General features: G+C 39.2%; 1 pseudogene; it reads left to right on the top strand.

The window, feature by feature from the left end:
• The first annotated feature begins 42,574 nt into the window (after positions 1-42,574).
• LOC114029805 lies at positions 42,575-43,520 on the top strand (annotated as a pseudogene).
• The last annotated feature ends 28,569 nt before the right edge of the window (positions 43,521-72,089 follow it).

Genomic DNA, 72,089 nt, shown 5'->3' with positions numbered 1-72,089 from the left:
CAATCCTCTCTTCTCCAGCAGATCTCCATCTTCACCCCTGTCTCCCCTGCCTGAGTCTTCAGTCTCTTCTGCCCCAGTGGTTCCTTTGATAAAGTTTATAAACACACTCTGGTCTACCTCATCCTTAAGAAAAAAAAAAAAAAAAAACATGTCCTCATGAGATCCTACCATCCTACCAAGTCTTCCTGACTCCCAGGCCACCTTTTTATCCATTACATCGTGCTGCCAGTCAGGACAGGTACATAAAAACACCTGAATTAGACAGAAATTATATATAAACTCAAGAATTAAAGTTCTATCTCCTCTCGGAGCTCTGATTATTAAAGCTCCTCAGATATAATACTGTCTCTTTTTGAGATAATAACAATAGAAGCAGCTAGCCAGCACAGAGGAGCCTGGAGACAGGAAGGCCTGAGTTCAAACCTTGCCTCAGGCACTTACTCGTTCAGTTGTTTCAGTCATATCTGATGCTTCATGATCCCATTTGGAGTTTCCTTGGCAAAGATCCTGGAGTGGTTTGCCATTTTCTTTTCCGCTCATTTTACATATGAGGAAATTGAGGCAAACAGGGTTAAATGACTTGCTCAGGGTCACACTGCTAGTAAGTGTCTGAGGCCAGATTTGAACTCAGGAAGATAACCTTCCTCACTCCAGGCCTGGTACTCTATCCATCCAGCTGCTCCTTACTGAGATACTGTGTTACCCCGGGCAAGTCACTTTACCTCTGTGTAGTTTCCTCAACTGTAAAATGAGGATAATAATAGCATCTACCTTTCAGGATTGTTGTGAAGATCAAATAAGATGATATTAGTAAAACACTTAGCATAGTGCCTGACACATAGCACACACTTAATAAATGCTTATTTTCTGCCTTCCAATATTCACTACACTTATAAATGATTTCTTTCCTATCCATTCTCATAGTACTTTGCATTCCTTTTACATATTTATCAATTTCCCAGTAATAGGACCACTACCTACCAGGCCTCCTCATTCCTCCCACAGATTAAACTAGCTTTTCCCTGAAAGGCGACAAAACTGTACCTAGAACTTAATTGGCCCAGAGGCCAAGGTTCAAGCAGCTTCCTGGTAGCTTCTGGCAGCAATGATTGAAGCATCCTAATCACTGAAGGGCATAAAAAGCTCTTCAGACTCAGGGGATATTCCAAAATCTTGTGAGTCACTCTGCCTACAATTCCATATGGAAATGAAGAAGAAAGTCTACTTCTAAACAAGTTAAATGTTGGAATATTCTTATTAAATATCCTTTCTTTGTCATGGTGAAATGAACTTCCTCTTCTTAACTGCTGAATAACCTATGAGTGTTATTTTTTCCTAATATTGAACCTGAAGTAACTGTACCACCCTAAGTAAAGCCCACCTCTAATAAGCTCCCCACCCTACTTCTCCAACTTGTACACACCGTCTTCTAAAGGTGTCTGCTATCTAGGATACTAGGGTACCCTGTGAATGGCTACTCCTAAAACTAAAGGTCATGAGCCCCCATCAGGGTGCCTCCCATTAGCAATCAGCCAGTAGATACAATTAAGTCTTAGCAAAGACATTTACTAAAATGGCAATTATAACAGTAGTTAAAAACCTCCCTCATAAACCTGGGTCACACTCACTTACAAAATATACATAGCATCCATAGGAAGAGTGAGCACAGAAGGCAATAGTAATGAGGTACATATGTGGGGAACATGTGGACAACACTACTCACTCCAATGGGCCTGCCAATTCTAAAAGTCTTTTTTTCTTCATGCAGTCTTCCCTGCAGCACAACTCTCAAATACAGGACTAGAGTCAGGAAGACTCCTCTTCATGAGCTCAAATCTGGCCTCAGATACTTACTAGTTTTGTGACCCTGGGCAAATCATTTAACCCTGTTTGCCTCAGTTTCCTCATCTGTAAAATGAGCTGGAGAAGGAAATAGCAAACCACTCCAATATCCCCAAATGGGGTCACAAAGGGTTGGACACAGCTGAACAACAAGAACATCTTCTGAGTTTCCAACTACAAATTCAGTGGCTCTTGAGAAGTAGATTGAATATCTGGTGAATAATCAAAGAAACATTAAGTTTCAATAAAATATAATTCCCCTCTTTCATATACCTCCCCAACTCAAACTTGCATTCATCGCTTAGGTCCTCCCTGTGGGTAGCTACTATTACCACTACAGCTGCCAAATTCCTACTGGTACAATTCTCATTAATAATTATCCAATAGATTTAATTAGTTTTAAGCAAAGACATTTACTAAGATAGCATAGTCAGAATAGTTGGTAAAATATCATCACCCCCACTCCCCAAATCTTGGATTATACTGTCCCATAAATAAACACTACGTCTATGGGAAGAGTGGGATTAAACCAAGAGTACAGGAGTAGTGAAGCATATACATCAAATACACATGTGACAATGGGTAATTCACAACTCCTAGTACTGCAAGGCCTAGAAGTCCTTTCTCTGTTGGGAGAGTACTGATGCAGCTCCTCCTCTTAGGGAAAAGGTGCTTAGTCTTTTTGTATCATGTACTTCTTTAAAAGTCTTATGAAGCCCATGTACCCTTTCTAAGAATAATGTTTTTAAATAATTAAAGGAAATTAGAAAGAACCTTAGTTAGAGGTTAGTGAAAATAAAAATGTAATTTTTTTTCTAATCCAAGTTCATGGACCACCTAAAATCTATCATGGACTAGACCCCAGATTAAGAACCTCTGTTTTAGGGGTAGCATCTCTGTTTGATAGGCCACTTAGCTGGGTTCCCAGGGCCAGCTCTTCTCTTGAGTTCATAGCTATCACTCTTCCCCATCACAAGTGATCACCCTTCTGGAAGCTGCCTCCTTTCTCCAAATAACACGGGAGGAGAGAAAGGAAGGAAGAGAAGAAGAAAGCCTCCTCCTCCATCTACCATGGGGTCTCCCCAACTTCTAAGCCACAGATGCCTCTGCTGTTCCATGGTTTTCTGTTTTTATATACAGGCCAAGAGATAGAAATGACTCTTAGCCAATCACAAGATATTTCCTGTGTGCTGGCGGCTGCCTCTGTCTAGTGGCTAAGATTCCAGAACCCTCTTGAATAAGAACCTGTTCACACGTTGTTGTGGGGTAATAGAAAAATTTCTTAACACTTTTTTTACAGTTATTCTGGGTCCTCTAAAACTAGATCAATTTAAGTGGAAAGGAATATTCCTTCCCCTACAAAATAAAAAGGAACAATGTGACAAGGCCTATGAAGGGTTGAATACTTTTTCTTTATTTGGTTCCCACCAAAAGTAGAATATTAGTTGAGAATAAAAGCAACCATGTAACAGTTGATTACAACCTGATCAAATTGAGTATTCCAATAAAAAGGAAGTGAAAAAGCCACAAAATAAGTATTATTTAAATATACTTAAATAAGTAGCAAAAGTCTAAAGAGTTAGATTTTTCTTTAATGAAATACAAGAAGCACAAGAAAAAAAATCATTACACAGAAAACACATGAGAAACACCTCTTATATTCATTCATTCCTCTTTTCTATTCCCAATGCCATCATCCTAATTCTAGTCCATGTTTTTATGAACCAATTCATACATAGATTTTTGCATCAGGCTCCTAACAAGTCTCCTTGACTCTACTTTCTTTTTACTCTGGTCCATTTTGCATATTGCTGCTATATTTTTAAATGCCTAAGTCAACATTTTGATCATGTTACTTTTCTTCTCAGAAATCTCCAATGGGAATTCAAGCCAAGACGGCTGCCTGAACAGAAATAGACTGCCTAGTTCCCACATAGCTATTCTGGCAAAAGACTGAAATTCACATCAAATCAAATAATGATCAAGAAATCTAATCAGAAACTACAGTAAATGCCTTCTACCACCCCAGATGTGCACAAAAAGTCAGTCACAAGCCCACAGGAAATAGGAAAGGGAGTCTGGCTATCTTCCCACAGGTCCCCCCACAAAGGTGATCAAAAGAACATTAATAATTGCCAACTCATATGCCTACTTTATGAGAGTGATCTACATGTGCACTGTGACTATATTCAACCAAAATATGAGAAGAAAACAAACTATGACATATGAAGATAATTCTAAATGCTAATTAAGTGGTATTGTACTATAATTACCAATAAATATAAGGAATTCAGAGAAATATGGTAAGATTTGCATGAACTCAATCTGAATGAAAAAAGAATAACCAAAAGAAAACCATACAGAATGACTACCATAAAAGAAGTGTAAACAAGGCTAAAATGCAGCAGAATTCAGATTAAAAGAAAAGCTAAATCTTTGTTCCAAGGTACAGTGGTTTGGTGGTAGACTACAGCTAAAGAATAGTGCATGTCACAAAGAAAAGCTCTGTTTGAGTAAGGGATTTCTTAGGAAGTGACCACAGTGAGAAGAACAACATGCACCAATAATTTTTCTTTTACTTTAAAGGTATGTCAGTGAAAGTGAGGGAAAAGAAGGAAAAATTATATACTGAATTCTAGGTAATTATAATGATCATAATTATGGTCATTATAATTATAATGAACAACCCTTTGACTCCAGATAAGAGAAAATGCACTTGGTTCCCTTCTTTGCAGAGGCAGGAGAAAATGGCTATATAGATATTGTCAGTCTGGATTAATACATTTGCTAGTTTTGCTAAAATGTCTTGTTTCTTTTTCTTTTTTTAATTTTTGGAATACATTTTCTTTTTTCTTTTTTGCAAGGGTTATCTTACTGGATAGATGAGGAAGGAAAGATACATACAGATACAGAGACAACATAAAAACAAAAGATATCATGAAAATGAAATTTGTAAATGAAAGAAAAACCTAGAACCATAATTTAAAAAAAAAACACAATAAAGGCAATGCAAGCTTTTACAAATAAATCTCTACAAAAGATCATATCCTTACAATCACAACATGTGGAAAATATAAGATCCTACTGTGTTCATTGTGTATTGATTACCAAAAAACTTTTGATTCAGTTGAGCAAAAGTCAGTTTTAAAGGTTCTCCTCCATCAAGCAGTACCTCATGCACAGTTAAGACAATAAATACAAGTCTCCTAGACAAGCTCAATGAGAAAGAACTTTGTTCAATGGACCTGATTATTCATGTCAAGTGAAACAGATAATAGGGGTCATCAGAAGTATCCACCACTGTCACAGAATGTCTTACACAGGAGTCTAAATGGAAGGATTGCCTACAGATGGTAAGGTGCTCTACACTCTTCTGGCTCCATATGATATTGTACCAACAACTTTAAGGCTAGGTTCCTTACAGAATCTCCTCATTGAGGTCCATGATCATCCTTTTTACTTGAGTTCCAGTGTTTGTTGCCTTTTAGTCCTACACAAACCACTTACCCTCACTACTCTGAATATACCACATTCTACATCCATACGCCTTCACTTTTCTACTAAGAGAAAGAAAGTGAATTTCCATATCTGCTCCCTTAGGATCAAGACTGTTCTTTACAATTTAGAGTTCTACTGCCTTTGAGCATTAGGGGACAGAGACTGGATCCAAGATTTCATTGGTAGAAGGAACTCCTGGTGGAAAAAATCCCCTCTACCAAAGCATGGCCACACTTTTTCTGCAACTTAGAGAATTTAGATGCTAAGAGACTTAACCAGACAGAGGCAGAGCTTGTATCAAAGTCCTCCTAAGTTAGGGGCCAGCTCACTATCCATTACCCTATGCTGCCTCTCTAACTTTTAGTATTATAATTTATATTTTGATTCTGCTTTTTTCATTTTGCATCCTTTCATACAAGTTTCCTTGTTTCTTTAAATTCCTTCTCTTCATCATTTCTTTCAAAGCAATAATATTCCATTACATTCATGTACCACAATTTGTCCATCCATTTCCCAATCAATGGGCAACCATTTGGTTGCCAGTTTTTTGTTACCGCAGAGTGTTGCTATTAGTATTCTGTTATATATAGAAACTTCTTTCTGTCACTGACATCCTTGGCACATGGGGCCAGTGGTGGAAACTCTGAGATAAAGGCTATGAGTAGTTTGGTCACTTTCCTCACATAATTCCAAATTGTTTTTGAGAACTGTTGGACTATTTTACAATTCTACCAACACTGTAGTACAGTACCTATCTTCCCACAGCTCCTGAATGATTGACTATTTCCTTTTTATCTTCTTTGTCAAATTTGATGGATGTGATCCTGATACAGTGGAAAGAATGCTAATCTTTCCTTCTAATGTTCAGCAAGTGGTCAAGAAGGTAGATTAGTTACTCTCTGCAAATCCCTTAAATTTTTACACCTCCAAACAAAGGAAGCACGCATCAGACATAAAGTTATGTGAACTACATCCTCAAAATAAGAAGCCCCAGGAAAGGCAGTTATTTTAGGAATTAACACCAGATAATTATAATATTTCATGTTCAGTGCCTTGCCTCCAGTGAACACAAGGTCATAAGGTTGCAAGTCTATTCCCAGCCCACTGTAAAGGAGAGATACCACTACCACCACCATCATCCCACTGACCCTAATCAATTATTTTTGCCTCACTTATATCCAAGTAAAGCAAGAAGGAGCAAAACCAGGTCTCTTCCAAGACACATGAATAGATAAAGAAAAGATAAGAGATGAAGCCAGGGTTCCCTTGAATCTGAGAGAAACCACCCTGAAACCAGTATAGCATCCTAGAGGTTACAAGGCTAAGGAACTCCATATCCCCCAAGATGCAATGGCTGAAGCAGCCCAGTCCATGGTGCTTTTGTGGAACTGGTAAAGATAAAGGTTCAAAGAATGAGTAACCAAGGCTGTTCTGGTTTTACTAACCCTAACCCTAAACACTAAAGATGTCAAGAGAAAAAAACTTCAGTAAAATCCAGTTCTCAAAAAGATAAACTAATAGAGAGGATTCTAAAAAATTATAAAGAAAAATGAGCTTACTAGCTGTGTGACCCTGGGCAAGTCACTTAACACCAATTGCCTAAAAAACAAAACAAAAAGCAAACAAACAAACAAAAAACAAAAAAGAAAAATGAGCAAAATCACAATAAGAAAATGAAAAAGGATTAATAAATATTATAATATAAAGAAATGTGAACCAACAGTACATGACGAAATAAAGAATCTTGTGGCTCCTTCAGAGATCATGGAACAACAATAAACCTCAACATGACTCAAAAAGATAAATAAAACTCTTAAAAGAAAGAAATTAGCCAGTAAACTAGTATTTATCAAGCTATAGTGCCAGGGACTGTGCTAAATACTGATGATGCAAAGAAAGAAAAAAAAAAACCAGTCTGTGTTCTCAAGAAGCTCACAATCCAACAGAGGAGTCAACATGCAAACAACAATGCACAAAAAAGATATAGACAGACTAAACTGGAAATAATCAACAAATGGAAGGCACTAAGACTAAGGACTACAGAAGGGAGACTTTATAGCTGAGATATGATGAAAGCTAGGGAAGCTAGGAAATGGAGATGAGGAGGGAGAAATTTCTAGGACTTGGGGTTAGCCAGTGAAAATGCCCAGAGTAGGAAGATGGAGTCTCTGTGAAAGGAACAGTAAACAGGACAGTGTCACTGCATTTCAAGGCACATAGAAGAGATTAGGGTATAAGAAGAATGGAAAGGTAGGAAAGGGTCAGGTAATGAAGGGCTGAAAAGCCAAGGAGAAGACTTCCTATTTGGTCCTGGAGGTGATAAGGAGCTGTATTTTATTGAATGGAGAGGTTATACGGTCAGAGCTAAGCTTCAGGGAGATCAATTTGACAGCTGAGTAGAGGATGGGCTGGAATGAGGAGAAACTTGAGGCAGGGAGACCAACCAACAGGTTACTGTAATAGGACAGGAGTGAGATGATGAAGACCTATACCAGAGTGGTGGCAGTATCAGAGAAGGGGGTAGATATGAGAGATGCTACTAAGGTAAAATCAACAGAACTCTGCAACAGATTGGATATTGGGGGGACATAGGAAGAGTAACAAATTGAGGATGATACCTAGATTGTGAGCCTAGATGTCACCTAGACACCACAAGAATGACAGTACACGTGATAGTAATAGGGAAATTAGGAACAAAGGAGTGTTTAAGGGGGGAAAAAAACATGTGTTCAGTTTTGGACATGTTGATTTTAAGATGTCTGTAGAACATCCAGTTCAGATATCAGTAGGTAGCTGGAGATGGAAGATTGGAAGTTGGAAGAGACATCAGGGCTGGATAAATAGATCTTAGTGACATCTGCTTAGAAATGGCAACTAAAACTATAGAAGCTGACAAGATCATCAAGTGAAATACTACAGAGGCAGAAGAGAAGGATCAGGACAGAACCTTAGGGGAACCTCCAAGTTTCTAAGTCAAAGAAACAATATTGCAAGTAGAAAGATTTTGACAGTTGATTTAAAGGAGGAAAGAAAAGGGAGGAGAAAAGGTATATACTAGAGGAGGAAGGAGGAAAATTTTACTATTTCACATATTTGAAAGAAGAATGTAAAGCCATGAATGAAGTTATGCAGAAATGAGCATCTTATTACCTCACTCTTTTTATGAATGGGTTGAAGGATAGCTGAACACACACACACACACAAACACACACACAAACACACACACACACAGAGTTTGTTGTATACATACATTAAATCAAAATGGATACAGTAGGGACCTGGGAAAGGGGAAGAAGGGATATAAGAAGAAGAGTAGAATCAGGGAAGAAATAGTCACAAGCAAAACAGACTTCAGTTCCAAAAGGCTGATCACTGAGTGTGAGGTGTAAAAAACAGAGATGGAGGCTGAGACTTAGTAAAGAGAGGGGTAGAGGAATAAGAAAACCACTTTAATTACAGGTTACTAGTCTGTACTCCCTCCTGCTTTGTAAAGAGGGATGGGGAAAGAAAGGAGGAAAAGGTATGAGATTATGATAGAAGGAAATATATAATTAATATTTCTAACAGTGAATATGAAGATGATGAACTCACCCATAAAATAGATGAGGGAAGCAGAATGAATTTAGAAAGTAGAATCCAATAATATGTTGCTTATGAAAAGCATGAGCCAGGGGCAGAGCCAGGATGATGGAGTGAAAGCAGTGACCTGCTTGAGTTCTCCCCCAAACCCCTCCAACTACCTGTAAAAAAATGGCTCTAAACAAATTCTAAAGTAGCAGAACCCACAAAAAGACAGAGTGAAACAATTTCCAGCCCAAGACAACCTGGATGGTTGATCAGAAAGGTATATTGTGCCAGGTGGGGAGAGGAGCTCAGTGCTGCGTGGTCGTGCAGGCCGCAGCGACCCTGGAGCAGGTCTCAAAGGACTGAATTGCAGGCAGCTATGGTGGTTTCCAGGCTTCTCAACCCATGAAAGCCAAAGACAACTTAGAAGGTCAGTGAGAAAAGTCTGTGACTGCGGTGTGAGGTAGAAGCTAGGTCTCAGCCATCCCTGGGGCAGCGGCTGCCTCCTGAGCTTCCGGCCCACAGACTGAGGGGGAATTGAGTGGCTGATCAGAGGGCGACTGCAGGGATCTCTTTGCCAGTTCTGAGGCAGGAATCTCTCGCTATGCCCATGCTTGGATCTGGGTCACAATTCTGAGGGGTGGTCCTGGGGCGAGGAGAAGCGCTGGCGTGGTGGAGCTTGTTGTGGCAGTGGAGAGGAAACAACTTGCCCCTTATCATACCACCTTGGAAGAACTGAAAATTTATAGGTCCCTAGAAGTATCTCTGAAAACGGCTGTATAAACCCCTGAAGCGTGGGACAGTACATTCTCCACACTGGAAGTAGACTTTTATCTTAACAAAGAGTTTAAAACTCAAGTAATTGACCGGGATCATGAGTAAGCAGCGCAAAAAGAGTCAGACTATATTATCTTACTTTGGTGACAAAGAAGATCAAAACATATAACCAGAAGAAGACAACAAAGTCAAAGCTCCTACATACAAAGCCTCCAAGAAAAATATGAATCAGTCCCAGGCCTTGGAAGAGCTCAAAAAGGATTTTGAGAAGCAAGTAAGAGAAATAGAAAAAAAACTGAGAGTGATCTAAGAAAATCATGAAAAACAAGTCAATAGCTTGCTAAAGGAGACCCAAAAAAATACTAAAGAAAATAACACCTTAAAAAGTAGCCTAACCCAAATGGCAAAAGAGGTCCAAAAAGTCAATGAGAAGAAGAATGCCCTAAAAAGTAAAATTGGCCAAATGGAAAAGGAAGTCCAAAAGATTACTGAAGAAAATACTTCCTTAAAAATTAGAATAGAGCAATTGGATGCTAGTGACCTTATGAGAAATCAAGACACCGTAAAACAAATCCAAAAGAATGAAAAATTAGAAAACAATGTGAAATATCTCATTGGAAAAACAGCTGACCTGGAAAATCGATCCAGGAGAGAGAATTTAAAAATTATTGGAATATCTGAAAACCATCATGAAAAAAAGAGCCTAGACATCATCTTTCAAGAAATTATCAAGGAAAACTGCCCTGATATTTTAGGACCAGAGGGCAAAATAGAAATTGAAAGAATCCACTGATCTCCTCCTGAAAGAAATCCACAAAGGAAAACTAGGAAAATTGTAGCCGTACTCCAGAGTTCCCAGGTCAAGGAGAAAATATTACAAGCAGCCAGAAAGAAACAATTCAAGTATTGTGGAACACAATCAGGATAACACAAGATTTAGCAGCTTCTACATTAAGGGACCGCAGGGCATGGAATATAATATTCCAGAGGGCAAAAGAGATAGGACTACAACCAAGAATCACCTACCCAGCAAAACTGAGTATAATCCTTCAGGGGAAAAAATGGTCATTCAGTGAAATAGAGGACTTTCAAACATTCTTGTTGAAAAGACCAGAGCTCAACAGAAAATTTGACTTTCAAATACAAGACTCAAGTGGAACATGAAGAGGTAAACAGGAAAAAGAAATCATAAAAGACTTATTAAGGTTGAACTGTTTACATTCTTGCATGGAAAGATGGTATTTGTAACTCATGAGACCTTTGTCAGTATTACGGTAGTTGGAGGGAAAAAATGATATGTATGTGTATAGATAGATAGATAGATAGATCAATCGATAAATAGATAGAGGGCACAGGGTGAGTTGATCTGGAGAATAAAATTAAGGGGTGAGAGACGATTATACTAGGAGAAGGAAAAAGGGAGAGGTAGAATGGGGTAAATTATCTCACAAAAAAAAAACAGAAAAGAAAAGGCTCTTACAGTAGAGAGGAAACAGGGGAAGGTGATAGGGAATGAGTGAATCTTATTCTCATAGCATTTGACTTAAGGAGGGAATAACATACACACTCAATTGGGTATGGAAATCTGTCTTACCCTACAGGAAAATAGAGGGGGAAGGGGACAAGAGAGTAGGGGGATGATAGAGAGGAGAAAAGATTGGGAAAGGGGGTAATCAGAAACGAATACTTATGAGGAGGGACAGGGTCAAAAGAAAGAATAGAATAAAGGGGGGTGATTAAGGGAAATAGTTTTTCATAGCATGTCTACTATGGAAGTGTTTTGCATAACTGCACATGTATAAGCTATATTGAGCTGCTTGCCTTTTCAATGAAGGTGGGTGGGGAGGAAGGGAGAAAATTTGGAACCCAAAGTTTTAAAAACACATGTTTAAAAAAAAGTTTTCACATGTAGCTGGGAAATAAGAAATACAGGAAATGAGGTACTGAAATCTATCCTGCCCTACAGGAAAATAGAAGGGGAAGGGGATAAGAAAAGGGAGGGACAGATAGAAGGGAAGGCAGACTAGGGGAAGGGGTATTCAGAATGCATGCCATCTTGGGGTGGGGGGAGAGGTGAGATGGGGTAAAAATTTGGAACTCAAAATCTTGTAGAAGTAAATGTTGGAAACTAAAAAATAAATAAATTTATTAAAAAAAAAAAAAGAAAGAAAGAAAAGCATGAGCCAGGTGTAATGGCGCATGCCTTTAAACCCAGATATTGGGAAGGATAAATCTGGAGGAGCTCTTAAGCTCAAAAGTTTTGAGCTGCACTGAGCTATGCTTGACTGAGTGCATTAAGTAGAATAGTTGTGAACCACCAGGAGAGGTGGGGGGACCAGGTTATCTAAGGTGGGGTGAACCAGCGCAGTTCAGAAACTGAGTAGGTCAAAGATTCCATACTAATCAGAATGGGATTGAGCTCATGAGGACCATTGTACTTCTACCCTGGATGAGAAAGGGAGGCCCAGTCTTTAAAAAAATAATAATAATAATTTACAAAAAAGAAATATACCTGAAATAAAGATTTACAGAATTAAAAATGAGTAACTAGAGCAGAGTTTATTATGCTTAGGCAGAATAAAAATAAACAGGAGTAATAATGATATTCATACAAGGCAACAGTAAAAATGACCACAATTTTAAAAGATAAGCAGGAAAACTATAATATGCTTAAAGGCACTATGAATAATGAAATAATATCAGTATTTAATATACATGTACCTAAACATGTATATGCTTAGATAAGTATCTAAGCAATGGCATCTAAGTACTTGAAAGGAAAACTAATTACAAGAAGAAAAAGACAACAAAACAATAATAGATGGAACCTGAATGTGCTCCCTTTCAAAACTAGACAAATCTCATTTTTTCAAAATAAGATAAATTATAAAGAAATTAATGGTCTGAATAGAAGTTTTAAAAAGTTAGAAATGACAGATTTCTGTTAATTGTTAAATGGAAATAGGAAAGAATATATGTTTGTCTCAGCTGTGCATGGAATCTTTACAAAAACCTAACCTGTGCTAGGGCATAAAATTCTCAAAAACAAATATTAAACACATCCTTTAATGACCACAACAAAAGAAAAATAGTCAATAAAAAACTTGTGAAGAAAGGATTCAAAATTAAATGGAGACTAAATAACTTAATCTAAAGTACTAGCGGGCCAAACAGATGAAACATATAAAGGAACAGTAAAGAAAATAAAAGCAATGAAACAATACACCCAAACTTTTGAGACATCGCAGTCAAAGCAACCTTTAGGGGAAAATCTGTATCTTGAAACATTTTTCATCAGCAAAAGAGATAGTACAGACCAAAGAATTAAGCATGCAAATAAAAGAAGAAAAAGAAAAGCAAATTTAAAAAGCAGACTAAAAACAAAAAATAAATTCTGAAAACCAAATGAAAAACAAAATTTAAAAATAAAAAACCCATTGAATTGATAAATAAAACTAGAAGCTAGGTTTTTTTCCCCAGAAAAACTAGTAAGTTGGTAATTTTATCTTTTTTAAAGAGAGAAAAAATCAAATTTCCACTGCCAAAATTGAAATAGGAGAATTTGCAACTAATTGAGAGGAAATAAAGGAAATTATTAGAAATTCTTTTGCCCAATTATGTGCAAAAAACCTACTAACTCTAAGTGAAATGGATGAATATTTACAAACAACAACAAAAACACCCTCAGGTTAAAACACATGAACAATGAATTTAAATAATGGGGGTGGGGAATGAAAGCATCCTACCAAAATCCTTCTATGAGATAAATACAATCCCAATGCCTAAACTATGAAAAAGCTGGAGAAAAACTAGAGAAAGTAAACTATAGATCACTATTTCTAATGAATATTAATTTTTTAAAGGTTGAATAAATATTTGCAATGCCACTAAAACAACATATTAAACAGATTATATGATATAACCAGGTTAAGTACATACCAGAAATACAGGGTTGGTTCAATATTAGGAAAAATATTAACAGAATAATCCACTTATGAATAATAAAATAACAAAATCACATGAAAATATTAATAGATTAATAAAAAGATTTTAACAAAATACTCATATGTTAAAAAAAGCATTAAGAAGCGTAAGAACAAGTAGACTTCAATGTGGAAAAGAGTATCTTTGCAAAGAAGATCAGAGTAAAGCAATAATATCTGTTCTCTGTTGTTATTAGTATTTGGTGTAATTTTAGAAATGCAGTCTTTTTTTTTAAATTAAAGGACTAAAACGCACAAAGAAACAAAGTTATTTCTTTTTGAGAATAGCATGATTGCTTACTTTTAAAAAGCCCTAAAGACTCACCAAAAAATTCATGGAAACAAAATTAATAACTTCAATAAAGTAGCATAAAATAATATAAACCCCTCAAAACGCCAAACTTTGTATATATTACCAGCAAAACTCAGCAGGAAGGACAAAGAAACTCCATTCAAAATAACTAAAAAATTTATAAAATATTTGGGATTCTACCTACTGTCACACACAGGAATTATATTAATACAACTACAAAACCTTCTTTACTGAAATAAAACTAGACCTACAAAATGAAGAGATACAAATTGTTCATGGTTGGGCCTTAACAATATAATAAAAATGACAATACTACCTAAATTAATTTATTGATTCAATGCCATGCCAATCAAACTAATGATAAATTACTTTATAAAACTAGAAAAATAGTAACAAAATTCCTCTGGAAAAACAAAAGGTCAAGCCTCTCAAGCGAAATGATGAAAAAAAAGTGGGAAAAGGACCTAGCAGTACCAGATCTCAAACTTTAGTACAAAATAGTAATCATCAAAACATTCTGATACTGCTCTAAAAACATAAAAGTTGAACAGTGGAAAAGTTTAGGTACTCAAGAATCAGAAGCAATCAAATATAGTAACATAATGTTCAGTATCTGAAGGATTCCAAATATTGGGTATTCATTATTCAAGAAAAAATACTGGGAAAAAATGAAAAGAAGTTTGGCAGAAATCAGAGATTTAAGCTCCAGATGGATACAAAATCTAAATATAAAAGGTCATATCATAAACAAATTATGATTTGTACAAGAAATACCTTTCATAAATATGAATAGAAGAAGAGCTCTTTACCTAACAAGGGATGCCCAGAGTACAATTTACACAGTAATAACTATATTTTAAGAAAAGCAATTTTGAAAAAATTAGGAGCTCAGATCAATGTAATGTCCAGTCACAACTAGAGAAACTTAATAATGAAGCAAGTTACCTACCCTCTAAAAGAGATGTAATGGACTCTCAAGGCAAAGAACGAGACATTTTCGGACAAAGAAATGAGTATATTATTTTTTTTTTGCTTGACTATGATTATTTGTTAAAAGAGTTTTGTTTTTCCTTTTTTTCAACGTAGGGAGGAAATAAAGGAAAGGAAGGGTAGTGATGTCGTTTTCTCCCTTCTCCCCCCAAAAAACTGAATAAAGAAAAGGAGATCATTAAAGCATTTAAAAGAAAATACATAGATGGGAGCATAAGGAAATTCGGGGGGGGGGGGAAGCAGACAAGCAGGGCAATTTTGAAAGTAACAGATGGAATTTTAAATATTTTTCACATACTATTTTTTAAAAAAACACACCTGATATTGGTGGTTTAATGTATTCATATTTTTCAGTTATCTTTTCTGTATGAAAATGCTTTGAGTAGGGGTGGAGGGTGTTTAAGTACAAAATAAAAATTAAAAACTAGGCAAATGAAGTCAGAATTCTTCCTCATTAGAATGCAAACTCCCAGGGAGAAGACTGACTTTTCTGCATTTCTAGCATTTAACACAGTGCTTTGCACCTAATACTACTTAATAAATACTTTATTCATTTACTCAACTCAGATAAGAGCCAGTCAACTGGAAAAAAATATATAAGGAATAAATTTCTTTGATAAAAACCTAATATCCAATATAAGAAATTGATAAGAATATATAAGCACAAATTATTCCAATAGACAAAATGTCAATATACATGAATAGGCAGAGGTTTTTTTTTTCAAGTTTTATTGATACGGTTTTTTTATATTACTCTACAAACATTTACATATTACTTCCATTTCATGAAAAGGTTCTTATAACAAGGCAAAACAGTTAAGCGAAACATAATACAGTGAGTTCATCTGAAAGTTCATGCAACATTTCACATCTGTAGTCACATTCACTCTATTTAAAAAAAAAAACACCAACTATTTTCTCTCCTTCCCACACCCACTTCAGTGAACGAAAAAGGAAAACAAATTTCTTGTAACAAATATGTGTAGTCAAGCAAAATAAATTCCTTCGATGGCTGCATGCAAATAAACATATACGTCTGTGTGCACACGTATACGTACATACGTGTATGTGTGTATATGCCTCATTCTGTATTCTAAATCTGTCACGTCTCTGTAATGGACAGCATGTTCTATCATCTGTCCTCTGAATACAGGAATGATCACTGCACTAATCACAGCTCTTACAGCTTCAAAGCTGTTTTTACACTGCTCTTGTTATTGTATAAGTTGTTCTCCTGGTTCTGCTCATTTCATTCTTTATCAGTTTATGAAAGCCCTCAAAATTGTTTGTTTTTTATAATACTGATGCTATTGAATAATTATTCTTCTATTTCTGCTCACTTCACCAGGTGCAGTTTGAGTTTTTCCATGTCTTTTTGAAATCATCTATTTCCTCAGTTCTTCTGGCATCCTATTCATATACCACGACTTATTTAGCCATTCCTCAATTACTGGACATGTTCTTAGTATTTTTTTTTTTTTGCTATAACAATCAAACTAACAAAGAATTACTTTATAGAGCTAGATACCAAATTTATCAAAATTCATGAAGGGGGAGGAAAAGGCCAAGAACAGGGAGTTCTTAAAAGAAGAAAGGAAAGCTATTAACAACCACGTATTTTTTTAAAGTTCCATGTCAACAATAATAATGGGAATGCAAATTAAAATAACTGAGGTTACATTCGTACCCATTAGATTGGCAAAGATGAGAAAAAAGGAAAATGGCAACTGTTGGGACTGTGGGAGGGCAGGGACATTACTACACTGTTGTGGGAGTTGTGAAGTAATTAAACCATTTTGGAAATCAATATGGAATTAAAATTTTAGTATACCCCAAAAGTCACTAAACTTTTTACACAGTATTATCACTACTAGGCAAAATTGCCCCCCACAAAATAAAATAAAGCAAAAAAAACTAAATTGTACACATGTTTTATTGTAGCATTTTTTATTGTAACAAAGAACTAGAAACAAAGTAGGCACCGATCAACTGGAAAATGGCTAAACAAATTATAATATATGGATGCTGGGGAATATGATCGTGCCATACAAAATGATAAAAAGGATGCAAGCATTTAGACAAACCTGAAAAGATATATATGAACTGATGCAGAACAAAGTAAGCAGAACCAGGAAAATAACTGATGTAACTATAGCAATGCAAAGGAAAACAACTGTGAAAGACTTAAGAACTATGATTAACACAATACCCAATCACAGGTCTAAAAGACTAATGATGACTTGTGTTTCCTACCTCTTAGAAGAAAAGTGATGGATTAAGAATACAGAATGAAATATAGAATATTTCCAGATACAACCAATGTGTAGATTTGCTTATTTGTTACAGGGGAAGGCTTTTGAGGAGTGGAGTTTGGGAAGGGATAGTAACAGTATTATTTAAAAGAGGGAAAATAACAGCTTAATGAATCAGAAATTGAAGAAACCAAAAGAAAGTTCAGAAGAGAAATCAAACAAGCAGGGAAAAGTTGGAATTACCATGTTAAATCTGAAATACACACCCCAAAATCAAGTTATACATAATGGAGAACAGTAGTGTGGCCCTCTTTTTCTGTTCTTCTTTGTATAGAGAAATATCTGTGCATGTGATTCATCAAGCTCATAATAATAAAAGTTTAAAAAAAAAAGCAATGACCATGGTTCATAGGGGAAAACGGAGCAACGTATTTTCCTCGTCTTGGTAGAGAAGTAGGTACTACAGATGCCAAATGTTGCATGGACTGTCAGATGAGGTTCTTTGGTTACTGTGTCCTTTGGTTCTGCTTAACCATTTTTCTTCGAGACACGTAAAAAGGTGGGGAGGACAGAGGGGTGGAATAACTGGAAATGTTTGTGATATAAAAACAAAAGGCATCAATAAAATTTTTTCAATTTAAAAAATGAATTGAGAAGCTAACAGGTTTGGAAAACAAAAATGATAAAATGTAGACAAATTTAGCAGGAAAAACCAAAATGCACAAGAATTCTATAGAAGCTAAAGACAGTGACCTTGAAGACAGGATATAAGGATATAACATAAGGATCAAGGTTTCCCAAGAGAACATATGACATGTCAGAAAATCTGAATATTATAATGCAATAAATTGTCCATAATTTCTGAACACAGACAACAAAATACTGTTTGAAAGAATACATAGATTACTACCAGAAAAAAAAAAAAAAACCCAACAACCCTGTACTTCAAACTCCAAGACACCTAGTGGTTAAATTTAACAGCGTTACTGACAAATTACAAATTTTGCAAGAGGCCAGAAGAAATACCTTCAAATATCAAGGGAAATTTGAATAACACAGTATTGTAATGCAAGAAATTATGAGAAATTTGTAGAAGGGGATGGAAAAATATATTGCAAAAAGCAACAGAATTCAAACTGCAATACCAAATGACACATCTTGAGGACCTGAGTCTAATCAATCAACCAAAAGAAACAGACATGATCAACAACAAAAAGGAAGTCTTTAAGGCTTTGGCGGGGGAGGGGTTGGGTGTAAAGGGAAGATGAGAAAGTGTTAGATGTAGGCTCAGAAGATCTTGGCTGAATCTCAGTTCTGTAGGGAACTGTACCTGTGTGACCTCACCCTCTGTGGGTTTCCATTTTCTCCCTTGTAGACTGCCCAGGTGAGAACAGATTACAGGATCATAGCTAAAGAGAAGGGACTTCAGAAGCTGTCTTGTCTAGGCCCCTCAATTTACAGATGAAAGGGTCAGGGGAATCCCAGGGAGGTTGAGGGACTTGTCCACAATCACATAGGGAATGTCAGAGGTAGGATTTGAACCCAGGCCCTATGACTCCAGAGTCACTGTATCACTGTATCACATTGCTTCCCATAACCTCTAAGATGTTCTCTAAAATACTTTCTGTCTCTAAATCTTAGAATCTATGACCTCAGAAGTTTTTGGTTTTTATTTGCTATACTGGACTTAAATTCAAGCCCCTTGAGTTCCATAAGACTGTTAGGAAAAAAAAGTCATTTGCCTACAAAAATTACATGTGCCTCATCATTTTCATGTCCATTCAATACACATTTATTTATTCAATATCTATTAAGTGTGCTGGGTCTTAAAGAAGATACAAAGATAAAAGAGACAAGACCTGTTTTCAAAAAAACTGATCTAGTAAAGGAGATTAAAATATAGTAAAACAAAGAAAATATCCCTTTATATTTCTTGGTAGAGACAGCATGACAGTGGATGAAGAGTTGGTCTCAGAGCCAGAAGGCGGAAGGGGTTCAAGAACCAACTCTAATACATCCTGACTGTACGGCCAAGAAGAGTCACTGAGCCCTTCAGTGCTTTAGGCAACTCTCCGACACAACAAAGTGCAAACAAGGTGCCAGAGGAAGTGTACCGATGAAATCACAGATAGAAGCCTTATCCCTATCCTCCTACATTTGTATATGACTTTTTCCAGTTTATAAAGCACTTTCTGATACATTTTCTAATTTAATTATCATAACCGGTAGGCAAAGCAGATAATAATAATTAATAATAATAGTGATAACAGCACTTACATAGTGTTTTAAAGTTTAAAAAACACTTTACATATATTATTTCATTTGATCCTCAAAAGAACCCTCTGAAGTAGGTACAATTATTATCCACATTTTACAAATGAGGAAACTGAGGCTTAAAGAGGTCAAATGACTCACTCAGCTGTGAATGTCTGAGGTAGTACTTTAAATCTGGTCTTCCTGACCCCAGAGCCAGAACTACCAGGGTGCCTCACAGATATCATTATTAGCCATTTTATAAATGAAGAAAAATAGGATCAGAGAAGCTAAAGTCCCATAATTGATAAACAGTAGATCAAGAAGTAAACTCAGGGCATCCTAATTTCCATACTGAACTTTTAAATCTAAGCCCTGCCCCCCCAACACACGCACCAAGGGGCAGCTGGTATTGAAATGAATAAAGTGTTGGGCCTGGAGTCAGGTAAACCTGAGTTCAAATTCAGCCTCAGACACTTACTAGCTGTGTGACCCTAGGCAAGTCACTGAACCTCTGTTTGCCTCAATTTGCTCAATTGTAAAATGGGGATAAAAATAGCACCTACCTCCCACGGTTATGAGGATCAAATGAGATAATATTTGTAAAAAGTACTTAGTACAATGCCTGGCACACAGTAGGTGCTATATAAATATTTATTCCCTTCCTTTCTCCCCCCTCCCACTTAACATTTCCTTTACCATTTCACATTTCCCCTATGCTTACCTCTGCTCTCAGTTCCTTTTGTTTCCAATATACTCCAGCTAAGTCTTCTAATTTTTCCCCAGTTTAGAACAATGCCCCTCCTTACGTCAGCCAAAGTAATCCCATTTCCATCCTCCAAAATTTACCTTAATCTCATCTCCTTCAAGAATCCTTGTGGAAGATTAATCAATCAACAAGAACTTATTGAACATCCCTGCTAGACACCAGAGGTTAAAAGATAAAAACAAAACAATTGCAGCCATAGAGGAACTTACACTCTAAATCAAAGGAAGGTACTCAGTTCTTTCTTTATTATTCCCACTCGGAACTAAAAACTCAATTTTTATTTTCTTAAACAGTACATGTAAAATAAGCAGGAAAAGCCTTCCTCAAAGGAAATTTTCATTCCTCTCCTCATCACCAAAATCTCTAGACTCCAACTGAGAGTTCAGGGGTGAATGAGATCTCCAGACATTGTGTCCTTTGGGAAAGATGTATTAGTCTCACTTGCAATATGCTCTCCTTCCCTCTGAAACATAACAAGGAATCAGTTTTCATTTTAAAGGTCTGTTTTAATTTAGCTTCTTAACAAAGAGGCACTAAAGTGTTGCATTATCTTTAATTGAGGACAAATTCCTCCTGAAACAAGAAGTGAATCAGATCATACAGTTCAAAATTAAGTGCTTATTGCTTATATGGAACTCAATCATTAACGTGCTTACATCCCAGCTTTTAGTTGATACCAATGCTCTGACAGCTCAAATTGTGGGCCATCCTTTTTAACAGGAGGCATCATGGCTTAGGCCAGGGAAAGCACACTAGGCTGAGTCTGATGACCTAGATTACAACTCTGGGTCTCCTACCAGTTAACTGTGTTAACTCCTTAAATCTTTCCTAAGCTTGGTTTCCTCATCTATAAAATGGAAAAAAATAATATTTAACTGATGGAATTATTAGAGGCAGCAATGAGAATGTATATGAAGTGCTTCATAAAGTTATATAAAAATGGTATTAATCAATCAATGAGCATTTATTAAGTTCTTACTATATGCCAGGTACAGTACCAAGCACTGGGAATACAAAGAAAGGCAAAAATACTTTTGCCTTCAAGAAACTTCTATTTTAATATGAGAGACAACATTTATATAGACAGGCACAAACAAAATGTATGCATTTTGTAAAGTAAAGATAAGCAAAATTAGAAGGGAAGGTTCTAGCAGTGTCAAACACCTGAGAAGGTGGCATTTAATCTGAGTCTTAAAGGAAGCCATGGATTATAAGAGGCAAAGGTGAGCAGGCAAAGACCTGCAGACATGAGGGAAATGAGTACTGAGGCAAACAATACGAGATGAAGTATTATGTTTAAGGAACAGCAAGGAGCCCAGTATGGCAGGTTCATAGAGTTCGGGGATGGGAGCAAAGTGTAAGAACACTGGAAGGGTAGGAAGAAGACAGGTTGTGAAGAGCTTTAAATGTCAAACAGAAGACTTTATATTTAATCCTGTAGGCAAAAGAGAGGAACTGAATTATATTAATTCACCCAAATGGGGTGGGGGTGGGGAATATGGTCAGAATTATGCTGTAGGTAAATCACTTTGGCAGCTACGTGGAGAAGGGACTGGAGCGGAGAGAGACTTAAGGCAGGGAAACCAATTAAAAAGCTATCGAATAATACAGGTGAGAATTAATGAGGGCCTGAACAGGTGGGGGAATTGGAATAGCATGAGAAGAGAGAAGGAGACCTATATGGAAGATGTAAAGGTAGAAACAACAGGATTTGGCAAATGGTTGGATATGTGGGTGGACAAGAGTGAGGAGGGGAAGATGACACTGAGGTGCAAATGTAGTCGGTTAAAAATGAAACACAAATGATCAAAAATGTCATTTGAGATGATACAGTGATTAAAGCACCTCCCATAGTTAAGAAGTTCTTATAAAAACTAAAATTAACAATTTTAATTTCATTAAACTCTTCTATTTCCATTCACTTTCTGGTAAAGATGTTAATTATCTATTAATGTCTGAGAGGAATGAAAAGACAAGGTAAAAAAGCAAAAAGGATAAATCATGTTAGATAATGAATACCTGAGTACTCAATAGTCCTCTAATGCCATTTAGACATAAAAATAAAAGTAACTGGGTAAGCATGATTTTGAGTGAAATCTGTCATATAAGTATAACTGGCAAGCGATTTAGCCTCATCCATTTGTGGACTTCCTATAGCCCCAAGTCCCCAAGTGCCCAAGTGCCTTTTCCCCAACTCGTAACTCTCAATGAAACTTATACTACTCAACCTCACTGCAGTGATGACATCCTATTCACCCCAATTCAACATGTCACTATTCACTAATAGCCAATGGTACTTGATCATTCTACTCCTATCCTGCCCTGATTCCTATACTCATCCCAAAATTATTTTGGCTACATTTCACACAATCATAATAAGAACAATTCACATCTATATACCACTTAAATGCTGGTAAAACACTTTACTTGCATGATCTCATTTGATCTCCAATACTACGAGGTGGGTGCTATTATTATCCCCATTTTAAAGAATAAGAAAATAGGCTTAGAAAAATTAAGTATTGGAGCAGCTAGGTGGGGCAGTGGTTAGAGCACCGGCCCTGGAGGCAGGATGACCTGAGTTCAAATCCGGTCTCAGACACATAACATTCACTAGCTGTGTGACTTTGGGCAAGTCACTTAACCCCAATTGCCCTCACCAAAAAAAAAAGAAAAATTAAGCATATCAAAAATTTATAACTAGAGAGCACCTTAGGTCATCTAATCCTGTCCCTTCATTTTACAAATCAGGAAGCTGAGGCCCAAAAAGATTCAGAAACTCACACAAGGCCACAAAAGTAATAAGCGGTAGGGCCAAAATCTGAACTTAGGTCAGATGACTCCAAATCTTCCCATCCAAAATCAAATTCCCTCTAGGTCCTGAACCACCCATAGCTCTTCACGTGTGAAAGGGCTGTCATAAAGAAGAGCCCACTCTACTGTATTTATGGCAAGGTCACGGGTGAACACTTGGGCATACGTCATTCTCAGAGGCACAGAATTTCAAGTGGTATAGGTAGAAATCAAAATGGGAGAGGCCAGCCCTGACTAGGGGAAAGAAAACAAGTCTATTCCTTTATCACTACCTCCTTCTAACCTGTTACTACTGCTTCTCCTTTTAACTTCTTCAGCTTTAAACTCCCCCCCCTTTAAAAACACCTTCCCCTTCCTTTACCCTCCCCCATCTAATCCCATATAACTTACATGAATGCCATCTTCACATGAAGATATCTTATGACCACCTAGAATAATCATTCTGGATTAGAACAAAATTATTCACAGGGCTTTCAACACCCAGGACACTTTGCCACATGCAGCTGGTTACCTAACCACTTGTGAGGTCCACTCCAACAGTACAGTTAAAAGAATACACAAAAGGGAAACCAAGAATTATGGTGAAGCCAAGAGTAACCTGGGGTACGCACAGAGTTTTACCACAATTCAGATTCTGAACACTGACTTTTATCTCAAGTAATTATTAAGGTGAGCCTCAGCCCTTGGTCCTACTCCACAGCCTCCAGATCCTGGGCTGGAGCTAAAAACAGCCCAGTTGCCTGCCAGCTGATGAGTGCCAAAGAGTTCCTTTTCGGGTAAACAGTTCTCCTCTGATGTTGTTTGGGGATAAGAATACTGAGGAGTTACTTTGGTAATGAGATTGGCACTAAAGCTTGGCATAGATCAGTAAAATAATAATTTAATAAGACCTTCCCTTTTCGACAAGCAATATTCATGTAAGTTATCTGGACTATCAATACTACATACTATAATTGAATAGTAAGTCTAACTCTTTTTTAGACTACAAAATTTCACAAAGCATATGTGTCTGTATGTACATATATAAAAATATACTTATTCATACATGTATACATACATGCATACAAACCAAGCTAGACCAATTTTCCAACTGAACTCCTTTCTTAATTAAAATAACACATGTAAGGCAACCCCTTAGCACTCTGTTCTACCTTAAATACTGACTCTCTTCACAGTATTCCCAGGTTGTCTCTCTCTGACCTTACATAGACAATATATCTAGGGATTTTAATGTAGAAAGCAAGGAAGGGCTAAAAAGAGAAAAGGAAATAGAAATTTCAAATAACTAAGCTGCAATGGAAGAAAGTATGGGGAAAGAAAGGTGGGGAAAAACTCACAAGTCTCAGTGTTTTGACCCTAAGTGACACCATCTAATGTTATTACTAAATCAAGATTTTTTTAAGTATGTTTTTTAAAAATCATCATCTTAGTGACTCGTCGCAAGTACTTTATACTTTCTCATTCACAAACTTCCTGGTTCTACGCTTAACTTATACTCTTTATCCCAAATGAATGGGGTTATGAGGATTATATTTGTTTGTATATTTATTATTTGAAGAATATCTCTCTCCTATTGTTCCTCTGAAGGAAGAATTTCTTCCACAAGTGTGATTCTTGAAGTGGTAAGTTACTACTATAAGTATTCAAATAAAGCTTGAATTACCACCTGTTAAGGCTTTGAGTGAGACTGGACTAGAAGATCTAGGAAACTGGACATAGAATCAGCTTGGTATCCTCCAAATTAATTCTTGAATTAGAAATTTTCTAAAGTACTTACAGGGCAATACACATAATAGGTGCTCAATAAATGTTTGTTGATTAACTGATTAAGAAAAGGTTCTTTACTCCATTTGCTAAATTACTAAATTTAAAACAAGAGACTTTCCTGGTCCTAGTATTCCATCCTATAAAAAAATTTGATACTCTAAAAATTTTATCTGTAATAGTAGGCAATCCCACAAATATACACATACATATATTTATATATGTGTGTATCCTTCAAAAAGGTGGCTAAAAAAACGGTCACCATGTGACTCTTCATCCTCTCCATCTATCCTATGATGTCTTGATTTAGATAAACTCTTTACCTTTTGAACATTTTCTATAGAGTGTAGGCTTATTTCCCTTCCCAAGTATAATCCAATTCAACAAATATTATGAATTACTTATTGCTATAGAAAGTATTCACTAATTCATGCACTTGCCTTCCAGAACTTGTTACATAATATTAACACATTAAAGAGGACATTGAATGTTTTTCTTGTTCAACTGGGTATGGTTCTATTCTTGTGCTCCTCTCGGGCAGGCATTTGCTTTTTGTACAATTCCTATAGAACAAAGATTTTTCAGCCTTTTCTCAAAACACTGCCATAAGAATAATAAGGGATGGCTTGGTAACTTATGGATATTTTCATCAATATAGCTCCAACCCACATATCTTTAAATATCTTCTCATAGGTTTGCATAAGTTACAAGTTCATATTGGGATGCTATTTTAAATAGTCAAGCTATTTGGAAATGAAACGTGCTACCTTTTTAAGTAGTGTCCAGGTCTTCACCACTGGAAGTATTCAAGGAAAGATTGAATGACCATCTGTCAAGGATAATACAGAAGATACTCTTGCAGTGAGTGAGGTTGGACTAGATGATATGGGACACTGGAGAGTAAATCAGGGATGGAAAGAAAATTAGAGATCTAACCCCTTCAGTTTTACAAATGTGAAAACAGAGGCCCCAAAGTCTAAGTTTTCTCCCCAAAGTTTTCATTCTAAGATTCTAAAATAATTTTCTTGATACTTTTATTAGTGGTATTACCACTGTGACTTCTGCTCTATGAAGTACCTTCCTCGGCTCTCTATTTTAATCAGTACACTGAATCTCCTCTAGTTTAGTTCACCTTACCAACTTCATACTACCCTATACTTCTTATGGATACCAAATTTCCATGATGTTAAGAACCTCTAGCCATTTAAAATGGTAAAACATGTTGAAATTATTCAGTCAGTATAATGTCACAATATAGCTTCAACATGGCTGTGTTAATAGTTTGTAAACATTGTTCCCATGAGGGCCAACCAAAATGAAAAACAACATAGGAACAATAAGATAAGGTATTAAGGAGTCTATGATCCTTAGACATCAAAGAACAACAAAGCAGTATTCAAATATCCACAAAGAAATACCCTAATTTAAAAAAAAAAAAAAGAAAACCCCAAACCATTTTCTGCATGTGCACAATTCATTCTTTCTATGCTCCGAGGGAACTGTCCCTTTCAGCACCACAGCATTAAACCCTATCAAATCCGGAGAACAGAGGTCCCAGATTGAGTCACTGAGAGAAAGGTCTAATTAGCTGCAAGAGATATCTAAAGGTAGGGAAATGCAGATATTTAAATTAAAATAAACAGAATATGTTTCACTTTATTCTGCATTAACAAGCAGCCTCGTACCATAAAAAGAACTCTGGCTCTGGAGTTAAAAGAGTTCAAATCTTGCCTCTGACACAGAACCTGCATGACCTTGGGCAAATCACTGGACTTCCTGGACCCCAGTTACTTCAACTGTAAAATGAGGAGATTAGACTACACAGCTTCTGAGGTCCCTTCCAGCTGTAGAGCAATGATCATATGATCCTTTCTTAAGGACGTTTTGTGGCAAAGCTGATAAGGCACTACAGTTGGGAGCCTGGAAAACCAGAGTTCAAATCTTACTTCAAACATTTACTAGCTGTGTGATCCACTTAACCTTTCTGTGCCTCAGCTTCCTCATCTGTAAAATGAGAGAATTGGACCCTATGGCTTCTCAAGGTTCTTTCCAGTTCTGAATCTATGATCCTATGATCATGAAATAAAATCTCCCCAAAATTTTGTCTATAGTCAGCAAAAAACCTTGGAGATCATATGCCAGAAGCAAAAAAATCACAGACTTGTCTGTCAGGCACTACGTCTATGCACAAGAAACCCATAGGTTTGCTTCCTAATCCCCTCCACCACCCCTCTTAAGAAAGAGTTTTGTATGCACATACCCTGAATCTGAGACACAGAGGACAGGCTTCCAGCCCTCTCCAAGGATAGCCTTGATTTCTAGGACAGAAAATGCTTGCTGGACACCAAACCATCCCCCTAGCAATCAAATCCTCTTTCAGCAAGAAGTGCAGGCCTTATGGGTCATGAGTTCCCATGAAAAAAATGCTGCAGTGTTTCCAGAACCAGGTTACAGACAATGTGCTACTGTACAAAGCTCTCAGCATTCTAAGCTCCATTCCCTTGAGTCTCTGCCTTTAGGAATCCCACCAGGAAGTCAAATCAGCCACTTGCATTACACATCAAAAAAAATTTTAAAAGGGGGGGGGAGAAAGAAAGCCTCCCTCTCTCCCAATACATTAGAGGAGAGTACTTAAATACTTAAATAAACGTTGAAAAACCCACCACACCCGCAACCTACCTTGGGAAGCTCAAACACCTCTGAAGCTCCCTCTCCAGGGGACTTCGACATTGAAATTTCAGAAAACATTTATAAAAAGGACTCTCTCCTGACCCCCAGGTCCTTAATCCTACTTCCCATTTCCACCTCTGATTCTACTCTGCATGTCCACTATGGGATCAGCAGCAGCTTTCCACTTGAGGCAGAATCTGCAGCTTACTACCACCTCCCCACATCTGAATTTATCAGGTACAATTGCAAAGTTCCTCCCTTCCCCGCAAAACTGATGACACATTCTACAGGGACTGGTCCCAAGCTGTATAGCGTCCAGATGTTCAAACTGTGTGAAATGTATACCACCCCCCCATCCCCACAAAGTGCAATGTAAGGGAAGGGAAGAGAGACCACTAAATGTAGATGGCATTGGGTGGGGTAGTTGGAAAGGAACGTGATGAAAGAATTCTATTGATCAAGTTGAAAATCAATTCCCTTTTCATCTGGAAAGTCTAGGCCATTTGAAAGGGGTCTGGAAACCTTCCCTTAACCCCCAGAAAGTTCAGTGCCAGGTCTCCACTGGTGGCTGCGCTGGTGTTCAAGGGATGAGGCTGAGCTACAAGGGGAAATGCGGAGGCCTTGCAGTCCCAGGAGTGTGGGGGGGGGGGGGAAGGAAGGAGGAGAAGAGAAGCCCCCGATGACTGACAAACAGCCCCTTAATGCCAACTGCAAACATGAAACCCAGATTGCTGGTGCTGCAGCGACTGGGAAGGGGCTGGGAGAGCTGGAAAAGAGGAGAGAGACAGGCGCTGCATCGGGTGGTGTGGGGGTGGGGGTGGGGGAAGGGGATATTCTGAAAGTGATGTACTCCCTAATGCAGGATCCTGAGCCCTGCTGGGAGTGGGAAAGGTGGCTTCCAAAGGCAAGTCCTCGACTCCCCGAGCCTTAAAAGACCCACAGCACCCATATTCGGGGGGGTAGGAATACCATCGGGGGTGCAGGAAAGGCAAAGTTGGGGGGACAGAGACCTTGGCTTCCCCCACCAGCCCAAGAGTCCCGTCTCTGCAGCCGAGAGCATTCCGGGGACAGGAGACGGGAGGGATGCAGCAAAGGATGGGAAGGGGGGCAGGGACGAGGGGCGGCGGTAAACAGCCCCGGACAGCTCCGTCCTGCCCACTGCAGCCCGGTAAGAGGCCTCGGACCCAGCCCGCAGGGTCTGTTCCGGGGGGGGGGGAAGGAACGCTGCACCCCGGAAGGGACCCGAGCCAGGCCATTAGCCCCCCCAAGGCTCCAAAGGATGGAGAGCGGGCGAGGCGTGGGGGAGGGAAGGGGACAGGGTGGTCCGGGAGCCCCGGCAGGGCTCAGAGACCCCCAGGGGCCCCGACGGGGCGTGCGGCCCGGAGCCCGGGCGCCCGGGCACCCCTCGGGGGGCGGGCGGGCGGCGGCGGCGGCCCCGGCCCCGGCCGCCTCTCCGCACGCTCTGCGGCAAAGCCCCTGACGGGGTGGCCGGGGACGGGGCGGCCGGGGCCGGGGCTGGGGGCTCCCGGGGGGGGCGCCGAGGGCCCTCAGCGGCAGGCGAGGGGGCACTTACGGCAAAGGCTGCGAGGGAGGCGGCGGCGGCCCTAGCGCGGAGCCCGGGAGGCGCGGCCGGACTGCAGAGGAGCCGAGGCTGCGGCGGGCGGGACTGCGGTGGGCGCCATCTTGGAGCGCTCCGCGCGCCCGCCCCCCGCGCCGCTCCCCGCGCCGCCGCCCGAGTCCTTGCATAATTGATGACTCGGGCCCGCCGCGCGCGCGCCGCCGCGCCCGCTCCCCTGCCCCAACCCGCCCCGCCGCGGGAGCGAGCGCGAGCGCGAGCTAGACAGAGACTGGGAGAGACAGAGACAGGAAGGGACAATGAGAGAGACAGCGAGAGAGAGAGAGACAGAGACAGGGAGAGACAGAGACAGAGGAGACAGAGACAGGAGACAGAGACAGACAGGAGAGACAGAGACAATGAGAGAGACACAGACGGAGAGATAGAGACAGAGGAGTCAGGGAGAAACAGAGACTGGGAGAGACAGGGAGAGACAGAGACAGAGGACACAGAGACAGAAGGGACAGAGACAGGGAGAGACTTCGAGAGGCAGAGATAGTGAGAGAGAGTCAAAGACAGAAGAGACAGAGACAGGAAGGGACAATGAGAGACAGGGAGAGACAGCGAGAGAGACAGAGACGGAGAGATACAGAGGAGACATAGGGAGAGACAGAGGAGACAGAGACAGACAGGAGAGACAGAGACAATGAGAGAGACAGAGAGAGGACACAGAGAAACAGAGACAGAAGAAACAAGGAGAGACTGAGAGAGACAGAGGACACAGAGATAGTGAGAGAGAATCAAAGACAGAAGAGATAGAGAGAGACAGAGGAGACGACACAGAGAGACAATGAGAGAGACAGAAACAGAGGACACAGAGACAGACAGGGAGAGACAATGACAGAGACAGGGAGAGAACATGAGAGAGAAAGAGCCAGGGGAGACAGAGAAAGAGAAGACAGAGACACAGAGAAATGATGAGAGAGACAGAGACAGGGAGAGACTAAGAGAGACAGAGACAGGGAGAGAGGTACATAAAGAGACAGGGAAAGACGGAGACAAACAGAAACAGACGGAAAAACAGGCACAGAGACGGAGATAAAGACAGAGACAGAAAGAGAGCGAAAGAGAAAGACGCCTGGTCTCTCTCCCCCTCCCCTTCCCTCCCAGTCCCTAGGCCCACCCCGCCGGGCCCCTCCAGACAAAGTAGCTCTCGGTTGTCAGGGCAGGAAACCCTACAAAATCCACAAACTTTCCTTTTCACCCCCACTCCCACACACACACGCACGATCGCTCTCAGTTATCCGGGCACGAACCCCACATGATCCAAAAAATTTTCCTTCTCCACCCCCACCCGCAACATACATACTCGATCTTGGCTATCCAGGCTAGGCAACCTCAAAAAATCCAAAAAGTTTCCTTCCTCACTGCCCCCGCCCACACTCGCACTCAGTTATCCAGGCTAGGAAACCCACAGGATTCAAAAAACTTTCCTTTCCTCCCTTCCCTTCACTACGCTACCCACCCCACCCATATCCACACACTAGCTCGCAGTTATCTGGGCTAGCAAACCCCACCTAATGCAAAAAACGGTTCTTCCCCATTGCCCGGACCCCACCCAACACACACACACACACACACACACACACACACACACACACATATCAACGAAATCCATGCGTTTGAGAGTGTGCTGTTGTTTCATTTGGTTTTGGTTTTTTTTCAGGGCAAGGCCTGGATAATTTAAAGTTGAATAATGAGATGGTGCTCTCTTCTTCCTCTTCCTCCCAGGGAAATGTATTCAGATTTATCTCCCTGATTTAGGTGGGGAAGGAGTGAAGGAGCGTTTTTTTTTTCTTTAAATTATTCATTCATTCAACAAGCATATATTGGGCCCCGACTAAGGAAATCATACAGAGTCAAATCAATACTTCCATTGCCTGGCAGAAGGGCTGGTCCAAGGAAAACCCTTACTGTTTCCCTCCTTATTCCTAAGGCTCTGTATAACCTCTAAGCTACCTAGGAAGTTTAATCTGTCTAATTAGAATATAAACTTCTTGAGGGCTGGGATTGTCCTACCTTTGTACTTGTATCCCCAAGGGATTGTTAGCACAGTGCTGGACAAGCAGTAAGTCAAAAATAAATATTTTCGTTAATTCATTTCATTTTTACCCAGTGCCTGGCACCTTACTAGAAGCCGAATGTATAGAAACATGAACAAAACAGTCCCTCGTATCATCAAGAAATTAACACTCTATTGGTCTATTTATTCTATTAGTTTTATTCAATAGTTATGTTATTCGTCCTTCGCTTTCAGAGGGGATCCTTCTCCCAAAGAGGTCAAACCACAGACCAAAATATTCCATAATGCCATTGCAGTGCTACACAATGCCAAGTTCCCCTGTGGTCATCAACTTTTGGAAAGCCAAGGAAGAGAAATCCAGATTAAAGAGAAGATAAATTTTTGACAAGTAGACAAAAGGCTATAGTATACAAGACAGTTTTCCTATCTTCTTAGAGCAGTATGTTTCAGTGGTCTCCGAAATGGGGGGCCAAAGCACGACCTCGAGGAAGCATGCTTTCAGCCAATAGGAGTGTGAGGAGATAGGTTGCATCCCACCCACCTCCAAACAGTTAGTCTAGGAGCTAGTCTCCAGCCCAATCACTCCTGCGCCAAGATCTCACCTAACCCCTCCCACCGCTGTGCAAAGTTTGACCTAGGTTTGGCCCTTCAGGGTACTTATAGCCTAGTACACTACTGCCTGCAGTGGCAGCTGCTGTGCAGATGCCAGTGGGAAAATCCCACCCTGCCCCCCTGCCCCCCAGCATGCTCAATCTTTGCCCTTTCCCCTTTCCCCTTCATCTTGCGGCAAGCTTTGGCAACTGTGGCAAGATATGGCGACTATAGCAAGTGCTATTCTCTGGGTGACTAGTAAAAAGCTCTCCCCATCTTCGTTTTGGAAGCTGCAGAGTGAGCCTCTAAGATAAGCTTCTACGGATGGGTTGCAATCTGCAGCGCTGATCTCATTACACTATCACTACAAACCCACCCAACTTTGAACTTCCTTATGTCTGTGCAGTTCATCACCAACCCTTTAGTCACCCAGGTTCACAACCTAGGTGTCATGCTGGACTCTTCCCTCTCCCTCTCATATTGTGTGTGTGTGTGTATGGCAATTGGGGTTAAGCGACTTGCCCAAAGTCACACAGCTAGTGAGTGTTATGTGTTAGAGGCCGGGATTTGAACTCAGGTCCTCCTAACTCCAGGGCCAGTGCCCTATCCATTGTGCCACCTAGCTGCCCTGAACCTTTTTTTTTTGGTAATTACCTCTCCTTCATCTCATATGAGAGCAGTTTCCCATCATTATGCCTTTCCCGGTCACTGTTCCTATTTCCACACCAAGTCTTTTGTTTTTCTATTCATATGGTCACTGCCCTAATTCAGGACCTCTCACCTGTACTGCTGCTATCACCTCCCAATTGGTCTTCCTGCCGCAAGTCTCACCACTCCAATCCATTATTTATTCAGCTACCAAGTGATTTTCCTTAAAAGGAGGTCTAACCATGGCACCTCCCCCATTTCCCCCACTCACATTCCAGAGGCTCCCTAATCTAGGATCAAATATCAAGATCTTTGATATTTAAATCCCTTTCAAAACCTGGTCCCAACCTACTTTTTCATCCTTACTGTAGTCTGCTCTCCCGTGCTTTACAGACCAGCCAAGCTGGATTTCTTGGGTTCACACTCATACAAAAACACAATGAAAATGGCTAAACATGAATAGGAAATTAAGATGTGATACCATCCTTTAAGCAGAACCATGGGGGGTGGGGAGAGAAATGTATTTATATGAAAACTTTCTGCTGAGGTGAGATAGAAGACTTGTTTGGTGCTTTTGCATTGCATATGGTGAAAAGAAAGATAATTCCTTCTGAATAGCTCTTGTATTCACTATTGGGACCTATTATTTATAGGATTGTGTATATTGCAATAAAATGAATCTAAAAATTAATTCATCTACTTGACTAGCTGCACTAATATAATTAACTAAATAATTAATTACTACAAACATTATTTACAAATCCACCCTATCTCCCAGACCATACACAGATTTTTTTGGAAAATAATGAAGACTATTGAACCACATTGCTTTCACTAAAAAGATTGTTACTAATAATAATTTATAGTAAAAGCAAAAATAATCTTCTACTATTAATAAATAAAACTTTGGTACATGATGTAGACAATTATAATTTGACCAAAGAGACACATGTTATCATCCATATTATTATTAGAGAATCATAGACTATCAGAGCTGAAAGGGACCTTAAAAGTCATTTCATCCAACCCCTACTGAACAAAGGCCCCTACAACTTACCTAATAAGTGATTATTCAATCTCTACTTTAACTTCCTGAGACTACCTATTCTACTTTCCAAAACTCTAATTGTAGAAAATTCTTACTTAACAAGTCTACCTCCCTGAAATTTTCATCCTTTGCCCCTAGCTCTACCATCTTCAACCAAACATATCAAATCTAATCCTTTGTCCATAGGAAAGTTCCTCAAATATTCAAAGATAGCTATCATGTGGCCCTGTCTTCTCTTCTCCAGGCTACACACCCCAGTTCCTTCAACTAATCTTTATTATGGTATGGCATGGGATGGGATGGGATAGGATGGGATAGTTAGCCTCTTTTGGATATTATCCATATTATCAATGTCCTTCCTAAAATGTCAGCTTTTTTATTGACAACCCTCTTATTTAAAATATTTACCCTTCTCCAACTCTGAGGCACCTCTCTTTTTTCTTCATGATCTTACAAAAATTATGGACAATGACTCAAGAACCACATCTGCCATAAAACTGGTCTCAATAGTAATGTATCATTATGTATCAGAGATGTGATATGCTTTAATGGAAAAAAGACTAACCTTGGAGTCAGAAGATCTGCATCTTAATCCCAATTTCAATAGCATGTGGCTGCACGCAAGTTATTTAACTAACCTCTCTGTAAAATAAGCATAGTGTCTCTTCTGAGCTTACTCTCCCAATTCCCACTTTCAGTGCCACCCCAAAAGGTATCTAACCACTTTTCCCCTGAGTGCTCTAAAGATATTTCTGAGGGATTTGGGTTTCTGGTATTGTTGTTTACGAGCCCACATCTAGTATGCTCAATAATGTCAATCAGTTGACATTAGTTAGCATTTACAAAAAAATATGAACTGAGAAAATAAAGCAAGAAAAGAACTTACAAAATTACATCCCTAACCTGGGGAGGGGAATCTTCTATCCCAAAATACACATACCAGGTCCCTGAGGAGAGCAGGTTCAAACTTAATCACATTTAGAGAACACATAAAACCAAGAGTTACTTCTAAACTCCTGAACTAAGGAGTCTTTTTCTCCCTTTGTGGAGTATTTATGAAGTTCTTCTTAGGTTTAACTCTCTGTGGACTCTAAGAATCTCTGTCTTTCTGGAGTCCATGACCAGCATTTGTCTTTGTCAGATCCCTAAAAGTGCCACCGTGCTTAGCTGACTTTTCATCTCTGTCTACAGGCAAGTTCTCTGTTGTTACTACTGTTGTAGCCTTCACTTTCTGGCGATACTACTGATGGCTCTTTTGACCTTTCAAAGTTCAGACAATTGTAATCTGGTCAATTCTATCTCTGGATACTCAGCCACCTAAGATCAGGAAAGAAAAAACACGAAAGTATCAGAGGTGCCACACATTCATGGCATGCCTTACTCAGCAGCTCACAGTAGTTTTTGCTTCCCTCACCACTGTGAAAGAAAATGGCAAAAGGAGGTATGTGAATCCTTTGTTATGTGAAATCAGTTCTGGTTCATCCTGAGTGATCAGCTTCTCCAGGTCTTCAGCCAACCAGATACCCTTTCTATCATACAACAGTAGCCCCTTATTCACTTATGGCCAGAAGTAAGATTGTTAAGCCTCTGCCTATTAGATTGGAACCAGACAGGGAATTGAATGTGCTCTATATGACCCACCAGGAAGGTCAAATATGATCATGCTCTAAAGACAAGACCCTCATCAGTCAATTGCCACTCATTACAGAAAAATGTCTCCTTATCTCTAAAATGAGCAGAGTGGACTAAATCATCTCTAAGGTCCCTTCTACCTGTGGAATTCTTTGAATTTATGTTAAAGCAGGAAGTTAGATATTAAATAGCTTGTTATGGAAGAGAATCAAACTTCAGGTAAGATGATCTCTAAAGTCATTTCCAACACTGAGATTCTATGATTCTGTGACATTCCTTTCCCAGATACTCAATTATTAGAAACTCATAAATATCCCTTGTGATATTGCTGGCATTATCTACTTAGTCAATGTTGCAGATAACACATATACTTTTCTGTTTCAAATAGATCCTTCTCTATCATTTTGTTGGGGGCAGGGAGGCTGTTTCTGGTACAAGTTTAGCAAATAGAGAAAATCTCTACTCTTTCAGGGTTTATGTCCTTACAGTCACTAAATGGTCCATTATTTTGAAAACTTTGTTAGTTCAGTAGATAAGGTTATACAGAACCAAGGTGTCACAGATTTGAACGATTAATAGCCTTTTACAAATGTAGTAAACCCTTACCCTGCCTTCTTTGGAACATGCTCAGTTGCAGAAGTTGCCATGGCAAACACATAGAAACTTGAGATGCTTCCATACATGCATGACAAAGGGCCCCTTCCCCCACACACTTCATAGTAAGCAAAAATTTCTGGGGACTGCTTCCTGTCAGCAATGATGCCTCAGGGATTCGTGCTGTGTGGTAACAAAAAGTCTTTTAATTAACAACTGAAGAACCAGTAGAACAATTTATACTATGACAGCATTCTAAAAATGAAGAATTTTTAAAGACTTAAAAGCTTTAACCAATGTAATGATAAACCATGTTGGATGATAAAGAATGCTACCCACCTCTTGACAAAGAAATGATGGATTAAATATACAGAATGAAACTCATAAGTTTGGATATGACCAATATGGAAACTTCTTTTTCTTGACTGTGCATATTTGGGGGATAAGGTGGGAAGGGAGAAAAACGAATGTTTGATAATTGAAAAGCATTTAATTACAAAATTTAAAATTTAGATACTCTGCCAGAAATTCTTGAATATACAGGGGAATGATCACCACCCCTCAGGCCTCTTTCTGACAAGCTTGAAGTTTAAGGCTGACTATCTGAGCTCTCTAGAGTTTGCTGTGAGTTGCTGGCCTTCTAAACAAGCCTAAGCAAGGTAGAGGTAGCTAGGTGGCACAGTGTATACAGCACTGGGCCTGGAGTCAGGAAGACTTGAGTTCAAATATTCAGATATTACTAGCTGTGTGACCCTGGACAAGTCACTTAATCTGTTTGCCTCAGTTTCTTCAACTGTAAAAGGAATAATGATAGCATCTACTGGATCAAATGAGATACTATTTGTAAAGCATTTAGCACAACGTCTGCCACATTTTGCTGTTGTTCAGTCATTCTAGTCATATCCAACTCCCTAAGACCCCATTTTGGAGTTTCTTGGCAAAGGTACTGGAGTGGTTTGCCATTTACTTCTCCAGCTCATTTTACAGATGAAGAACTAAGACAAATAGGGTTAAGTGACTTCCCCAGGGTCACATGGCTAGTAAGTGTCTGAAACAGAATTTGAACTCATGAAAATGTCTTCCTGATTCCAAGCTCAGTGTTCTATCCACTGTGCCATCTAGCTGCCTGTCTACCACATAGTACGTTCTTACTAAATGCTTATTCCTTCCTTTATGCTTGAGATAGAAACATCTTCCATTTGTTCCTTCTTTCATTTGGTGCAAGACCTTGTGAGATCCAGAAAAGTTGCTGGGCACTTGAGCAGCTACCTCAGCCACCTGAAGCATCCAAATCTAGGGATGGGGAGAGAGAAGGAAGGTGGGGAGCACACTAGAAATTGAGAACCCATTTGGCATTGATCTGGCTGTAGTCAATGGAACTGAAATGTAAAATGGCTAATTAGTCGCCCTCAAATAATTCTCTGCAAATGTCCCAATGAGGCTTGGATATTAGCCGTTCAACTAATTGTATTAGTAGTAACAAATTACTGGACTCTATTCTAATCATCCTACAATTATTTATTGCTTAGCATTCCCTTTTCTATGTGGGAGTAAACTGCCTGTTCCATACCTGATTCATGTTTGTACTCTGGGCACCTCATTTTACTTCCTCTCCCTACTCCTATCCCTTTCGCTGGGAAGAAAAAATCTTAGACTAGGACCAAAAATAGAATTGTTTCTTGTGAATCCAGGGTGGGGGTGGAAGTGAAGAATTGGGAAACCATCGCCTCTCCACTTTGGTTGATTTGCCCCTCTTCTTTTTTAAATCCTTCTATTCAAAGAGAATTTTTTCAATCTTCATGTCGCTTCCAAATATCATCGTTTTCTCCGAATTTACTTCTCTTCAGAAGAAACATTTTTCAATCACTTTTTTTATTGTAATGTCAACATTTTTCAGTGGGAAAATGTTATCACTTTGTTTCTTCTTGCTCTCCTTCCCCATTTAATAAACCCTATAGGCAATCATGTCATCAATTCTTCTCGTGTTGAAAAGTTAGACAAACCTAGAGCAATGAAGCAAAGGCAAATTGAGAGGGCAGGTAGAGGGCAAGGATTGGTACAGATCTAGCTACTGGTCTAGACAAACATTATCAATTTATTGAATTGAAGCTTATTCAATCCTCACAACCACCCAGTGAGAAAGTAACAACAGGCATTTCCCCCCCTATTTCATAGATGAGGAAACCATGACTCAGAGATGTTATGTGACTTGCCCACAGGGACACAAGTATCAGGGGTAAGATCTGCAGTCGTCTTCCTAACTCCAGGTCCAGCTCTATCTATTATGATAAAAACAGTTTGCTTCTATTTCCTATACCCCTCTGCCACCATATAATTCCGGAGCTGAATTTATACATCTTTCAAAACACTAACATACGAGTACTATTCTGTGTACTTTCTCATTATCAAATATTTGAAGAGTTGTCATGTAAAGAAAAACAGTAGAATAAGTCTGTATTGCTCTAGAAAGCAGAAATACAGTTTGAAATTTTTTTAGTTTTTTTAAATATTCCGAACTTGAATACGAAATAGAATGAGCACTTCCATATAAATAGTGGAATAGATAAAGAAGCTTGTACACAAAACTAGGCATCTCTATTTTGTATAGCTTACTTTTTGAAAGTATGGAAAATTCAACACGTAACTTTAAAAATGGGTACTGCTTGCTTGCCATTCTTTCTGGTCTCTGTTCTCATTTGTATATTTTGTATAAAACACTCAACAACCCCCTGTTTGATTTCCTTTTGGGCCCTAACCTATTTCTAAGCTTTCTTTCCCTCTTACTACTGCCCCCTCCCTCACTGAAAAAATAAATAAAAAGAGAAACGAAACTCCAAATGGAATTTAAAAGGAGGGACATTTTCTCTTAACATTAGAAATTTAACAAATAAAGTGTTTACAGTAAATAAGCTTCCACTTCAGGTAGTAAGCTCCCCCTCACTAGAGATATTAAAGAGAAGCCAAATAACTATCTGTCAGAAGTTGGGCTTGACCTTTATAACGCCTTACAACTTAAGATTTTATGATTTTTTTGATTCTATCCCATTCTTCATCACCATCTTTAGATGTGTTTTCATACCCTCTCATCATTCTCAAGCCTCCTGAAAATAAAACAACACCTATCTGCTTTGGTTGATTTGCCCCACTTTCTTTTTAAGTCATTCTCCTCAAAGATAGTTTGCTCAATCTTCACATCACTTCCAAATATCATTGTTTCCTCAGAATTTACTTCCCCTTCAGGAAAAGCAGATTTCAGTCACTTTGTTTAATTGTGATATCAACATTTTCCAGTTGGAAAATTTTATTACTTTGATTCCTCCTGTTCTCCTTCTCCAATTAAAAAATTCTATAGGCAGTCAAGTCAACAAGCATTTATTAAGCACCACTATGTCCCAGGGACTGTGCTAAATACTGGTGGTGTGCATTGTGCAGAAGACACTCCTCACATTTTACCCAGTGAGCATCCACATGCCTCATACATTACTCTCTGGCTTTTTCCTAATGCTATCCTATTCAAGTTTTGCAAATAATTAAAAAAATTTTTTTTTTAAATTTTAAAAAACACTTACTGATCACCCATTATATACAGAGCCCAAGACTATGATGCACAAAACATAGATGGCTACTTGCCCTCAAGTAGCTTACAGTCTTTTAGGGGTAAATAAAAGATAAACATTGTAAGAAACTTACCCAGTGATATGCAAATTGATTCAAGTTTATGTAACCTGAACCCCAAAGTCCATTGGTATGGGATTATCTTCCCATTGGTAGAGATTATTTCCCTGTACCTGTGTGTTGGGCCAGGAAAAGATTACAAGAGAGGGAGAGAAGAGAATTTTGTTTTGTTTTGTTTTGTTTTGAATCTATTAGGGCTTTACTGTCTCTTTGGGTTCATCTTCTGGCTATCAGCTTTGAGAAAGAAGATGGGCAACGTTAGCCCCTCTTCAGGCTAAAGACTCTAGGAAAGAAGCCAACAGATAGAATTTCAATCATGTCCTTGTTCTATACTTGCTACCCTATTTCTTCATGGAACTTCCCTATAAGTGAGATCTGAAAATCTCTCTTGGTTGAGCCAAGTTACCTCAGAGAGCACCTTCAATCTGTATTGTCTAATAAAACATATATTCTTATTTATGTATGTGTGTATATTTACATACACATACATATACTTTCTGATTTCTATTTTGCTATCTACTTAGATAAATGGGTATATTTGTTATAGTATATTTACTATATATGTGATCATTGTGGAGCTGGTATTTGGTGTGAAGAAAGTCTTGCCCCAACCACCTACTTCCCATCCTGGCAATAATTAAAGTCTCACTTAGAGAAGGGGTAGGGAGGAAATGCTAAAAATATATCCCTGTTTCCCTGTGAACCACACATGACACCCCATGTGGTAGGACCAGGGGCTGCTGCTCTGCTCTCCTCAGAGAGAGGTCATACAAGTCTAAAACTACCTATCTGCTCCCTTAAATATTATTAGTCTAGGGGATGTAATATTTTAGATTCAAGCTCTTTATTACTATTTCTTAACAAGTAAAAGGAACTTTACATCCAAAGTCTGACGCCCTCCCACCAAATGCCAGTTCCACAATGAACACATAAATTGGGACCAAGAAAATTCAGTTCAATCAAGAGAAAGACTCCCAAATCTTACCCAAAGGAAAATTCCTTAGAGTGTCCAGTGTAGTAAGCTGAGAATAAGGACATGATTAGAATTCGACATGTTGGTTTCTTCCCAGAGTCTTTTTCTTTCTTCAGTGACATGAAGAGGGATGGGCATTGCTCATTTTCCCTCTCAAAGCTGGAAATCAGAAGATGAACCCAAAGAGACTGAAGAAACTGAATCTCTCTTCTCTCTCCCTCTTGCCAACTCTTGCTTGACTCTAATGCAAGCTTGGAAAATTGATCACCACCAATGAGGAGAGAGAACCACACCAATTGGCTTTGGGGCTTGGATTACGTTCATAAAATGCAAAGAGTTAAGTACATTAAAGATGGACTAATTCTAGTGGCACTAATTAGGAAAATACTCTTGTCTTCCTACAACTGAGTTTTGAGCTTGATTTTGGATAGGTCATAGTGGAGAGAAATGGGGCCACATTCAAGGTGAAATTGACATAGGTAGTAGCAGGAAGGTAAGAATCAGTATAGAATTATAGAAAGATGGGGAGAAGGGAAAATAAGGCCAATGGATTTACTTTAGCTACTGTACAGCTAATCCCTGTTGAAGCGTAATGAAAATATGAGATTGGCAAGATGGAAGCCCTTCATAAAAAAAAAGCCAAGAAGTTTTTATTTATAAGAGATCATAAGAAAGCCTTATGGATTCTTAAGGCAGGGACATTATATAATAAGAATAGTTCACATTTATATCACTCTCTAAGGTTTACAAAGCAATTCAACAAACACTAAGCAAGTTCTTACCAGCAAGATGCACAGGGTTAAGCACTGGAGATTAAAAAAAGAAGACAAAAACAAAACAGACCTTATACTCAAGGAACTTAGACTATACTGGGGAAAATGCAACATATACACAGATGAGACTTTACAGAAGAGGTGACACCTGAGGTGGACCTTGAAGGAAGTTAAGGATTGTGAAAGGTAGAGGTGTGGAAGAAGCTCATCTCAGGCATGGTGGACAGACTACAATAGCACAGTAAGAAGAGATGGAAAGCTGAGTCCAGGGTAAAACCAGAAGGTCATTGTGGTTGGAATATATAGTTTGTGATGAAGAATAGTATAAAATAAGGTTGAAAAGGCAAGTATCTAATTTTTAGGTCTACAAAATAATCATCATAATTTTGTTCTCACAGTGTCGAATAAAAAAATTAATTCAAGAAGTATTGTCTATTTTGTTATATTGGCATTGGCAAAAGTATGAGCAATTAATCTCTCTCCAATTATTTAGGTCTGATTGAATTTCTGTAAAGAGTGTTTTGTGTTTTTATTCATATAATTCCTATTGGTAGGTATTGGTGTAGTATTGGTAGGTATACTCCAAAATATTTTATACTTGATATATTGAATGGATTATATTGAATGGAATTTCTCTCCCTTTTCCTGCTGGGTTTTGCTGGTAATATACAGAAAGACTGATGTGTGTGTGTGTGTGTGTGTGTGTGTGTGTGTGTGTGTGTGTGTGTGTTTTAATCCTATTATTTTAATGGAGATACTAATTCTTTCAACTATTTTAAATTAAATTCCTAGCATTCCCTAAGTAAAGCATATCTCCTGCTCAAAGTGATCATTTTGTTTCCTCTTTGCCTATATTTATTCTCTCAATTTCTTTTTCTTGTTTTATTGCTATAGCTTGCATTTTTTTTCAAATATATATTTATATTTGATAAAAATATAGAAAACTATATCAAATGTTAATGGATATTTTTATTCTACTCCTGATCTTACTGGCAAGGCCTATATTGTTTCTCCATTACATCTAAGATTAGTTCTTGATTTTAGATATATACTAAACTTCTGTTTTACTAAAGAAAGACTGACTTATTCTTATTATTTTTAATACTTGTAACAGAAATGGAGATTGTGTTTTGTCAAAAGCTTTTCCTGTATCAATTGGAAGAATCATGTGATTTTATTGTTTTTTGTTATTAATGTGGTCTATTATATTTAGATTTTTCCTAATTTTTAATCAACCCCAATTTCCTGGTAAAAATCTGAGCTGGTCATAGTATAAAATCTGTTAAATATGTTTTTGTAGCCTCCTTGATAATATGTTATTCAACATTTCATGTTGGTATTCATTAAGGCTATTGGTCTATAATTTTCTTTCTCTAATTTTTTTCTCCCGGTTTAGGTATCAAGAAGATACCTAAAGAATTTCATAGAAAGAATTTATTGCTCTCCCCAGGCATCCTTGTGCGAGTGACATTGTCTTTAAACCCCACGTGGCAATCCCTGAAGCATCTTCGAAATGCCCAGGGAAGACAGGACTACCTGGAAATACAATTACTTCCTTAAGATCATCCAACTTTTGGATGATTATCCAAAATGCTTCATTGTGGGAGCAGACAATGTGGACTCCAAGCAGATGTAGCAGATCCGGATGTCCCTCCATAGGAAGGCCGTGGTATTGATGGGAAAAAACACCATGATGCACAAAGCCATTTGTGGACATCTGGAGAACAACCCTGCCCTGGAGAAACTGTGGCCTCATATTCGGGGGAATGTGGGCTTTGTGTTCAACAAGGAAGATCTGACGGAGATTAGGGACGTGCTTCTGGCCAATAAGGTGCCAGCTGCTGCCCGTGCCGGTGCCATGCGATGTCACCGTGCCAGCCCAGAACACTGGTCTGGGTCCTGAGAAGACTTCCTTCTTCCAGGCTCTGGGTATCACCACCAAGATTTCCAGGGGCACCATTGAAATCTTGAGTGATGTGCAGCTGATTAAGACTGGAGACAAAGTAGGCGCCAGCGAGGCCACTTTGATGAACATGCTGAACATCTCCCCCTTCTCCTTTGGGCTGATCATTCAGCAAGTATTTGAAAATGGCAGCATCTACAACCCTGAAGTGCTGGACATCACAGAGGAGACTTTGCACCTTCGGTTCTTAGAGGGTGTCCAAAACGTTGCCAGTGTCTGTCTGCAGATTGGCTACTCAACTGTTGCATCGGTACCCTACTCGATCATCAATGGGTACAAGCAGGTCTTGGATGTAGTTGTGGAGACTGAGTATACCTTCACACTTGCTGAAAAGCTGAAGGCCTTCCTGGCTGACCCTTCGGCATTTGCAGTGGCTGCCCCTGTGGCCGCTGCTCCAGCTGCTGCTGCACCTGCTGCCACAGCTCCTGCCAAGGTTGAAGCCAAGAAAGAATCGGAGGAGTCTGATGAAGATGTGGGATTTGGTCTATTTGATTAGCCCACAGGAAAAAACTATTTCAGCCAGTTTATTTGTGAAACAAAGAAATAAAAGTGCTCATTTAAAAAAAAAAAAGAAAGAATTTGTTAAGATCCATTCTTTATCTATTTTTGTAAAAGGTTTGTGTAATATTAAAATTAATTGTTCTTTGAATATTTGCTATTATTCACTTATAAGTACCTCTGATCCTAAGGAGTTTTTTTCTCCCCTTTGACAGCTCCTTTTTGGATTGTTTAATTTCTTTTTCTAAGATGAGGTTATTCAATTTTTTTTGCACTTTTACTTTGGGAATTTTGTACTTTTAAAAATGTTCATTTCATTGTTATCAGTTTTATTGTCATATATTTAGATAAAATCAATTCTAATAATATAATTCATTCTATTTTTCACTTTGCCCTTGGTTGTAATAGATCTGGACAGCTTTTATTACTGATTTCTTGAAATATAGTGGGGGGAGGGAGTTTTTTGGTTGTGGTTTTAAGGGATTATAATGATTCTTAAAATATCTCTTGATTTTTTTCTGTTAGTTATTTTTGATAATAGATATCTTATATTTTCTTCAAAAACTTCAATCTTTTGGATTTCTTTTAATAGTTGCTGCTTTCTCATGGAGTCATTGAGTTTTGTTATAATTTTCAGGGAATTTACTAGTAGGATAATGTTTTCCACCTTCTGTTCTAAGCTATTTGTTCTCTTTCCAATTTTTCCTCCAGAGCCCTTATTTAATTTCTTATCATTGGTCCCATTTCTTCTATGTCTTTGTGCCCTAGTTATTTATTTTTCTTAGGTTTGCTTGTGCTTAATGTGGACTTACTCTTTTCTTTTGACTTTACCTCTTGTGTATTTCTTGATCCATAATTGCTGATGTCTTCTTCTGTTTACTCATATCTCCAGCTTTAGTTCCTGATTTGGAACTTTTTGCCAAGAACCAGGCTCCACTCACTCTTGGATGAGTGGACTTTGAGAGTCAGGAACTGTTTCATGGTGGTAAGGATTTTCTGTTCTTTTGTTCTGTTCTTCCTCCACTCCACTCCACTCCACTGAATTCTGCTTACATGGTGTATCTTTGCTCAGTGCTTGCAGAAATCAGTGTCCCTGATCAAAGATCTGAAATCCCAGGTCAGGGTGCTCCTGCTGTCTTCCTGTCATCTTAAGGTATTCAAGACAAGGGTCACCTGTTTGTTTTTTTTTCCTTCCATGGCTTCTGTGACTGGGAAAATCAATTAACTTCTTAGTTCTTCAGACAATTCTCTAAGACTATAAGCTGTGGAGAAAGTGCTACCTTGCCTTGGTAGAAGGTATTTCCTCACCCAGGGTTTCCCTATACCAATGAAATCGCAGATCCAACCCCTATCCCTATTGCTGGGCTAGATAAAGGAGCTTGTTGATGTTTTACTTTGGGTTCCTTATTTATTATTTGAGCTGGTGCCCTTCTTAGATCATTTCTGGAGTATAAGTGGGAGTACTGAGTTCCTCAATGACCTTTCACTCTGCCATTTTAACCAGAAGCTCCCATCCTAATACAATTACAATAATTCAACTACAAAAAAGCAATAATCATATCCATTTGTGCAAGAGTATGTAGAACATTAAACACAAAAGAATAATAGTAAGATAGCCATTTGTCTCAGGAATATTTCTATCCTCACCCTATCCAAAAACATGAAGACAAGATGATAATAACATTAACTGTAGTGGCTGTAACAACAACAACAAAAATAATAATACCTTACATTTATATAGCGCAGTTGTGCACAAACAACAAAAATAATACCTTATATTTATAAAGCACAATTTTGTACAAATATATAACATTTACGTAACAAAGTACTTTCACATGCACTATCTTATCTGATTTTCCCAACAGCCCTATAAGGGTATGCAAACCACCCTTCTAACAGTTTGAAAGGAATCTCCAAGGAGATCTATCAACATAAAGTTTTCTGAAATAAGAGCTGATAGGTGGGAGGAGAGAGAGTTCTATGAAAGTAGGAAACCAAAGCTTTGTGCTAATTCTACTATGCCAATCTATCTTGTATCTGTGTTCTTCTTTCTACTCACTTGGCCACCATTTTGTTTCAGGCCCTCAACACCTCTCACATGGACTACAGAAGGAGCCTCCTAACTAATCTCTCAGTCTCTGGTTTTTCCTCTGTTCAATCTATCCTTGGATCAATGTCAAATCAGTGTTCCCAAAGCACAGATCTAACTATGTTTCTCCCCTATTCAAGAAACTTCGAGTGACTCCTGATTGTTTCTAGGATTGTTTCTGTCTGGCATTTAAAGTCTTTCATAATCACACTCCAACCTGTCTTTTCTGTCTGATTTCATGGTAGTCACTTTCACACATACTATGTTCCAGCCAAATTGATCTATTTACCATTTCTACTCCAGGACATTTCATCTCCTATCTACACACCTTTGCACAAAACCTGGAATGCTCTCCCTCTTCACCTTTGACTCTTAGAATCACTTTTTCCTTTCAAGGCTCAACTCAAGTGATATCCCCTACTTAAGAGGCCTTTCCTAAGGTTGTCCCTTCCCCCTCCATATTACTTTGCCTCTGCTTTGTATATATGTTGTATGACTTATCCATGGGCATGTTGTTTCTCCCTAGTAAAATGTAAGTTTCTAGAAGGAAGAGACAGTTTTTATTTTTGTCCTTGTATCTCTGTTGCCTTGCACAGTGCCTGTTACCTGGTAGGAATTTATTAAATACTTGTTGAGTTCAACTGAATTGAGCTTATGATTATTATAAGGAGCCCAGTGAAACCATATGGCACTGGTGATCTTGGAGAGCACATAGTCTGACCTATACTGGCCCTAGGAATTTCTAGTGTAATGTCTCATAAAAAAGAAAGCATAGGGAGGAGGTAGAAGCCAGCTTTAGAAGGGATAATAGAAACAGACAGTAAAAATAGTAACCCACAGACCATTCATGAGGATATACCTTTTGAAATAATTCTAACCAGGCCCTGTGGGTCACCTCCCACAAAAGCCTCCTGTTCTGGACCTGTCACGAGTGGAGCTTGGGTCTAATCCCAAAGAGGAGAGTCAAATTTTTATTATCTCTCTGATTTGTTATGCCCCAGAACTACTGGGAAAATCTCTTGAACACAGTTTAGATATGGCTTCTGTCTGGGGTTTCCTGAAAAGAAATTAATAGGATCTCTTCTAGCAAAGGTAATTCATATACAAAATAGTTATCAGAGAGCTATTTATTTCTTCTGTCACAAAAGAAAGGCTTAATACACAATAGACTTTGGGCATGCATTAATAAATACTTAAAGCATAAAACAAGATTTCATCATCATCAATATAGTCTCCTCAAAAGGTAAAGACAACTTATGGGACTTTTGGACAAACATTCCATTTTCATCTCAGACCTTCACTATCCATGCAGCTCATAATGATGGAGAACTCTTCATCATGGAGCATCTTTTGGCCAGGCATGGCTTTTTAGTTCCTTCAGGCCCAAGAATCCCATTGATTGTCAGTCAACTCCTGAGAAGCTGTGTAATTGCAAGAATCCTTTCCTGCTGTACAGCTAGCACCGATTCAACACAGGAACTATTAAATTCATGAGTTACCTCCTCCAATACCCAACCCTCAGGATCAATGGTTGCTGGCCACATATTGCCTCCAGGGAGAAAAACAAAGGCAGAAGAAGGCAGCCAAGGTCTCAGAATCATCCAGGAAAGCACATGCTGATCAACACTGCATGTGCCCAAGCTGAAACCGCCCTTTGCCCTTGGGGTGTGCATTTGGGAGAAATAAATCCTGCCTTCCCCCACCCCCTCCACCTTGCTGGAAGTCCAAGGGAAACTGGATGTGTCCCAAAAGAAGCTGACCTAAAAGGGAAAGAGATGATGCCTTTTTGTTATAAACTATTGAGGGGAAGAGAGTTCTCCATCAGAACCCATTCCCAAGATGCTCAGACCTCTCTGACACAGACACGATGAGGAGCTACTTCATCATCTCAGCAAAACACATTACCTATCCCTCAGCAAGAGAACAATGTGCACGTCCAGCTACAGAGATTCCCCCCTATTACAAGAAATACTGTAAAACTCTAAATAGTGGCTTATTGAAGTTACTGAGTCTCCTTGCTATCTATGTATGTTTCTCTGTATTTTTCTTTCTCTCCCTTCCTCTGTGTTAAATGTCAGAGGTGGAATTTGAACATCTGTCAGTTAATAAGCTGTTTTTAAGCACCTATTATGTACCAAGACTGTGCTAAACACCAGAGATACAAACAAAGGTAAAGACAGTCTCTGCCCTCAAGCAGCTCACAGTCTGGGGAGACATAGGGGAGACAACAAGCAAACAAATAAATAGGATAAATAGAAAATAATTAAAAGAGAGAAGGCACCTGAATTAAGAAGGGTTGGGAAAGGCTTCCTGTAGAAGATGGGATTTTATTTGGAAGCTGAAGGAAGCCAGGGAAGCTAGGAGGTGGAGAGGAAGAGGGAGAGCATTCCAGACATGGGGGAGAGCCAGAGAAATGCCCAACACCATGAGATGGAGTCGCTGCTCAATTGTACACTGGCTATTTCCAGAGCCAATGCAACTCATGTGGCACTCTCTTAGATCCCTCTCCCAGGGTTTCCTAAGCATTCTCCTCCTCCTCCCTTTCATCCTCCTCCTTCTCCTCTTCCTCCTCCTCCTCCTTCTTCTTTGGAAGAAATCAGGATTAAGTGACTTGCCCAGGGTCACACTAGTAAGTTACTGAGGCTGGAAATTGGAAATTTGAATTCAGGTGCCCCTGGTTTCAAGGCCAGTGCTTTATTCACTGTGCCACTTAACTGCCCCTAAGCATCCTTCTAACAAAGCCACAAATTCATTTCAATCAGCTTTTCTACAGTGCCTTCTTACATAATTCTTAAGCACCAAGTGCTGTGCTAGGCACAGAGCTATAAAGACTAAAGGTACAGCAGCACCTTTCCTCAAGGAGCTTATTCTCAAAGGGAGAATACCCCTCCCTTTTTCTCTCTGTTTCCATTGGTGTCTCTCTCCTCTAGCCTCTTATCCTCTTACAAAGTCCAATCCTGCTTCCTTCCAGCTCTCCCTTGTCTTTGTCAGTCCTAGCCTTCCCCAATAATCTATGCTGTTAGAGTGGTAACCAGCAATTTTGGCACCCAAAGCAAGTAGCATTAACCAGGGCAAGCAGCGCCCAAACGTCCCTTCAAATAGACTGCATAATACACAATGTGAAAATAATACAAGATGTAATGAATACAAATTCAATTGACTAGGAGGGAGAATCAATTACTCCAGAGGGCTTAGGGGAAGGAATCTCGGAGCTGGGAGGGATCTTGGAGGGTCATCTCATCCAACCCATGGAATTTAGGGTCCCGTGACCTTTCCACTCCAACAGAGAAGCTTCAGTAAGGCTCACTCCCACATAGCATGTGGGAGGGAAAGTAGTACTGGGATTATTACTCAGACTTGAGGCAGGAGGAAGGAAGTATCATTGCATGCAGAAGGATGATGGGAGAGAGGCATGTCCATCAGAAAAGAGAGAGAAGGGAAGGTGGTATTGGGTGATGTCTTTAAGGGATGAAAGAGGGGGCATAAACGCTTTAGTCTTCTGGGCTCACAGCCATGAGAAATCTCTTCTTTCCTACTCCTGGGATAGTTTTTGAGCTCCTATTCTCCTTATCTCTTACTCTGCTGAAGGAGTACATCGATTAATTGCTCTGAATTTCCTGCCCTTAGACAAATATCCTTCTTCCCATGGCATTCCCTCATCTAAAACAATTCAGAACCAATTACCAATATTTATAGGTGCCTACTTTTTGCAAGGCACCATGCTAGGTGCTGGGGTTACAAAAACAAAAATTAAAGTCCCTGCACCCAATGAGTTTGTATTCTGCTGGGGCAGGAGGGAACTACAACTTGTACATAAATAAGTATAATAGAAGGAAAATTGAGAAGAGAGGGAGCACTAATAATTGGGGTGAACAGAGAAGCTTCTCAAAGGGTATGCTGAGAAGGAAGACAAAAAGATTCTACTAGCTGTGTAACCCAGGGCAAGTCACTTAACCCCATTGTCTAGTTTAAAAAAGAAAAGAAAAAGATTCTAAGAGGAAGATGTGAGGAAAAAGTTCAATGAAGGCATGACAGACAGTTTATGAAGGCATAGAAGATGTAAGTATTGGGTTAAAAGAACAACTGGCACTTCAGTTTGACTGGAATATAAAACGGATAAAGAGATAGATGTGAGCCGGGCTGTGGAGGGCCTTCAATGCCTACCTAAGGAGTTATATTTTATCCTAAAGGAACTGGGGAGCCACTGAAGGTTTTAGAGTGGGAAAGCAACATGGTCAGACTTGGCCTTAGGAAGATTATTTTGGCAGCTAGACAGAGGGTGGGTTGGAGAAGAGAGAGACTGGAAACCGGGAGGATAATGAGAGGCTTTCACAGAAGTCAGGGCTAGATGACATAGCTTTGAATTAGAGTAAGGAGACTACATAAGTAGAGATAAGAGAAGAATAGAGGAAAAACTCAACACTTTATTAATGATTTACAATAACCAAAAGCACTGTTGGATCTACTATTCCTGGGATACCATTGCTACTATTGACTTATTAGTGACAGTGACTGGTGAGTAGCATTCAGGAAGAGATTAGGTTGATTCAATGAGTATTTTACACTATATAGTAGGCTATTCTATCTACCCCATATTTGCGCTATAGATCATGAGCCCCCATGCAGGTTCACCCTCAACATTCAGCCAGTTGACTGTATTAGCTCAAAGCAAAGACATTTATGGAAATGGAACAATAAGAACAGTAGCAATGAATTATCTCCCCTATAAACGTGAGATAGATTCTCCCACAAATCCTCATGGCATCATTGGGAAGAATGGACATAGTCTGAGAATGCAGTAGTAGAGGGGCACATACATTGGGAACATATATGGCCAAGGCAACTCACACCTTCAGTACTTTGGGGCCCCACTGTCCCTTTTCTTCTCTTGATATCCTCACCTCTGGCCTCTGTTGGGCAGGTCACTTAGCTGGGTTTTCTGGGCCTGCTACCATTTAATTCTAGGTAAGTTGATCTGTCGAAAGACTCCATTGCCAAAGTGTGAGCAGGATGAGATAAATCCCTCCCCACTTCACTGCACTCTGTTGGATGTAAAAATCCTCAAAAGCTAGTTTCTTGCTCTATAACTGCCTTTCTTCTCTACTGCTAGCTAGTAACTGAGACTAGATTTTAACGCAGATCTTTCTAATTCCAGGTCCAGAGCCTTATCCTCCATGCCATCTAGCTACCCTAATATGTCTGCCACAGAAGTCAGCAAACTGTTCTGGAACATTCTGTGTTGGAAGTAACAAAGATGAGGCATCAATCAGAGGTCTCTAAGCAAGACCACCCCATGATATGAAAATCTAAACTTCCAACCAAAAAAATGGAGATTTCCTGGAGATTAGAGAAGTCCATAGCTAGCTCTTCTCTGTGCCGTGAGGGATCGTCAGTCCTGAAACTGCTTCCTCCCTTGGGTGACATCTCTCAGAATCCTTCTGTCATTAGTGTGTTTCTCTGCTCCCAGATGGATGCACTGTCTCCTACTGGCTCAGTGTCTTTGATGAAATGGTCAATGGTAGACGCAGGGTGGGGGAGGGGAGGGAGGTAATCCCTTCCTTCTCTGCCCCTCCCTCCTGTTCCCACCCCACCCCCAGAGTATTATTTCTCAAGGGCCTGGTTTTGCTTCCATTTCTGGCTCCAGGCTTAGAACTCCTCAACGGAAATGCTCCATTGCTGTACTGTGGAACTGCTGAAATTGTTTTAGCTACGTAAAGCCCCCAAAGACATGATTAGCTTGTTTAGCTAATCAATCATGTTGTTGTTCAGTCATTTTTCAGTTGTTTCCAACCCTTTGTGACCCCATTTGGAGTTTTCTTGGCAAAGATACTGGAGTGGTTTACCATTTCCTTCTCCAGATCATTTTACAGATGAGGAAACTGAGGCAAACAAGGGTAAGTGACTTGCCCAGAATTACGCGGCTAGTAAATGTCTGTTGGATTTGAACTCAGAAAGATGAGTCTTCCTGATTCCAAGCCCAATGCTTTATTCACTGTGCCACCTAGCTGCCCTAACCAATCATACTGTTCTTTTAATTCAATCAAAGGGTTCAAATCTCATAAAGGGATAGCAGCCTAAACTCATCTTATGGAAGGGAGGTAAGGAAGGAAAGAAGGAAAGAAGGAAAGAAGGAAAGAAGGAAAGAAAGAAAGGAAGGAAGGAAGGAAGGAAGGAAGGGAGGAAAAAATCATTTATTAAGAGCCTGCTATGTGCTAAGCACTCTGCTAAGTGCTTTACAAATATTATTATTTGATCCTCACAAAACCCTGTGAGGTAGGTGCTGTTATTATCCCCATTTTACAGTTGAGAAAACTGAGGCAACCAAAGATTAAGTGACTTTCCCAGGATCACACAGATAGTGTCTAAGATTGTAAACTCAGGTCTTCCTGACTCCAGGGCCAGCACTCTATCTATTGTGTCACCTAGCTGACTCATACTTACAAGTGCTTGTATGGAAGCTAGGAACTCTTTTTATGTACATTTTGGGAAACCAAGATATGAAATAAACCCTGACCATATTAGTAGATACTCCTGGAGCTGCTGGGGAAGAGGGAGCAGGAGTGAGCCAAAAAAGAAAACAACCCTCTAAAAATCAGTCCCCAGGACTGAACCTGGCCTGAGCGTTACATTGTTATTGGTGATGTTCCAAATGTGTGGGAAAAAAATACATGAGGTCAATTTAATTCAATCCAACATTTACTAAGTGCCTCCTGGAGCCTTGCGTTGGTTAGGTGCTGGGGGAGAAGCAACATTTAGATGAGATGTATTCCATGCTCTTTGGAGCTCCTCAAGTCTGGTATGGAAGTATGACTCATAGGCAAATAAGTATAATACAAAATAACACAAGATAAGTGCAAACCAAGTGTTCTATAAAGTCAGGATCATAGAACTAGAGAGGGAAGGGACCTCAGAGGTCATATAACCTGACCCCTTTATTATACAGATGAGGAAAAAGAGGCCCAGGAAAGCTAAATTACTTACCCAAGGGAGGGAAGAAGTCACCATTGACCAAGGGAGGTGAAGGAGAAAGAGGTATTTCAGTTAGGCTGAAAGGATGGTTAGCGATTCAGCAAGCAGAGAGATAGGAAGGCCATTCCAGGCAGAGGGAACAAAACAGAATGAACAAAGGAGAAAAAGATGAAAAGAGCAAAGTGACGCGGCCGCTGCAGTGGTGAGCATGAGACCAGCTCAATACTCTTAACCCGGAGGCGCATTGAAGAGGCGGGAGACAGCGAGATGGCAAAAGCTCCATTTATTAAGTGCTAGTAGCTTTCTTTAATATCCCTAATAACACCTGATGAAAGCATGATCTCCATGTGATTGCCAATCACCAAGTCTGCTGGACACCTGCAGCCCTCGTGTCAGGGGTATGAGTAGGACTTTTCTCCCAATGAGAGGAGAGCCGAGCCAACCATGGGAGCTGCGTGTCAGCAAAGGAGAGGTCTTGTGAGACTTCCTTGTTTTTGCCACGCAACACGTTGTGACCCTCAGCTTCTGCTGAGAGAAGCTAGAACTCCCTTGAGAAAATTACCCTAACAGCAAAGTAGACAGAGGACAACGGTTCTCAACCTTTTTGTATGTCCTGGACCCCTTTGGCAGTGTCTGGTGAAACCAATGGACCCCTTCTCAGAATCATATTTTTAAATGCATAAAATAAAATACATAATATTTTAAAAGTAATATTCTATTTTCTCCCAATTACATATTAAAACAATTTTAACATTAACATTTAACATTTTAACATTAAAAAACATTCATTTTTTAAAAATTTGAGTTCCAAAGTCTCTCCCTTCCCCGCTCTCTGAGACAGCAAGCAATCTGATATAGATTATACGTGTGCAATCAATAAAAATAAAATATTTAAGATTTTTAAATAATATCCCGTTTTCCCTTAATTACATGTTAAACAATTTTTAACAGTCATTTAAAAAAATTTGAGTTCTAAATTTTCTCCCTGCCTCCTTTCCATTGGCAAGCAATATGACAGAGGTTATATGTGTGCAATCAATAAAATGAAACACATAAGATTTTAAAGGAAACTAATTGCAATGAAATACAGTTATCACATATATATACATATATATACATATATATATTTAAAATAAGTTCATGGACCCCAGGTTAAGGATTCCTGATATAGGGAGTGATGAATATTCTTGTGTGGCACTCCAAAAAACAAAATTTTGCTCCCATTTTGTCTGTAGGACAAAGAGAGCACGAACTAGGGTTGGAACGTAAGAGTTTTGTCTCAGAATGAAGAGGGAGAAATTCTTTTTGATGATTGTCCTCCACCCAGATGTAGGAAAGAAGATTCCAAGTATTTCAGTCTAGAGAGAAGAACTATCAGTCAGCCCTAGATGAGTGGTATATGGGAAGCAGTCTCCCAGACCACAGTCCCGCCCTCTTCACCTGAATTCACCAAATTGGATTCTCAGTATAACTAGTTAGACTCTGAGTATAACTTACAAACACTTAAAAATTTTTTTTTACATTCCCCTTTCCCTTCAGGATGAGTGTAAATAACAATTGTTTCTGTTTTAGCCAGAAACCCTGAAGGTCTTCCCCTCCCAGATCTATTTTTTTAAAGAGGCTATTCTTTGCCTCATTTTTTTAAGCCTTAATCACTGAATGGGCACAGCCTTAGCCAAACTGAGACCTGTTAAAGACATTCTCTTGAAAACGCCATGGTCCCTCACTACATCCTGGGCCATCTCCAGTTTTCCTGATCCATATCTGGCCACTGGACCTAGATGGCTCCAGAGGAGAGAGTGAGGCTGGTGACGTTGCATAGCCCTCCTTCACTTAAATCCAATTCACTTGCATGTCATGGCATCACCTCACTGAAGTCATGGTCCTGCCTTGAGAACGAAGGACAAATAGCAGCAGCGGCAAACACCTTAGCCTTGCATTTGAGACCCTTTCAAGTCTGACTTCAACCAGTTATTTCTTAACCACAACATGGTACCTGCTGACTCTATCTATTCATGTAGGATAAGCTATCTCCCTTGTCTGAAGACCACCCCTTCTTCATCTCGACTTTTCAGAATCCTTATCTTCCCTCATGGCTTAGGTCAGCTGGCACCTCTTGAAGCTTTTCCTGATCTACCACCTCTCTACAAGGGCTCTGTCCCACCTCAAATTCTCCTAGAACACTTTAGATCCCTCTTTTATCCCCTTACACTCTACCTTTTATTATGTATATCCACATATGTTTTATATCCATTTCTAATAGAATATAAGCTGCTTGAGGGAAGGAACTCACCTGTTATTTAATTCTTGTATCCCTAGGGCTCTTAGATGTTTGTTGTATTATCAATTGGTCTGTAGAGTACATGAAGGGGAGGTATGTGAAATGAAGATTGGAAAAATAGATTGATACCAGATCCTAAAGGGCCTTAAGTATCTGCCTGTGGAATGTGATCTTTGTTTGATAGGCAGTGTGGTAGCCACCAAAGAGTTTTGAGCATAAGAGTGACAAAATCAGATATAGGTAAAACAAAAATAAGTCTGGCAGCCATATGAAAGATAGATGGGAAGGAGAGAGTGGAGGATAGGAGACAAAAAGAAAGGTCCAATATATAATATTCGTAACAGCACTCTTTTTGATACTAAAAAAAACTCATGAAAAGAAAGTGGGCGGCCATCTGTTAGGGAATGGTTGAACAAACTGTGGTATGTGAATGTAATGGAATATTATTTCACCATAAGAAATGATGACTGTAAGGAATTCACAGAAATACAGGAAGACATATAAACCGATCCAAAAGAAAGAAAGCAGAACTAGGAGAATAATGTATACACAATGATTACAATAATATGAATTCAAACAGCACAGAAGTCTAATTAATTCAGGTTAAAATCAAAGACCAAGACTTATTCCAGATAACTGGTAATAAACCTTCTTCCCGTTTCTCCAGGTGGGAGAGTAGAACAGGAGAATTGGATGAATGCCAGATGTGGCAAATGTGGACAGATGTGCCTGACTTTGCTTGACTATGGAGTAGAACCCAAAAAATGATAGACTCAATGACTATGAAAATATTTAACCACTAGGTGGTGCTACTAAGGTAAGATTCATAAGTGAATTCTGTGCTCATCTCGGCAGTTAGGGTAAGCTCACCGCAAAGAGTCTACGTCCTGGGGATTTACCAAGCTCCTTCTGGTTCTCAGAGAGCAGATGACTTTCTGTATCCCAGCACCGCCTCACAGGTGGTAGCCATGATGGCTAATAAATCTAGTGGGTGTGGACACTATAGATTTATCCAATCAGAATCAACTCCAAGCCTCCATCCTACTGTCAAGCGTCCAAGTTCAGACTAGACTACCATTTTTCTTTTAATTAATTAATTAATTAATTTTTAGTTTTCAACATTCACTTCCATAAGATTTTGAAATCCAAATTTTCTCTCCCTCCCTTCCTTCCCCCCATCCCATGATGGAATGTAATCTGATATAGGCTCTACATATATCTTCATATTAAACATGTTTTCACATTAGTAGATGATTTTTTTTAAGGGGTTTTGGAGAGGATTACTATCTTTGGTGAGAGGTCGAGCTAGATGATGGCTAAAATCTCTTCATTATTTTAAAATTTAAATTCATACTATCCAGAAGGGAAAGGAAATAAGCATTTATCAAGTGCCTACTATATGCCAGGCATTGTTCTAAGCACTTTACAAATATTATCTCATTAAATCCTCATGAAAACTTTGTAAGATAGGTTTTTTTACATTTCCTCACTTTACAATTGGGCAGGTAGGTGGTGCAGTGGACACTGGGCCGAGAGTCAGGAAGACCTGAGCTCAAATCTGGCCTCAGATACTTACAAGCTAATGAGACCCTGGGCAAGTCACTTAATGCTGTTTGCCTCAGTTTCCTCATCTGTAAAATGAGCTAGAGAAGGAAATAGCAAACTACTCCAGTATCTGTACCAAGAAAACTCCAAATGTGATTACGAAGACACAACCAAAATGACTGAAGAGCAACCTTACAGTTGAGAAAACTGAGGATCTTCCTGACTCTAGGAGCAGGGTTCTATCCACTGCACTCCCTAGCTATGCCTAGGAGTAATGGAAGTGACTCCTCATGGCCACTTCCAGACCCCTCCCTCTCTCACCATCACTCAGCACCCTCTCCTCCTTTGAGGTTTACTTTGTACAGATTATCTCACCCTATCCAGGTCCTTGTGGCAGTTATCTACTGGCTTTCAGCTCATTCTAGCTGCTTTCCCAAGCACTGAAGTACCTGGCTCACAATCTTCCTCTCTACCCCAATACTTCCCCATATACTATAGCATACATCTAGTATGTAGAAAAATAGTGTATTTATAGTTCTAAATGACTTCAACAACACATATTGATTTCAAGAGGCAGCATGGTATATTTCAGGGGTACTTAGCATGGAGTCTGTAGACTTTTTTAATATGTTGATTACTATTTAAATATAATTGGTTTCCTTTGTCATCTCATGTATTTTATTTTATGTGTTTAAAAAATTCTGAGAACAGATCCACAGGCTTCACTAGACAGCCAAAAAGGTCCATGACACTAAAAAGGTTAAGAACCTCTGGACTTGGAATCTGAAGGACCAGGGTTCAAATACTGCTCAGGTATTTATTAGCTACATGATCCTGGGCAAGTTACTTAAATTCATTGGGCCTCAATTGCATCATCTATAAATTGGGCACAGTGGAGAGGGTGATGGATTTGGTGTCAGAAAACCTGGGTTTAAATTCTGATTCTCCTGTTTACTACTTGCATGACCTTTCTTTGGGCCTCAGTTTCCTCATCTGTGAAGTGAAGCAGTGAAACTAGATAACCTCTGAGGTCCTTTCTGGTTCTCCATCTATGATGCTATGAAATGCAGATGAAATCAACACAAAAATAGTACGGCAGTCAGATTAGCTGCAGTAACCAACCTTGGTCCTAGAGAAAATATACGTCCTTGGGGCAGCTAGATGGCGCAGCAGATAGAGCTCCTGCCTTGGAGTCGGGAGGACCTGTGTTAAAGTCCAGCCTCACTTGACACTTACTAGCTGTGTGACCTTGGGCAAGTCACTTAACCCCAATTGTCTCACCAAAAAAGAAAGAAAGAAAGAAAGAAAGAAAGAAAGAAAGAAAGAAAGAAAGAAAGAAAGAAAGAAAGAAAATATACCTCCTTCTCAAAACCTGCTAAACAAGTCAAGACATCACTTCATGGTGTCATCCATCCTCGTAGAAAACAAAGAATAAACAACATCAGCAGTGACTACCTATAGCCTACCTAATTCACCAGCCAGGAATTTAAGGACCTTTAGAATCTAGCATCATCCTACCTTTCCAACCTAATCTCCCATAACTCCCAGACACTCTCTGCCTCGATTCAAATCATCTCAACTCAACAAACAATTCAGAATCCGTGACACCCCAGTCAGAATGGCCAGCAAATGGATATATGAATGATCCAGACTTGCCCTACTCTGACTAGGAGGGGACCCTGGCTCACAGGTCACACCAGGACAAGTATTGAGCCCAGCCTCCTCATATTAGAGGGGAAGAAACTGAAGACTCAAGGAGTGACTTGCCCAGGGTTACATAGGCAAGACTCCTAACCAAGCGCTTTAACTGGATGCCTTGTGTATGCTCTTCCCCCTACGCCTCTGAGCCCTAGTAAAACTCTAAAGCATCATACAAATGAAAAGACTCATTGTTCTTAGTGGAGCTGAGCACTTGATGATTGTTGACTGGCTAGGGTGAATCCCAGTTGAAGGCTGTTTCTCTTTTGACTGTATTTCATGATCACAGGGGAACTCCAGGTGACAGTTCTGCCCTTCTCTGCCCTAGAATTGGGACAATTTCTGAACACGGAGATGATCGCACAGCACTGGAGTCTCCCCCGTCTTTTTCCAGTTGCCCTTCTGTGACCTGCCGTATGAGAAGACCCTAATCACAGGTCTAATTCACAGAGAAGAAATGCCATAGAAAGCCCTATTTCAAAAATGTATCTACTGCCCCCATCTCCCACTTCTAACTCACTCTGAGTTCAGGGGCCGGGCAGCCTGGTGACTTAGGGTTCCATAATGCAGGGTCCCAGGCCCAACCACACCCATGTGAGTCAGTCACTATATACATATATAAAACTGAAACTTACCCTAGTCAATTTGGAAACTTTAACAGACTGGAATAATTGTCTGCAGCTTGTGGGTTCCTAATTCAAGTTGTAGGTAATATTAAAGCTACATTAAGGGGTAGCTAGGTGGTGCAGTAGATACAGCTCTGGCCTTGGAGTCAGGAGGACCTGGGCTCAAATTCAGCCTCAGACACTTGAAACTTACTAGCTGTGTGACCCTGACCAAGTCACTTGACCTGATTGCCTCACCAAAAAAAAAAAAAGAAAAAGAAAAAAAAAGCGCTACATTAAACCTATTACCTTACAGGTATAGCAATGTGCCAAGTCAATTGGAGGGAGAAGGTTGCCTCAGGTGACAAGTGTACTTAAGTGGGTTCCTACATTTTCCATTTTATGAGCCTTTCTTTCCACCAGCCAGGACAATTTATGTGATGAATTTTTGTTCCAATTTAAATGCACTGGCACAGAATGATTATGTGAATTGCAGTCTGCCCCTGGGGCCATTATTTCCCACACCCCATTCCTCATTCATTCATTCTTTCTTTTTTTCTTTTTGGTTGGGCAATGGGGTGAAGTGACTTGCCCAGGATCACACAGCTAGTAAGTGTTATGTGTCTGAGGACAAATTTGAATTCAGGTCCTCCTAAATCCAGGGCCGGTGTTCTATCCACTACGCCACGTAGCCACCCCCCATTCATTCTTTCAACAAACATTTAGTAAACAGATACAATGTACAATGTTTTGTGTTATGTATTTTTGAGGATACAAAGATAAATAAATAAGACAGAGTCCCTGACCTCAAGGAATTTATAATCTAGTGAGATCATAAATTTTAACCTGGAAAAAACTTTAGAGATCAACTGGTCCAACCCTCTCATTTTACAGGCAAGACAACTGAAGCCCAGAGAGGTTGTATATTATCCCAGGTCACACAGAGGGTAAGTGGCAGATCCAGGTCCTTTAACTCTGAATCCAATGTTCCTTCCAACATACCATCTGACATATGTAGAGATAGACCCAAGTAGAATATGATAAGTATATAATAGAAGGATAATGTGCTATGACATCAGATAGGAAGGAAACAATTAAAGTTGGTGAGATGAAGATTGGCTTCATGGAAGAGGCAATATTTAAATTGGACCCTGAAGTCTAGGTAATAATTCAATCAGTCCATGACTGAGATCTTTCCCATAGCGGCAAATCACAGCTAATCCATATCTTCTCACCCTCTAACAATTCTCTTTTTTTTTTTTTGCCTCTAACAATTCTTGTCCTTGTTTTCCCATAGCTCCTCCCTCTATGTAGGATCTATCCACAGACCCTTTTTTAGATTTTTTTTTAAGAGCATGGATTCTATAAGGGACCTTAGAGGTTATCAAGTCCAATCAATTCATGTTGCAGTTGAGGAAACTGAGGCCTAGAGAGGTTAAGTGACTTTCACAAAGTCACACTGATAAAAGTCACAAAGTTACTGATAAGAGCAGGATTTGAACCTAGGGACCTCTTAAAAATGTGACAGCTCTGCCCTCCTAGCTGCACCTCTCCTGGTGGCAAAATATGACTCCAGTGAGAGATGGGAAAGGATAGCCTAAGACAAACCCAAGAACTAAATGAACACAATTACACAAAGTCAGATCCAAACAATCAGAAAATTTTAATTGCTCATGGGTAGGCTGAACCAATATAATACAAATGATAATTCTACCTAAATTAGTCTACTTGTTCAGTGCCATACCAATCAAACTACCAAAAATTATTTTATAGGCTGGAAAAAATAATAAAATTCATCTGGAAGAGCAAAAGGTCAAGAATATTGAGGGCAATAATAAAAAAAAAAAGGGAAAGAAGGTGGTCCAGCCATGTCAGATCTCAAACTGTATTATAAAGTGGTCATTATCAAAACAATCTGGTACTGGCTAAGAAAAGAGTGGTGGATCAGTGGAATACATTAGGTACACAATACATTGTAGTAAATGACCATCACAATCTGGTGTTTGACAAAAACTCATCATTTGACAAAAACTGCTGGGAAAAATGGAGGGTAAGTAACAGTATGGAAGAAACTAAGTATAGATCAACATCTCACACCATATATTGAGATAAGGTCAAAATGGATACATGATTTACACATAAAGGGTGATACCACAAGCAAATTAGGAATAATAATTTACCTGTCAGATCTATGGAGAAGGAAAGAATTTAGGACCAAACAAGATATAGAGAGCATTATGAAATGTAAAATGGATCATTTTGATTATATAAGATTAAAAAGTTTTTGCACAAACAAAACCAATGCAACCAAAATTAAAAGGAAAGCAGAAAACTAGGGGAAAAATTTACAGTAAGTATCTCTAATAGTCTCATTTCTGAAATATATAGAGAACTGAGTCAATTTATTAGAATATAAGGCATTCCTCAATTGATAAATGGTCAAAAGACATGAACAGATAGTTTTCAGACAAAGAAACCAAAGCTATCTTTGGTTTTTATGAAAAATGCTCTAAATTGGGGCAGCTAGGTGGTGCAGTGGATTAGAGCACTGGCCCTGGAGTCAGGAGGCCCCAAGTTCAAATCCAGCCTCAGATATTTGATACCTACTAGCTGTGTGACCCTGGGCAAGTCACATAACTCCAATTGCCTCACCAAAAAAAAAATGCTCTCAATCACTATTGATTAGAGAAATGCAAATTAAAACATCTCTGAGTACCTATTAGATTGACTAATATGACAAAAAAGGAAAATGATAAATGTTGGAGGGAATGTGGGAAAACTGGACACTAATGCACTGTTGGTGGAGTTGTGAACTGATCCAGCAATAAAATTGTGCATACCTTTTGATCCAGTAATATCACTGCTAGGTCTGTATCCCAAAGAGATTTTTTTAAAAGGCGGACAGGGGAGGGGGGAGGAGAAGGACTTCTTTGTACAAAAATATTTATAGCAACTCTTTTTGTGGTAGTCAAGAATTGGAAATTGAGGGGACGCCCATCAATTGGGGAATGGCTGAACAAGCTGTGGTATATGATTGTAATGAAATACTATTGTGCTATAAAAATGACAAGCAGGATGATTTTAGGAAAAACCTGGAAAGATGTACTTGAACTGATACAAAGTGAATTGAGCAGAACCAGAAGAACATTGTACACAGTAACAGCAATATTGTACAATGAAGAACTGTGAATGACTTGGCTATTCTCAGCAATACGGTGATCCAACACAATCCCAAAGGACATGATGAAAAATGCTACCTGCCTCCAGAGAAAGAACTGACTGACATTGTCTGAATACAGACTGAAGCTTACTAGTTTTTCACTTTCTTTCTTCTTTCTTTATCTTCCTTCTTTCCTTCCTTTTTTCTTTTTCTTTCTTTCTTTCTTCTTTCCTTTCCTTTTTGTTTCAGTTTTCTTGCACAAAATGACTGATATGGAAATGTTTTACACAATTGCACATGTATAATCTATATCATATTATTTACCATTTCAGGGAGGGGGCAGGGGAGGGAGGAAGGGATAGAATTTGGAACTCAAAATTTTAAAAAAATGTTATAATTGTTTTTACTTGTAATTGTAATTGTAAATATTATTTAATAATAATGAGAAAGAAAGGATGATCTACTCAGGTAAAGAGTAGAAAAGTTCCCCACATAAAGCAGGTAGGGTGGGAATAGAACTCTTTGAAGCCTTTCCTTTCTTGTATTTTCCTTCTGATCTTAGGAGAACAAGTGCCTTGAATGGGAAATTTTCCTAGAAGCTTATGAGCTAAGAAGATCTGGAGATCCCATAGGTGGTCAGAGCTGAACTGTGGCAGAAACACACTGTGGTAATAGTAAAGTTGCTCTATTTGTATTCTATGTGTCTTTTCTATTGATGCTTTTTAAAATGTCTATCATTCCCTCACTCATTCATTTCCTGCTACCAAGCAGAAGAGATATGTTTAAAAAGCAGAATAATTCAAAATGTTTTGCCATATCTGAAAATGCATGACTGATTCTGTGACTCTAGTCCTTCACCTTGTTGACAAGAGAGGAATCACAGGATTTAAAGCTATTTGGGATCCTAGTGATGATCTGTCCCAAGGTCTAATTTTACAGTTGGCCCAGAGGGCCAGAGGAGATAATGACTTGTCCAGGGTCACATAGGTAATAATCAGTAAAGCCTCCTGACTTTAGATGAAAGTGAGTTAGCAAAAGGTCACAAGGCTAGTCACCACAAAACTAGGATTCAAACTCAGGTCTTCAGACTCTAAGTCCAATGTTCTTTCCACTATAGAAATAATTTCATTTGATCCTCACAACAACCCTGGGAGGTACATGTGGTTTGCCCGTGAATACACAGATCTGTCATTTAGCCTTGGGGTATTTGGGGTTAAAAAATTACTAGAGCTCCCCTGGAGTTTGTTTTCTCTGGATTTATCCCTGTCAGTTTCTTCTCTCTCAATTACCCTTTTTGGCTGACTCAGGGCTCCAAGGCTGTTGATGGATGCAGGACAGAAAGCTGGGGAGGGCTCAGCAAATCTCCCTGAATTGGGAAGGAAAATAGTTAAGAAATAGACAGTTTGGGGATAGTTCATTTGTGGTTGGGGAAGCAAAGCAAAACCCCTTTCTTAGTGCCTTCTATTTTCAAGGCTCTCACAATTGTTTTGTAAATCAGGAAAAGAGGAAGGAGGCTGGGAAAGGCAAAAAGCAGTGTTGTTCAACATCATGTTTCTGAAGGAAGAGAGAAGGATGCAGAGGGGCCATTGTTCAAAAATTCATGCCTGATAAACTTACTTGGTCCTGCTATCTTCTCAAGCTATTCCCTAATATTCCTCCTTACTTTCCCTTCTATACTTTTAGGAAGAGTATCCTATACTCTTCTGCCTTCACTTCCTCATGACCCACTCATTCCTCAATCCTTTTCAATGTGGCAGTTGACTCTACCATTAAACTGAAACTGCTCCCTCAGAGGTGACCAATCACTTCTTAATTGTTAAATTGATTGACTTTTCCTAGTCCTTATCCTCCCTGGTCTTTACAGATTTTGATGACCCACTTCTGTATATTCTCTCCTTCTTTGGTTTCCATGACATTCTTCTTTTTCAGAGTCACCTTCTACCTTTGTGATCTGTTCTCAGACTATTTTGCTGGTTCATTGTCTGCCTCTCGCTCCTCGTAGTATGTTTCACCTCCCCCCCCCCCCCAAGGCTCAATCCTGGGATCTTCTCTTCTCTCCATATACTATTTCCTGAGATGATGGAATCCACTCTGCTCAATTATGGACTCCAAACTCTATATGTTCAATTAAATTCAACAAACATTTTTTAAGCACATACTGTGTGTTTTAGGCACTATGCTAACCCTTCAGATACAAAGATAAAAATAAAGCAATCCCTGACTTCAATGAGCTTATACTCCACTGGGGAGGTACACCATGTGCACATGGTATAAGGAAACTTGGAGAGAGACAGAGAGATCCTGGGAAGATCAGGAAAGAATTCATGGAGGATGCTGAGGAGGACTTTGGAGGAAGACAGATAAGGTATCTGACATAGAGAAATGAGAGAGTACCTTCTAGGCATGGAGGATGACTTGTGTGAATGTATGGAGGAGGAAGAGGGAAGATTAAATTGGAGAGCAGTTGATTGTTTATTATGTTGAAACATGAAGTTCTTGATGGATAACACGATGGAGAACTGGAAAGTTAGGTAGGAATTGGACTATGAGAGGCCTTAAATGCCGTGCTAAGGAGTTTATATTTTATCCTGTAGGCAATGGGAGCAGTGGGTCAGGGTAGGTTTTTGAGTAGGGGAATGACATGGTAAAAGCCCATTCCTTAGGAAGAGTGACCATTGATTGGAGAAGAGAGAAACTAGAAGCAGGGAGACCAGTAAGGCAGTTATCATAATAGTCCAGGGAAGACTTGATGAAGGTCTGAACTTGGGCAGTGGTTATACAAGTGGGGGGAAAAAGGAAGCATATGAAATATAGAGGTAGACTTGTCAACTGATTATATATGGAGGGATTTAGGAGAGGAAAGAATGAAAGATGACTCATGGATTGCCTACCTGGGTAACTGGAAGAAAGGTGTTGCCTAAAAAGAAACAGGGAAATCTGGAGAAGAGAAGGGATTTTTTGGGGGGGGGGGAGAATAATGAGTCCTGTTATGGGAGAAATCATGAGTTATGTTGTAGATATTGAGTCTGACATATCTGCATGACATCTAAGAGTCAGTTGATAAGGTATGAGTGGAGTTCAGGAAAGAGATTAGCACTAGATATGTAGATGGGAATCATCTGCTTAGAGATAAACTTAAATCCATGGGAACTAAGTGAGAGAAGAATAAAGGTCTGAGAACAAAATTGTGGGAAAAAATTTGCTCTGAAGAAATAGGAAATGCATTAAAAGCCAAGAAAAGAGCCTGAGGAGTAGTCAGAAAGGTTGGAGGGTGAAGGAGAAAGGAATACACATTTATTAATCTCCTGTTATGTGCCATACATTATGCTAAGTGCTTAACAACTATAATCTCATTTAGAGGGTGAGAATTAGGTGAGAACTCTCAGGAAAGCCAAAGGAAGAAAGAATGTCCAGGATGAAGGCTTGATCAACAGTATAAAAAAAAAAAAACTGCAGCTAGTTCAAAAAGAATACAGTATGAGGAAAAGCCATTGAATTTAAATGTGGGCAACCTTGGAGGGAGTATTTTCAGTCCAATGGGGGGACAAAAGGCAGATTGTAAGTTATTAAGAAAGAAATTAAGAAGGAAGGAGGAAGTGGAGGTAATAAATGAGATTTTTTTTTTTTTAAAGAATCTGGCAGTATAAGGGAGAAGAGAGATAGGATGACGTTTTCTCCCTTCCAGTCCCATATCTCCAACTTGCTAGCCATCTCCACCTGTATGTCCTGTTAAACCAAATTCAACATTTCCAAAATGGAACTCATCATCTTCCCCCCCTTAAACCTGCACCTCCTCCAAACTTCCATATATCTGTTGAGGGCTCCAACATCCTTTAATATCTTTGAGGGCAGGGACTGTTTGGTTTGGGAGAATTTTTGCTGTTGTTATCATTCACTTGTTTTTCGTTATGCCTGGGAATTATTAGAGTGCAGTGAATAAAGTTGATCCTTCATTAATATTTGTTGAATATAACTAAAGTCAATTGACTTTTGCCCAAAGTTCATGTAAGATATCAGTCATCCATTTGAAAGTGTGGTTTCATCTTTGATCATTCCTTCTCTCACCTGATAGATTTCTAAGTAATCATGAAATCTTGATTCTACTCCCACAATACATCTTATGTCCTTCCTGTCTATTTGTTTCCGTTTCCATCACTTTGGGATACAACCTTAATGCCACCTGCTTGGATTATTGCAACAACCTTCCCACTTGACTTCAAAATCTGCCACAAACACTTAGTAGTTGTATAACTATGCAAGTCACTAAACCTCTCAGCCTCAGTTTCCTCATCTATAAAATAAGGATAATTATAGCTCTAACTTTGTAGTGTTGCCATAAAGATCAAAAGAGATAATACATGGAAAATACTTTGCAAACCTTAAATTACTTTATGAAAGGTAACTATTATTATTATCATTATTCTCTCTTGGTTTTAGTTAATCTTTTATCTAGCTACCAGATTAATCCTCTTTATTCCATAGTTTTAATCATGTCACTTCTCTGCTCAAAACTGTTTATTGAGTGTCCAAATGCCTTAGCCTAATATTCAAAGCCCTCTAGAGTTGGACTTTTCCAGGTTAATCTCATATTACTCAAATCCAGCCTCAGATACTCACTGGCTGTGTGACCCTGGGCAAGTCACTTAATCTTGTTTACCTCAGTTTCCTCATCTATAAAATGAGCTGGAGAAGGACATGGCAAATCACTCCAGTATTTTTGCCAAGAAAATCCCAAACAGGGTCATGAAGAGTTGGACACGACTGAAATAACTGAACAACAATTGCCCTCCGCATACTCTATGATGTGGACAAACAGGTTATTTACTATGTTTTATACATGTCCTGTATGCCCACATTTCTACCCATGCTTTTTCCTGAGTCTGAAATGCTCCCTCCCATCTCTCCCTCTTGAAATCCTACCTATTCTTTATGGCTCAGCTCAAATATCACCTTCTCTCGGAAGCCTTTTCTGAGAAAGGGTAGGATCAATAATAATCTTTCCCTCTACCTCTCTGATATTAAAAAAAACCCACTTGGTTTGTACCTCTCTTATGTACCCATCAGTTCATTTTGTGTTATATAATAGTCATTAGCCTGTTCAAAGTGATGCAGAACACTGTCTGGGCTTTGGGTATAGCCACTTCTATTACGGTTGAGATAAACTGGAGACGGAGATCATGGGAATTGAATACATTGAGGAACTAGGAAACCACAGAGCTTGAAGGAGGCTGGAGAGTGATCTGGAGGCCCAAATGAAAACAAAAAGAAAAAAGACCTGAAGGAGAAGCAGTTGTTGACTGAGGGCAGCAGACAAAGGATCTGAAAGTGGTAATAGAGCTAGGAGTATGGCCGCTCCAACGGTGAGCCTTAGGAATAGTCCCAAGAAATATGGCGCTTTCAGGAGAAAGCTAAATTGAAGCAAGTACCAAGATATGGAAGGAATATCAGACACTTTTACATCGGACCACTACTGCTACCCTTAACAAACTCTCATCCTTTGAAGTTCATTCTACTCCAACCTATCACCAAATCTAGATCCTGATGATACCCTTGATTCCATCCCCTTTTATCTTTTCCATTGGATTGCTGCCACTATTATTCACCTCCCCCCTCCTTCTAATCTTAAGCCTCTCTTTATTTAATGGGGTTTTTTCCCTTCCTGTCTATAAACATAATCAAGTCTTCCCAATCCTTTAAAAATCTTCACTAAATCCAAGTGTTGTTTATTATCATTTGATATCTCTCCTCCCTTTCTCAGCCACATTCTGTGGAAAAAGCTGTCTACATTTGCTGTCTTCACTTCCTTTCCTCTCACCTGTTTCTAAACCCTTTGCAATCTGCCTTTCAACCTTATCACTCAACTGAAACTGCTCTCTCTAAAGTTAACAGTGGTCTTCTTAAAAGTGAAACTTTTTTCATTTAACGAAAATCTATTTTTATTCAATGAAAATCTATTTTCTCTCCTTCAAACCTACCCCTTTTGGAAAAAAGAAAAACAAAACCCTTGTAATAAATATGCATAGTCAAGCAAAATAAATCCCTTAATTATCCATATATGTGTATAAATATAAATATGTGTGTATATATGTATGTGTATATGTATGTATATATACATATATGTGTATGTATGTGTGAATATATGTATATGTGTATACATATATATATATATATATTTGTCACCCAAGTCCCTCACCTCTCTGTCAGGAAGTGGGTAGCATGTCCTATTTTGGATCCTTTGGGGACATGGCTGGTTACCACACTGATCAGAATTCTTAAGTCTTAAAATCATTTGTCTTTATAATGTGTATAAATTGTTCTCCTGACTCTGCTCTCTTCCTAACGATCTCCTTTTGAGAGGATTTCATCCCTCCCTTCATTCCCAAACTCAGTTGATGTATTCACAGATTGTAATTACAGATGATGACATGTCAATAAGTTAATACAATGTTAATACCCTGTCATCCTTTTATGAAAGATGAATATCTCTCTCTGAGACAGTCAGATGGGAGCAATGTCATTGTGTAAACATGATTGCACATGTGACCCTTAAAAGACATAGTCCAATCAGTTTGAATCAGTTGATGGAATGAATTTGAGGCAGTCCAGATTGGGAGCAGTCTATGAAGTAGATCCCTGCAGGGTGATGGAAGAAATTCCTACTCCCTCCCTTCAACTCTCCCTTAGTCCATGTACCTACTAGCAGAGATACTCACTGAGGAGATGACCTATTCAACAGTTTAAGAAAATCCAGACAGAAGATAGCCATTGAGAAAAGGCACACTCTCCAGACCATCCAGAGAGGCATTCACTCAAGACAGGAAGCAACTTCAAAGAGTGTGAAGGGGTGAGTGGCAGGGTATATTCCATGAGAAGAAAACGTACTCTAGGGTCAAGCAGTGCTGAAGGTGTGAATTGCCTTGGCTTATTTGCTATTCCTTGCATACAATCCTCTACTTCTCATCTCTGTGCCTTTTCATCAACTGTCTGTCCCCTATGCCTGGAATTATTTACTCCTCATTTCCATCTCTTAGTTCACCTTGCTTCCTTTAAGGCTTAGTTCAAATTCCCCTTTCTGGAAGAGGCCTTTCCTGGTGTCACCAGCTGCTAGTATCTTCTACTACGATTTTCTGTTTATTCTGTATAATTATCTACTTGTAGCTCTCATTAGAATATGACCTTCTTGAGGGCAAGAACTCTTTTTTCTTTTCTTTGTATCCTCAGTGCTTAGCACTGTGCCTGGCACATAGTAAGTGCTTAATAAATGATTATTGACTGACTTACAGGAGTCTTCACTACCATTGTATTCCAAGTTTGTGGCCACCCTTCCCAAGGATGCTGTATATATTTGTGGGAAAGTATGCCCTAGCTTTGCTGGGGCTGGGGGAGAGAGGCACACAGGATGTTTTTTTTTTAACTATGGTTCATAGTTAACTATCCTAGTAAATGCCTTTGCTAAAAGTTAAATGTAGACACCGGCTAACTGTTAAAGGGAAACACACTGGTAGGGGCTCATGAGCTATAGTTTTAGGAGTAATCACTCACAAGGCACCTTAGAACCTAAGGTAGCAGCCACCATGTGGGGACACTAGATGTGAATATGAGTTGCTAGTTTGGGAGAGTAATCCAGAAGGAATGTTATCTACAAATCATAATCACTAAATCTAGTGGTCTTTTCTTACTCTTCATCCTATTTTATCTTTCTGTGTCATTCAACATTGATAACTGCCCTCTCCTCATGGATACTTTCTCCTCTTATTTTTGTTTGTTTTGTTTTGTTTTGCATTTCTTTCTCTTAGTTCTCTTCCTATGTGGGTAACTGCTCCTTTTCAGTATCTTTTGCTGGATCATCATCTATTTCCTGGCCTCTAACTGTGCATATACCCCAAGGCTTTGTCTTGGGACCTCTTTTTTCTCTATACTCTCACTTTGTGAGTTCATCAGCTCCTATCACTTGGCACTCTGCCAAGGACAGGAGGGAGGAAACCCACCCAATATTCACACACACACACACACACACACACACACATGTTTGTGTCTAGGAAAAAACCTTGATCATTCCATTCTAGCTAGTTTGGGCTCTGTTACCCCCTGCTCTTTAAGTTTCTAGGAGATTGGGTCAGATTAGAAAAATGGAACTCTTTTCTTGTCCTTTCTTCCTTGATAATTTGTGCTCATCTTTCCCAGCCCCCTTTTGCCTTCCTACCCATGGAGAGTCGTGACAGACAATTCAGGGGCATCAATCAGGGAATTACTCTGCTTATGAGTTATGCAGGCACCTGTTTTTCATATTCTTTCTGCCTCTCACACCTCTTGACCAGTTTACTATTTATCAAACATTCCACCAGAGGGCAGGCCCACTCTGTTTAGAAAGAAAGTCAAGGTCTTCAACAGTCTCACCTCACTCCCATCACCATCCTAAGGTATCTGGTATATGGATGCTTTTCTGGACTTCCAAAAACTTTAAGACCGTCTCTGTCTGTCTCTTCCCCCCACTCCCTCTTTCTCTCTTTCTTTGTCTGTACCTCCTACCTCTTTCCTCCTATCCACCTCACTATCAATATCTCTGTCTCTCCATCCCCACCTACACACACATCTCTCTCCATTATTTCTGTGGAATTCTCTGGAATCTGGAGCAGATGAGCTCTGAAATAATTTATTTTAGATTCACTAGCAGTTTAAGTGGGAAGGAAAAGGCATTCTAGGAACTGGTGCTAAACTTACATAGATTTTCAGTGGTCAGACACAATTCAGGTCCTGGCTTTCATGTGGGCAATTAGCTAAGTAGTCCTGGCAGATAACTATGCCCTCTCCTGGTGAGGCAAGCAGAGCAGATATTAATATTCCCATTTTACAAATGACGAAAGAAAGACTCTGGGAGATAAAGCAATACTTGTGGTCACTCAGCTAGCAGATAGCAGAGCCAGTCTTTAAACTCAGGTCCCCTGATTCTGATTCTCCCCTCTCAGAAAGCAGGGATGAGTATTTACTTCAAGTCCTCCCATCAAGTGTGCATGGGCGGGGGAGGAGGGTTGCTGCAACACCTCTTTGGCAGAAGCAGCAAACTGAGCAGAATTTGAGCAGAAACCAACCAATTTTCTTTTCTAAAAATTAATTAATTTATTTCTTTTTAGTTTTCAACATTCACTTTTACAAGATTTTGAATTCTAAACCTTTCCCCTTCCTTCCTTCTTTCCCTCCTCCCAAGAAAGCATGCAACCTGATACAGGCTATGCATGTATAATCATATTAAACATATTTCCTCATTAGTCATGCTATAAAAGAAGAATCAGAACAAAAGGGGGAAATCACGAGAAAGAAGAAACAAACAAAAAAAGAACAAATAGTATGCTTCAATCTGCATTCAGTTTCCATAATTCTTTTGCTGAATGTGGATAGCATTTTCCATCATGAGTCTTTTGGAGTTGTCTTAGATCCTTGCATTGTTGAGGAGAACTAAGTCTATCAAAGTTATTCTTCACAAAATGTTGCTGTTACTGTGTACAATGTTCTTCTGGTTCTGCTAACTTCACTCAGCACCAGTTCATGTAAGTCTTTCCAGATTTTTCTGGTCTGCCTGGTCATTATTTCTTATGGAACAATAGTATTCTATTACATTCTATTACATTTCTATATTCTATTACATTTGTATACCACAATTTGTTCAGCCATTTCCCAGTTGATGAGCATCCCCTCAATTTCCAATTCTTGGCCACCACAAAAAGAGCTGCTATAAATATTTTGGTACATGTAGGTCCTTTTCCCATTTGTATGATCTCTTTGGGATGCAGATCTAGAAGTGGTATTGATGGGTCAAAGGGTATGCACATTTTTATAGCCCTTTGGGTATAGTTCCAAATTGCTCTCCAAAATGGTTGGATCATTTCACAACTCCACCAACAATGCATTAGTGTTCCAATTTTCCCACATCTTCTCCAACATTTATCATTTTATTGTTTTGTCATCTTGGCCAATCTGATAGGTGTGGTGTATACCACCTCAGAGTTGTTTTGATTTGCATTTCTCTAATCAATAGTGATTTAGAGCACTTATTCATATGACTAGAGATGGCTTTAATTTCTTCCTCTGAGAACTGCCTGTTCATATCCTTTGACCATTTATCAATTGGTGAATGACTTGTATTCTTATAAATTTGACTCAGTTCTCTTTATATTTTAGAAATGAGGCCTTTATCAGAGACACTGGTTGTAAAAATTGTTTCC

Source organism: Vombatus ursinus, unplaced genomic scaffold (genome assembly GCF_900497805.2).
Source record: "Vombatus ursinus unplaced genomic scaffold, bare-nosed wombat genome assembly UNPS02014941.1, whole genome shotgun sequence".
Taxonomy (NCBI): domain Eukaryota; kingdom Metazoa; phylum Chordata; class Mammalia; order Diprotodontia; family Vombatidae; genus Vombatus; species Vombatus ursinus.
Note: the sequence above shows the minus strand (reverse complement) of the source record. Positions and strands in the feature narration are given on the sequence as shown.